This window comes from Colias eurytheme, chromosome 1, assembly GCF_061535395.1.
Source record: "Colias eurytheme isolate Ceu_HAF_F1 chromosome 1, ilColEury1 Martin Lab GWU primary, whole genome shotgun sequence".
In the NCBI taxonomy this organism is placed as follows: Eukaryota; Metazoa; Arthropoda; class Insecta; order Lepidoptera; family Pieridae; genus Colias; species Colias eurytheme.
Window position 1 is genome coordinate 6,249,846 of NC_142980.1, and position 52,895 is coordinate 6,302,740.

Below are 52,895 nucleotides of genomic sequence, written 5' to 3' on the forward strand. Positions count from 1 at the left end.
GTGTGTGTTTATGTGTGTGGTTGAGTTTATAGGTATAAGATTGTGCGTGAGTTTAAATGGATAAGACGTATGCGTGAAATGTGGGCTTTATATAGATTATCTTTTCAATACATTAGTCTCATTAAAAAACGTCAAGTTGTGGATGTTCAAAATTTTATTAACTTTGTTATAGAGAAAAGGACCCATATAGGCTTTACAACGTTTTGCTGCTACAGTATGAACTAAAGGTAAGTTGAAGATTTTATAGTAATTGCGTCTTTTTTCCGTTAGATTTGTATTTCGAGCTGATAGGTTATGGGTGTCTAGAATACAGTCTAATATAAAAAGTTTTCTGACAGAGAGAAGTTTACATTCATTGTATAGCGTTGAAGTTGAGTAGAAAATTGGCTTAGCCATCATCACTTTGAGAACGGCTCGTTGCGATCTTTCAATTTTGAGCATGTGAGTTTTTGCAGCTCCGCCCCACACCTGAATACAATAGCCCAATACTGATTGGCAAATGGCAAAATATACTTTTTTTAAGATCTCAATGTCAGCAATTTCTCGAAGCTTCCTAAATATTACCATAAGTTTCCGAGTGCGTGAAGCCAGAGTTTGAATATGATGCTTCCATGTTAATTGGTTATCCAAGTGCACACCTAGGTATTTTATGGCTGAAGCACTTTCTAATTTTCTACACTGGCACGAATGGTTTTTTTGGATATATAGTTAAATGTATCACACATATGTGCTGTTATTTCAAGTTCTCTCGGCTGTGAACACTTATACAGTGAGAAGGTTAAGTATTTGGTTTTTTTCTAGATTGATAGTCATTAGTCCAATATGTTTTCACTTAACCATGACATAACTTTTGCTAGTCCAGCCTCTGCAGATCTTTTTGTGCTATACCAGTCATTCCCGCTTAACACAATGGCCGTGTCATCAGCAAATGTTACAACATGACCATTAGATAGTTTCAGATTGCAAAGTTCATTTATGTATACAAGGAATAACGTCGGACCGAGCACACTTCCCTGCGGCACACCATAATGCATATATACAGGGTGTCCCACTGTTGGTATACTAAGCTCAAAGGAGGTTATAGTTTTACATACGCTGAGTACGTAAAAAATAATTAAAAAATTCCAGACGCATTTTTTTTCAAATAGATGAATTCTTAAAACTCTATGTGTACACCCATAACAAGCGAGCCGCCCAACTTTGCCACCAGCACGTGAGCTATCGTTTAAAATTATGTTTTCATAGATAAAATGCTCATATTAGAGAAGCGGTATATGCCGGCTGCGCGAAGCTAGAGAAGAAAACATGGATTTTCAGGAAAAATTTAGCAAAAAATTTTGGACGTAATTTTTTTTAAAAGTATTTTTTACGTGATCAGTGTATGCAAAACTACAAGTTCCTTCGCGCTTAGTATACCAAGAGCGGGACACCCTGTATACACATAATTATTAGCTTATAATAATATGGTCCCGAGGAGTTATTAATAAAAAAAAACCGCCAGTTTTTACGTTAAAGTTGAACATACAGCTAAAAATATTGTTTTTGTCTTGTATTAATTAATTTATTACTATGAAGTCGACTAAACAAATAGGTACCTACCTAATATTGTAATATTCTTCTCTTTATTTTTTACCCGACTACGGCGAAGCAAAAGGAAGAGGAGGCATACTACCTATCTATCACGTTTATCCTGTTTAACAAAATACCTATCTCTCAGCGGAAACTATTGTCTTGTTTCGTATTTTTATAGTGTGTTTTAGTAGGTACCTAGTCGGGTTTTAAAAGGTAAAACTTTATTTTTATTATAGAATTTACAGAAATGAACTCTGCTATAGGTTTTTAAAGTGAAACTTTTATTACATTTACATCGTCTCAAACTTTTTGGTCTGTGTAGCGCGTGTCGCGTGTACCTACTCGTACTCGGCAGCCGACCGTCACACGACATGCGCTACTCAAAGCAGTGTTCGGAACCGTTCGAACAGTTTCACTTTTACCGTGGTTTCATAAGACCACACAACATTTTTTTTTATATGTAAGGTACCTTACAAAATATGGAACCCTTGTATTTGTATACGTAGTATATTATTATTAGTCTGTGCTTGTATACTGTTTACCCGATGTGTCAAGTATTTTGCTTCACGACATCTGTTGGTATTTTGGAAAAATAATTTTTGGTCACTTGCATTGGCCTTAGTACTTGCAAGTATTCAGAGATGTCGCTCGTCTACAGTCCTTTTTTACTGTTCTGTGGTCCTATTCACATTGAAAAAGATTCTCGCCACGAAAGAAGTCTCTTAGAATATTTCCAGTATTACTTTATTCAAATACCCTAAGCAATAAAGTGTTTCTGTGGCAATAAATTTCAGGCACATGTATGAAAAAAGACCTACGGAAAAGACCATACCAAAAGAAAGCCAAAAGATTAAAAAATTACGTGTTTGCGTACCAACCAACAGAGAACAATAATATATATACGATATGTTGTCATGAAAAATAAATACATAGGCATGATTGACAAATTAGACATAACGTAAACTATAACTATTTATTTAGATTAAATTATATACATATATTGTTTTATACAATCAATAAATCATACAGTTGTAGAACGAACTTTATTTTTGTTTTTGAACGCAACGCTAGATCATTTGAGATTTGATAGATGTCATTTTACGTGCCACGAAAGTACTCACTTGCCAGTAGTATCTTATTCCCTCAAAGTAGGTAAATAACTACGAAAAGGGTTTAAATCTACTATTTTAAACCATAATCAGTGTTGTCAACTTTGTGCTTTCGGCAGTAAATCTAGTGCTTTTATTATGTATTAGTGCCTAAAATTCAATTTTAGTGCCTAGTGCTTTTTAAGAAAGTAAAACCAACGAAATCGAATGGGTCTGCCCATGCAAAATTCGTTGTTATAATATGAATGAATAAATCTTGCTTCAATTACGAAATTCCAAAGGAAGTTATACAAATCGTTTCAAGTTCAAGTCGTTACAAGTCGGTTTCAATGAAGAAAGTGAAAAAGATTATTTTTTTCTTAATAAAAAGGTTTTTATAGGTAAAGAATTTTTAACGTTTAGCGCCCTTTTTGACTGAAAATGCACAAACTAGTGCTTTTTTTGCTGTTGGCCTAGTGCCTTTTCGAAAATTGAGTTGGCAACACTGACTATAATAGCAATCTTGTTATAGCTCCACCACAGATAATAAAATACTTTATTAGGCTCCGCGATGCTATCCAGTGCTAAATATGTTATTTTTACATAATTAAAGAAAATATATCGTTTTTATATTGGTGTTTAACTTTACGCAAGGGTATGGAAGAGATAACAATATGTTTATGATTTTAACAAATTGCAATCAAGAGACCATATTTTTTTCTACGATTAAGTTATGTCACATTAGCAGATTGATAACTCAATACCTCTTTCACAATATCAGCACTGATATGCGTTGTTGTGAAGTAAAATGGCCTCAACAACGGGTAAAAATCTTCGTACACGTACGGCGTACCGTCCATTACAGTCCTGCCAAATTCATACATTCGCCGAGAAACCTCTTTCGTGGCACGAACTAAATGGATTGTAGTGTATATACATTTTAATTTATGTTTTAGACAAATAAATAAGTACTCTTGCTATAAACTTGCCTAATGAGGTAATTATTTTAAGTAAATTTGATAAAAATTAATAAACCGATCGTATTTAATAACTCTAAACTGTCTTCCAAAATAATACTATCGTGTTTTGATTAAACGTGTAGCAAGCTTAATAGCAAGTATAAGCAACGTTTAGCAACATGTATCAACGTTTTTGGGTAAAAAATAACTGGCAATCTAGCAACATTTTAAAAACTAGCAACTGTGTAAATCTAGCAGCTGGCAGCACTGAAATTTTATTTTTTCTGAGCCACTCGCTTTGGAGCACTTTATGGGGTGTGTTGGTCGGTGCACCGGTGCGTAATATTCATTTTCAAGTTTTATTAAATTGCGCATCAAAAAACATAATTAACATCTTTGTCTGGGTGAGTAAATATTTAAATAGGTATATAATATAATTTATTTTACTGAATGATGAGCTCGTTGCGGTCAGTTTAAATACGTTAAATTGGTGCATTAAAACTTTTTGAAAACTTTTTTTACCACCCGCATTTTTTTAATTATTTGCTGTGTTAAAATTTTACGAGATATTTAAATAACGGAACATTTTTAAGATTACATTATAAAAGAAAATGCATCTAAATCTATTTCTTTTTATTTTTAGAAAATCTGTGCAGCAAGATTTTAATAATACTTACTACCAAAATGTATACTAATTATTGTAAGGATGAGTTTATCGCAGACAGGTAAGTTTTATTAGTTTTTTTAGTTTTAAAAATAATAGAACATTTAAAAATTAATTTACAAAAACGAATTAAACGATTTGTCCGGAATAAATAGAACAAATTTATCAAAATATTGAAGGTAGATTCATATTTGCACGTGCGGACCGCGTGGGCATTGCAAGTTTCGGTTGCAATTCGATTTGTTTGTAATATTATATAATATATTGTATTAATTATAAATATATTTTTAATATTTCATATAATAAGTATTGATATATCGCAAGATCCGGAGCGTCATAAATCGGTAAATGTGATTGTAAAGTACTTAATATGCTTGACTTTACTCAATAAGATGACGTAGAGATAAACTACGATAACATGGCGCGCCCCTCCAAAATTCAAAACGTTTGAAAGTATTTGTGAAAGTATTTACAATGCACCACCAAGATTCACAACGCATGTGTCCGTAATGAGACGGCCGTCAAACAAAAACAAATCCACGGATTTGTTGCTCGACTAGTCACGCTCTAATCGCTCATTATTATTAGTAATGGCGCTGCACTGATAGACCGGGAGATACTGACACAAAATTTCGAGTCATTTGTAACAGGATGGCGGTTCTACAGGGTTCTTAGTACGCAATGACAAAAAGAAAAATGATGGTGTGAACGCTGGTACCGGCGGCTTAGTCGCGTGGGCGTTAGTCGAACTCGTCGGAAAATAGCGAAAGTCAAACGATTTGTAACAGTATGGCACTTATTTTTCCTGTAAGTTTGAGGATCAAAGAATATAAATACAAAAATTTCAAAGATCTAGGTGTTGGAAATCTTCACTTATATAAATTAATACTAAATTAAATTTTCAAGTATGACAGCACTTTTTCCCCCTACTAGAAGTATGGCAAATATAATAATGGTCACATTTTATCAAATACTCTCCAAAAATCCAAATGCAATACTGGTACAAAAAGTTTGGCGAAATAAATTTTTTTTGCAGATTTTCGGCGGTATGGCGACCATTTGGAATCGTCCGAAAAGTATGGCATGGCGATTTTCGTAAATGGCTGTACGACGATGGTTACCTGTGCAAAAGTTAGCCTGGTACAAATGGTTGAATAATTGTTTTATTTAAATCAACACATTCGTGTCGGTATGGCGGGCTGTAAGTCACACCGGAAAAGTATGGCATGACACTACCGCCTACTTCTTCTTTATGGGCTATCGGTAAATACTAAAATTTTTGTGTTACAAATCGTTTGACTTTCGCTATTTTTTCGACGAGTTCGGCTAACGCCCACGCGACTAAACCACCGGTACCAGCGATCACACCATCATTTTTCTTTTTATCATTGCGTACTAAGACCCCTGTAGAACCGCCATCCTGTTACAAATGACTCGAAATTTTGTGTCAGTATCTCCCGGTCTATGACGTATTCATATGAAAACGACACGTGCGTTGTCTTGGGCGCTCGGCAACTTATGATTAGTTGACCAACAAATCTGGTAATAAGTGTGATATTACGAGTACTGATTGCAAAAGAACTATGAATTAATTTTATTGTGTTCAAATACTGAAATGTAATTTTATTATTTACTCTATATCTTGCATGTTTAATGTTTTCAATAAAATGAAACCTTTATTATGTATTTACTATTTATAACACATTTATTTTAGTGACTAGTTAAGACATCAAAATCATTTACAAAAATACGTAATCATCATTTATTTTTTATTATAAGAAAGTTTATTATATTATGTTACGAGTCAAGTGATAACAAAGGCATTATTCATACTGCCTGGGCATTAATAATAATATCCTAATTAATCACTTGGCCCACAACATTTATAATGAACTAAATTGATATGTTTTTGTATTATTTCAATAGCTGTGTAACTCTTGTATTTTTTATTTTTGCCTAACGGATCTTAGTCGTCCACACGTCCATTAATCTACATAATAATTCAATAAAGGATATTTTATTTATTATTTATTTATTTATGTATTTAATAAAACATAAATCAAACAAACTTAAATCTTATTGATCTCTATAGGCACTGGAACTAAAATTTTCTTCATCACTGTCATAGAAGCTTGATGTGTCATTTTCAGAATCGGATTCTCCTACGTGAATAATAAATTCTTGCTCGTCGTCGTAGTTTTTCCAGTATTTGGATTCAGTCTCCTCCACATGTCTGCAAGTGCTGGTCCACATCGTGCAATCGATCATTTCTAGACGTAATCGTTAAGTGTGCACAGGCGATTATTCCGTAACTATTACAGATATCAAAAAACTTTAAACTGATATCGAAAGTAGGTACTTAACCTAATGAGTAAAATGGCCATAATAAATTTAAAAAAATAAAACGAGAAATATCTAAAATATTAACTTAAAACCCTCCCAGTCCCATACATTTAGTATGAGAAACGAATATCCCATGTACATTTAATATGAAAGATTTTAGCTTTTTCTTTCTTTCTTTGGTTTTCTGCTTTAATTACTTAGCAAATTTGAAGGGAAGTTCATATTTTAGAAACTGTAAATAGAGCTCCTCATTGTATTGCACAATGAGGACATCACTTCGAAAATCTGCTATGAATACAAAATGTATGGGAAATAAAATGTATGGGAGCGTTTAATGTAACATTTTTGGATATTTCTCGTTTTATTTTTAAAAAATTATTATGGCTTTTTTACTCATTATTTATACTTATACTTTCGATATCAGTTTAAAGTTTTTTGATATCTGTAATAGTTACGGAATAATCGCTTGTGCACACTTAACGATTACACCCTGTACCTATATCATGATATTAAGTAAAATAGTGTGCCGAGCACATGTGTCAGAAGTGAAACCTACTCCATGACGTGACGGTATTGCCATGACGGCTGACGCAACCTTGAAATCTTACTCTCAGCGTGCTTATAGAAGTTATACTCAAAAATAAACACTCAAGAAAACAATTACCTACTTTGAATTTACTGACACTTCAATTTACTATATACTTATGTAAGGTAAATCTTGACATTATGAATCTTGTACAAAATCTTCATTATTCAGTCGCCTATTGTGTGGCCAGAATGTCTCAGTACAATTTCCTACAGCTAATTATTATTGGTACTTAAAAAAGTTCTAGCTCTGAAGCAGTAAAACACATTATTTTGGAACGCTGGCCATAAATTAAGTATCTAGACGTATCCGTACTTCCAAAGTTATATTTCAAACTCAAACATTTATTAATTAACCGACTTCAAAAAAAAGGAGGAGGTTATCAATTCGGCCGGTATGTTTTTTTTTTATGTATGTACACCGATTACTCCGAGGTTTCTGAACCGATTTACGTGATTCTTTTTTTGTTCGATGCGGGATTTGAATTGGTCACATAAAAATTTTATTCGGATAGGCCCAGTAGTTTTTATTTTATGAGCATTTTTGTCTGTATTTGTAAATGTTGCAAGTGCAGGTTTGAATTCGGTTGTTTTTAACGCAGTTATCACTTGTTTTATTTATTCAAATATACTTCTTATAAAAGCACTTTTGTATCGTCATAACACGTTGTTTAACCACCGATATTATAGCGTCTTCATAACTTACTAGCTGCTCCGCGCGGTTTCACCCCCGTGGCTCCACTCCTGTAGGTCGTAGCGTGATGATATTATATAGCCTACATAGCTTCCTCGATAAATGAACTATCTAACACCGAAATAATTTTTGAAATCGGTACAGTAGTTCCCGAGATTAGCGCGTTCAAACAAACAAACAAACAATCTCTTCAGCTTTATAATATTATTTTTTATATTATTACATTATATTTAGTATAGATTATATCTCTGTATTAATATGTCTGTCTGTTTATTAATCAGGCTTGTTCCACAGAATGGTATGGATTTGGTATGGATGTATGTTGTGGCACTGAGAATATCTGATTCTTTATTATCAAATCATAATTTGTAACATTTTAATGAAATTATTTGTCAAACCCAACCCACGTTCTTCGATGAAATCTAAACTTTAATATTTTCCCTTCATAGTATTGGCATAATAATATGACATAAGTAGATACATGTACCGAGAAGTAGGTTTCCCTTGAATTTTTCCCAGAATATTAAATTTCATTTTCTTTTGTATATTATAAGAAGAATATTCCATTATAATAATGCATCTTGCATAAGAATGGTTTTGCATGGTAGATTAGATTAAAGAAACATATCTACATATACATAATATTTGAAATTAAGTGGTTTATAAATTGTAGCTAATTCATTTCTCTGGATTTTACAAAGGTGGCATAATATAGAAATTAAAGACTTTTTAGAAGGTGGCATAGTTGACATTTAAGGGTGCGATGGCATTGTTTTGAAATAGTTTGTGGGATGTTAGAACAATAAAGACAAGAATAAATATGGTAAATAAATAATTTTAGTATTAAAGATATCTCAGAACACATTGCCATTTGCCACATATCGAAAAAGTATTTAATTTTTTTTTTAACTGTACCTTCCTGAGATATCGTGTAAGGTTCATTCAAAGCTTTGAATGACTATAGGTTCAGACTAAACAGAATTGTTTGAGATACATTGTAGATTATTAGGGGTATTTAAAAGTGCATTATCGTGCGTGCCCTGCTCGCTTCAGCTCGCTCGTTCGCAAATTGGAGGTACTTCGCTTGCTCACGTCCTGGCCTGTTGCCAAGAAACCCGGTCGATGCGAACCGAACGTAAAGCGGGCCACCAGACTGACACTACTCTTTGCTACATCCCTCAATGTACTATATGTATACGCTTAGGTAGACGTCGACAATACAAAAATTAGGCCTCGATAAAAAAATCTTTAAACTTCTGTTTTTCGGTTCCGTACCGAAGTGGTAAACTGAAGCTTATAACTAAGACTCATTGTCCTTCTGTCAACAAAATGTATCCGATGAGACCGGGAGATATTGACACAAAATTTCGAGTCATTTGTAACAGGATGGCGGTTCTACAGGGGTCTTAGTACGCAATGACAAAAAGAAAAATGATGGTGTGAACGCTGGTACCGGCGGCTCAGTCGCGTGGGCGTTAGTGTGCTGTCCGTGTGTGAAAAAGTGCTGTCATACTTAAAAAATTAATTTATTATTAATTTATATAAGTGAAGATTTCCAACACCTAGTTCTTTGAAATTTTGTATTTATATTCGTTGATCCTCAAACTTACAGGAAAAATAAGTGCCATACTGTTACAAATCGTTTGACTTTCGCTATTTTCCGACGAGTTCGACTAACGCCCACGCGACTAAGCCGCCGGTACCTGCGTTCACACCATCATTTTTATTTTTGTCATTGCGTACTAAGAACCCTGTAGAACCGCCATCCTGTTACAAATGACTCGAAATTTTGTGTCAATATCTCCCGGTCTATAGTTAGACTTTGAAATTTTCTGAAATTATGTATCAAATACAATTTTTTTTTAATTAAATATGGTTGCTAATCAAAATAGCACATATATACAAATTACAATCTAGCCTACAAGACTAATAAGTAATTTTATGTTAACCTAAATTTCTAAATAACTTATTCCAAGAGAGTGTCCATTGTCACTTGCTTAGTGTCTGTTAAGGGGAAGTAAGTCACTTTGCTCGTGTGCTTTGGTATACAGATAATTGTCATTGTTCACTTTTCACTTATCACTACACTAACTCAAAAGGTTTAGTCCTTTTTAGTCTTCGCACTAGATCCGTGGTGTCTAGGAGCTTGATAGCCTCAACATTCACGTGATGATGATGTTGATGAGCTTCTGCATGTTTTTGAACAATTTTGTCCACGGTGTCCACTTTTAGGTCACGGTGGAGGTCACTATTACGGATGTACCAGGGAGCATTTACAATGTCTCTCAGTACCTTATTTTGGAAAAATACAAAAAATAAGAATAAAATTAATATACGATTTTAATATATTAAGATTTTCCACAATATACTGAAAACAAAATCACTAACATTTCGTTAATAATTCTATGTAGGTATTTAATTTAATGATCTTTCAAATATAGAAAATATATATGACCTAAATTCATCTCTAAATATAAAAAAATATAAACGGGTGAATAATGATTTGGTCAGTAGGTAAAGTTTAGTCCATAGACAACACACAATAGATAACATGGATACAAATGCCGGGATAATTCACCGATTTCTGACCACAGCTGCATGGACGTAGAATAGAATGTTCTATTTGGTCTGCCATTTAAATTTCAGTGGGGCATTATAATTTCCTATTTTATGCTACATTTACCTACTATTCCAGGAAATTCCCTGATTGTACTAAACGGAACTTTTGTTTTCATATTCATTTTTAACGTTATTAAATTGTTTGAAAAAAATTAAATATTTTTTCTATATTTTCATCGGTTAACAATTTTGTTTATTTTATTCTAACGGAAGCTTATTGTTATTTTAGGCAACGAATGATTAAGTAATTGAATTTTAAATAGAATTTAGGTATTTAAGGTAATTTTCAAAAGCATCTGCCCGGTCTCTAGTGAATCTAGTTTGCGCCAAGACCATTTACAGGCTACAGCCCTCTATCAATTGGATTGACGCATGCAAGACGGGTTTGCCTCCGGGCTTCCATTTGCTGAATTATTCTGCACTCAACAGCAGTGTTAGTGTTCCTTATAAGTACGCTCAAGTTAGTTGGGTATCATTTGTATCTATCTTTTGTTATTCCATAGGAAATAACATTACGTTTCTGTTAACAGGCGAGACATCCCTAAAATTCGGCGCTTCTGCAACCGTCCGTGTTTGGAGTTCCGGATCAACACGGATTTTGGGAGAATTCTTGTTGCTATCCAAGGCAACACACAAAAACCAGCAATCCTAACGTATCACGATGTAGGCTTTAACTGTAAGTAATATTTCAAGGTATCTTGTTAATATACGGAATAACAGTTTCAAAGGTGGAACTTTGATTTTCTTTCCAACTGAATTTGCCAACAGAGCTGTAGCTTTGAACAAGTTTGTTTTTAATATTGTAAGATTGCAGTAACAGTTTATTATTAGATCCAATATGAATCAAACGGCCAGTATCCAATAAAATGTACTGTACTTACTCGTATCGTTTATAGCATTTTTTAGTATGCTCGTTAATAAGTATTTAGTATTTACATCCTATCCTAATATAATATTATAAATGTGAAAGTTTGTATGGATGTATGGATGTTTGTTACTCTTCCACGTAAAAAGTACTGAACCGATTTCAATGAAATTTAGCACACATATAGAGGGTAACTTGGATTAACACATATTAGGTTAGGTTTTATCCCGGAAATCCCACGGGAACGGGAACTATGCGGGTTTTCCTTTGCAAACGCGGGCGAAGCCGCGGGCGAAAATCTAGTTATATTATAAATGTGAAAGTTTGTATGGATGTATGGATGTTTGTTACTCTTTCACGTAAAAAGTACTGAACCGATTTCAATGAAATTTAGCACACATATAGAGGGTAACTTGGATTAACACATAGGATAGGTTTTATCCCGGAAATCCCACGGGAACGGGAACTATGCGGGTTTTCCTTTGAAAACGCGGGCGAAGCCGCGGGCGGAAATCTAGTATTGTATAAATCTTTGGTATCGTGATAAACGCGCGTTATATCGCGTAGAACCCCATCTACATGATGCCATTTTCTTGTACGAGGCAATAATTGAATGAAATACTTTAAAACTCATCTTCTTCACGGCGCATTTTCTTGCTATATTTAAATTGATGAAATAAATGACTTGCGTAGTCTAACGTTACAATATAAATTTGTACAAGTTTTGATTTAAAACTTTTCTTAGTGCAACAAGCACATGCTATAATGGTACATGCACATACAAGCTGGTGTAGACAAGTCAAAAGTTCTACAAATTATATGTATTATTATTGCATTGGGGTAAAATCAAAGGCGCACTTGCAATTATTTTATGTCAAGACTTGTATACAGTAACTGTTTTTTTTTTCGCCTATTATGTGCAATTAAATTTCTCAAGCGGGATCACAAGTGGCCGAGAGGCTAGGCGTCACCTCGGAATGACAGAAAGACGCGGGTTCGAATCCCGATACCGTGTTCAATTTCTTTATATTCTTAAAAAAAATCGCAATAAAAATTAGGCCAAGAATCTGCATCGTGTGGTAACAACTAACATCGAAAGCTCTGTGAGTGACGCCCTAATTGCATTCAACGCTCGTAATGTTAGAATGCAGAGGCCGAGAAGCAATTCATCAATTTCTTTTAAAGTAAATTTCACCTCAATCCACAAGTTCATATGTTTGCTATAAACATTAATGATCCTTTACAGAAAAAATAGGTCACTTAGTTGCGAAATAAATTGCACTTATGTATACAGAGTGCACTTAGGTCAAGTGACATACAGTACAATTTGAAACGACGCAGACATATAAAAATAATGTAACAAGAAATACACATTCAAAGATGCTTCTATAAACTAGTTATTCTTTGAATATCGTGCGAGTAAATATTTGAGGTGCATGCAGCATGTTATGCTCATGGTTCATTTCTCTAACGAACGTCAGCTTTGACACCTAATTGCATATTAATAAATATACTAGCCTTATATTCTTTAAATTGCTTTTGAGTTTTAGTTCCAACTAATAAAATATTTATATGTGTAAAAGCTATTATATTTTAGTAAAAGTAATTTTATTATGCCGTAGGCGCACTACGTTTACTTTTGGACATATTTTGGCCTTTCCTAAAGATTTATTGTCGAGGCCTATGGTAACGGTTTTAAAATATTATTTTTTGATTATATCCTTTAGTCCGCATATACTTTAAATATTTATTTAACTATTTATTGTACCATACCATTTAACATTACAGTACATAGACTATAATATTGTTGTATAGATATGGGATATAGATATAGCTAATATCCTTTCATTCATTTTCTGATAATATCCTTTGGTCGCCTCTTACGATACCTATGGGAGGAGAGAAGGTACTATTATTTATCCGAAAGTCGGAACCATCTCCGTATTTAGTATAGTCGGTATTTAAATATTGTAGGTAGTTTATTTTTTAGAATTTTATTAGAAACTAGCGGTCCGCCCCGGCTTCTCCCGTGGTACATATTTACGTTTTCTCTACATAAAAACCATCCTCGTACTTCAAGGAATATAATAAAAAAAGAAATATCGAAATCGGTTCAGCCGTTCTCGAGTTATGCGCTTACCACATTTTGCTATTCATTTTTATGTATAAAGAAGATTAATTTAAATGTTCATCAAATACAGTAAAAATAAAGCATTTTAATATATTCATTTAATTAATGATATGCAATTTAATGACATTTTTAAGTATCTACACATTTTTATTTAATTACTTAAGGCGCTACATCAGCTTGTGTAGTAAGGGACTTTTGTCGCCTACGCAATTCAAGCAATGTGTTCTATTTCGGGATACATTTTCCAGTTGTGTAAAATTGTGACTTAACTTTTCATACGGTGTTATTTGTAAATGAAACGTTTTAGCATTTGCGTTTGTTTTGTGATAAATATGTAATAGTTAGTAGTATTAATCATGCAAATAGTGATAATAGTGTATAGTGTAATCACCTTAAGCATTTTAGCCTAATTTAGTAAATTTCATGGATAACAATGGAATTGTAATTAAAGGCATTGCAGCGTGCTCTATAACCAACCCTGCTTAAAATTCATAAATGCTCGCTTGGCATTCAATGAAATTTCAGCACAAACGCGATATTAAATCAATGCTAGGATTCCACACGAGCGCCTAAAATCTAGTCCAAATGGATCAGGCGGTACGCATTTATGCGTACCGCCACGCCGCGTAAAAAATTTACAAAGAAAAAAATATCTTATTACATACTTACTTGAGTAATAAGATGTATTTTTAATACTGGATATAACGATACCTAATTACCTATATAATAATATATCGTTTAAAGACACCTATACTAACTTATTGCTATAGGTACCTACTCTTTCTGTAATGCCGGCATGGAAATAAAATATAGTGCCTAAGTCTCATGAAATAATGTAATATTGAACTAGTAACATTTTCCTAAAATCGGATAATCATTTAAGTGCCACACACACACAAAACCACGCGACCAATTTAACAAACATGCAAACAGTCAAATCTTTCATCTTTATAATTCGAGTCGACGAGTACGTTCGAAAATGTAATTGGAGGTTAAAAATAAGTCCTAATTAGTATTCATTAACGTAACAGCGTCTGAATAAAACTCGAATGTTACGTAAATTCAGTTTTTCATTCAGTAATTTGCAGTTGTAGCCTGTAGGTACGTCGCTACGAATTTAGTACGCTGCCTCTTTCCCGTCGCGTTTCGTTTTCATGAAAACTCCAAGACGTAGATAGTTATGTAACATTCCAGTGACCTTTGTTGCCCATTAAAATTATTAACTTTATCTTTTTCTTTTCTTTTTTATATGATAGATACCTAGCATGGTAGCTTTAAATTCTTTCAAACTTAACTGCGTGAGTAGGTATTTGAAGCTTTTTTACACTCGACCACGCACTATTGGTTTAATTTGTCAGGAACAGCAAAAACTTTTATTTAGATTTAATTTGCAATTTGTATTGCACAAAAAATATTGAAGTCTTCAACGTTGTATATGAAACGGACAGTGTTGTTTTATTTACTTTTAATTTGGATGAAAAATGGGTTATACGTTATTATCTTTTTCCGTCTTCAATTGTGATGATTTTGTCATTACTTCAGGAAGGTTTCAGGTTGGAAGGCGTTCGTCAATATGTTTTAATTAGGTACTAGATAGTAGATACTGTACTTATTACGTTTTTTAATTTGATGTCAGTCATAATTGGCAATAGGCGGATAAACACAGACCGAGCTGCTTCGCGCTGCATTTGCTTCTGGAGGCTACTTGCTCTGTGGAATCGTCATATTTGATTTTTATAAATGAAGGTTTCTATTTCTTTATTTTTCCCAATCCGTTTCTCATGGTCAATTTGTAACTATCAAATCTTTTAAATTATTTCAAAGTTTAGAGCTTTACTTGGGAGGAGAGAAGGAAAGAACTTTAAGTAGTGATTTAAAAAAATGCAAGTTAACATAGGTTCAATTTTTGTGAATTCTATGATAAAAAAAGAATATACGTACGCGATGTTCCCATTCACAGCGGATCTACATGACAACATTGAACATGAAATTTCATACTACATTTCACGATGTTGTGGCGCGGAAAAGTAACAGGCTTCCTTATAAATATGAGATAGCAAGCTTGTTTAAAACAGTAAACAGACTGGGTCGATGATATATTATTAAGAATGCCTGTGTCCTCAGGGGCAGAAAATGATGTGCCTTTTGGTATGCTCTTCATTTTCTATAATAAAGAATCCGTGGTTCAAGATAATATGACAGAAATTCTGCAATAATATGATAATAAAATAATAAAATCGCAATAATAAAATCTGCAATATGAGTTCTCTAACATTGCAACCTGAACAAATTGGCAAATGTTTTTAATCCAAATAAACAGTTTTAAGTAATTGCTATTATGAATAAAGCTCTAACATGCTGTAATATTAATAGCATTTAATCCGTATGGAATACTTCGATTTTATTTATTTATGAAGAATGCAATTAATACCAATAATCTATAAGTATATAGCCACAAAGCGTAGTAGTGTTGGCGTCTGCCTTCTTCTCATTCAAACATTAATGGAACAGAAAGTATAGAATGCTTGCAAGTTGCAGCCGGCGCGTTCTTTTATTGTTCGTCGCAATGGACTTTAGCGATCCAAAGGGGTTTTAAGCTGTTTTTACAATCTAGATTTTACAACAATGCTGACCCATTTTCACATGTTTCATATGCATTCATTATGCAAAATTTATCGATTTTCAGCCTTCCGACGTTAACGTTAGCGTGCTTTATATCAATTATCTAATTCATTTTCATTTATTGACCTTGATTTAGGCAAGAAATTATTTTTTAGTTGTTAATATTTTTCTTTATTTATCTGATATTGACAAAAAATAATTATGGGTAATCTATCGACGGTTAAATAAATTATTACCTACTTTTTGATTAGTTTAGTATTTGTTTATCTGATTTTAAAAAGCGGTTTTGCCGTCATAATCATGCACACGACTATTTTAATATCATTTTCTTCGAGACACGGAACCGATACCCTTATACAAGCAAAATTTTGATTGAGTTTACCAGCTTGTTAGCATATTATCTTTGTTTATTAATTTCTGTGAATGTTGTGCTCATCTGTAATTGTCGTGCATAATAATTTATAATTCCTATTGTGGTTAGGGAGCCAGGTGCAAATTTGGTTAACTATTTCCTCTCAAGAGATAATTCGTCAGACGCATGAGAGTATAGTATTATAAAGCCTCGTGAACGTCAGCTGGCGCTCGGTTGGGGGGTGAGCCTCCCACGCACATAGGAAAAAAAATACATTCATTCATTCATTTCCTCTCAGCTAAAAATTTGTCAAATTGTAGCTAACCCAATATCTCAACGAAAAAAAATGGTCAGCTGGTTACAACATGGTGTATTATACGTCAGCTGGTGTCTCGAACATGAAAGTTAAATTTAAAGAAAAATTTATTTTCCGTTATTTCCTCTCAAACAAAAATTTACCTGATGATAGCTTATATGTAACTGTGGATAAATATATATGTCAGCTGGCTGTATCTTGGTGGAAAAACCGTCAGCTGATACGGGAGGCTACAACCGCTCTTCCCCCCAACCGAGCTCCAGCTGACGTTCACGAGGCTTCATAATACTATACTTTGATGCATTTTACTAATTACCGCTTGAGAGGAACTTGGTCATAAAATCTGCTGCTGGCTCCCGGACCATTGTAACTGTTTAACGCGAAAGATACGTATGTAACAACTGTTGATGAACCTTTTTAATAAATAAATAATTATTGTATTTTTCGAGAAGCTGTTTCGAGACACAGTTCACCAAAAATTGCATCTCATAATTTCTAACAACATTCAAATACGGAATTCTATTCGATATTTTCCTTTATCCTATAACTTTCCGATATTTTCCTACATACTTTTGATTATTAGTAAATCGCATTGAACTCAAACTGAAATATCAGAAATGTAATATTTAATTTAATTTATTCAAACAACCCATTGCAGAATGAATGCTCTTTTAAAAGATTTTGGGTCACACGGACAAGTTTTATTATCACGGTGAACGTTGAGATTTGTTTTAATTGGAATGGAAGACTCTTGTTCTAGAGGTAGAAGAGCGTCCTCTATATGAAAGTGAAGTTAGATAATTGCAGTGTCTACACATTTACGGTGAAGCAGTTTAAAAAGCATATTGAACTTATTTTGTAGACTGTCATTCATCATGAAACCGTGATGAAACCGAATCGTGCAATGGAAAAAGTGGTTTACGTTGTACATTGTTAATATATTATGTATCATTACTAAAAATAAAATAATAATAATAAATAAATAATATATAAGTAGGTAATTTGAATTCTCATAATTTTACGAATCCTATATTGAAATAAATGATCATTTTTCCAATGAAATCACGATCAATTTAAAGCCTTATTATGAACAAGCTGTTGGTTCCTGCTTTGTCCGCTTTCCGTTATTTCAAATGAGGGGAGGGTCCCTATTTACTTTCATCCCTTTGTATGTGTAACCTTTGATGGTGTCCTATTCGCTTTGTATCAAGTAATATTTTTCTTTTAAATGTCGTACTTTTTATGTGAATGAAACAAATAATGTTTAGATACATACATAAAATGTTTTGTCACATGCTTGGAATAATTTATTTTGAGTGCTTATAAACTTTTATTTATGTTCCGTGAAAATTGAATATTACAACGATACATGATTACTCACCAAATACTTAAATGTTCTATTTATTTGTAACTACTTCATAAATAAAGTCCTCGAAAATATTATTCCTTATAACTTTCTCGGCGGGTCACCCAATTATCATATGCTTCTATTATCATCGCATTTATAAGCAATTTCTTAAAAACCAGCGCCCCATAGGGAGCTTCGACCGAGAGTGTAATCGATATTGTTACGATTAAACGTATTAGCGTCAGACCCGCAGTCTCGTTTGAAAATACCTACACTTTTATTCAAAATACAAAAGATAAATTATAACAGCGGACATCATAGAAGTAGCTCGCGTTTTATACTGTTACACTGTTAGATATTTATAACTCTTTTTATAGTATTTTTGGTATTTTAGAGAACCTAATTATCGATATTGGAATTTTAGGGGAACTGAACATATTTTGTTGTCAAATGACTTTAAATTTTGTAAATGATAAAAAAAAAAACAGAACAAAAACCTTCCGTCGATTTTATGTCGATTTAGTTTTTATTTCTTGTTATATGTTTTTAAATATTTTTTGGAATCACATGATTATTTTAATTATTTAATATATAAATTGTGCGCCGTAAATAATGTTCTAATCTATACTAATATGTATTATAAAGCGAAGAGTTTGTTAGTTTGTTTGAACGCACTAATCTCAGGAACTACTGGTCCGTTTAAAAAAAAAATATTTCGGAGTTAGATAGCCCATTTATGCAAAAAAGGTTATAAGGCTATATGTATATCATCACGCTAAAACCAACAGGAATGGAGCACTACGGGAAAAAACCTCAGGGCACAGCTAGTTATAACAAACGCAAAGTTCGTCGTCTAGTCATAATAAAATAGAACTTTTCATTGGATGACTACACAATCCAAATGTATTACAAAAATTGCTTTCTGAACGTAATACCTAAAACGAGCTTCATCAATTCAATTACTTAATCCACTTTTCCACAAACAACATCTGTCTATATTTTTTAAACAAATTAAACATTTTATAAAGCGAACGAAGATATTAATACATGAGCATCATATAAAGGGTAAAAGTCAACGGAAAAGCGTTATAGTTATTTTTATTTTATATAAATAACACCTTAAAAATACTATCACGTATTATGGACATAAAATTAAATTAAATTACTTTGAAAACAAACATTTCTATAAATGTATTATGGTATTTGAAGGGAAATATGTCATTTTATGGTCATTTTTATAGCGAGATAGTTTAAATAACTAGGTAATTATTATTCTGTGTCTCAAACTAATCTGGGCTGTGAATGATAAAACGTTGACTAGGTATATTGTGAAGATTATACCTACGTATATGAGATTGGAAATAGAAAATACGAAAATGGTTATTATTATTATAGCTTACAACTATAACCTCATATTCATTTAACATGTTTTGCAATCCGAATTGAACAAAGTCACGTTGTAATACACAAACTAAAATCAAATTGTTATACATATTATACTGCGCGAATTGTTATATAAAATTGAGAAGTATTCTGCGAACTTGTATGTTTGCTTAGCAAATGCATCTTCAGATTGGAATCTGGTTTTCAAAAGAGACATGCTTTGCGAAATATGAAAATATTATTGTGATTTGCATTTACCATATTATGAGGTGTGCTTTGCGAAATTGTTCAGTGCATCGTGATAAATTAAATTTGTCATCGTTATTCAGTGAAATAACAATAGGATGCAACAGCGTATTATGAGAGTTGTTATTATGTTAACTAAGTCCGAGATATATACAATGGACTCATTTCGAAATGAAATAATTTTAATGTTTTATTACGCGACTATTTGTTAATTGAAAAATGTTTGAAGCATCTCAGTTAGTTTAAATAATCTATATATGTATATAAAACTCAAAGGTGACTGACATATCTATATGATCTATCAACGCACAGCCCAAACCACTGGACGTATCGGGCTGAAATTTGGCGGGAACGGGGAAAAACGGGGATGCACGTACAAAGTCGTGGGCGAAAGCTAATAGTATAGTAATGTATATTTCGGAGAGGAATCAAGCTTATTTTTGAATGTAACTTTTTTATCAGTCATTAGTAGGTTGATATAAATATGAATATTTGTTCACAGATTTGAGTTTCGAAAGTTTTTTCAACAATAGCCGCATGCAAGACGTTCTGGACAATTTCTGCGTGTACCACATGAACGCGCTCGGCCAGGAGGAAGGCGCCGCTGCTTTGCCGCAATTGTAAGTCAATTTCATTTTATTCCATTAGACAAACACAGTAGGTGTATACATACTTCGGTTCTTACATATTGTTATCTAGGATTGATTGAAGAAACTGATCACAATTATTATTGCTACATCAACATTATAATACCTAGGTGATGTTTACGGCCCAACAATTCATATATAATATAATATATAACATATGAGTAACGTATGTATGGAGGCAAACATCTACAGAAAGACCTAGAAAATTATATAATTCAAATAGACGTAGGTTCTTACTAAGTTTTCCTATACAACAATCCTTTACAAAGCACGTATAAAGTCAATAAGCTGTCAAAGCGTCGAGTTATATTGGTTACTAGCGGTCCGCCCCGGCTTCGCCCGTGGTACATGTCTACGTTTTCTCTACATAAGAACCATCCTCGTACTTCAAGGAATATAATAAAAAAAGAATTATCGAAATCGGTTCAGCCGTTCTCGAGTTATGCGCTTACCAACACATTTTGCGATTCATTTTTATATATAAGACTAGCGGTCCGCCCCGGCTTCGCCCGTGGTACATATTTACGTTTTCTCTACATAAGAACCATCCTCGTACTTCAAGGAATATAATAAAAAAAGAATTATCGAAATCGGTTCAGCCGTTCTCGAGTTATGCGCTTACCAACACATTTTGCGATTCATTTTTATATATAAGACTAGCGGTCCGCCCCGGCTTCGCCCGTGGTACATATTTACGTTTTCTCTACATAAAAACCATCCTCGTACTTCAAGGAATATAATAAAAAAAGAATTATCGAAATCGGTTCAGCCGTACTCGAGTTATGCGCTTACCAACACATTTTGCGATTCATTTTTATTGGTATTTCAATATTATGAAAGAGTGATATACATGGAGTGTAGATAGAATGTGCATTGATATTAAAAATGCGGAAGTAACATGTTCTGTCTGCGAACTTTGCGGGAAATTCGGTGAACCGCTTTAAATAGCATTCGATATGGAGATGGATTGGTCCCGGAGCCGAACGGGATCCTGCGTTCAAATGAACTAGGTATACGCGGGCGATTCGTTGTGACATTGGCAGCTTTTTCAATTTATGAATTTAAATGAAAATGGTGCATGTATGTTTTTTACGATGTTTATACGTACATATTATGTCGCGTCGGATTGCACAAAGCGCCGTATTACGTTACGGCTAGCCTTTTCCAAAAGTAAGTTTTTTGTTTTCCGTTGTGTACCTACCTATCATCGACTATTCCAAATCACAGTTTTTTGTTTGGCGACTTGGCGAGGTTAGGTTAGGTTCGTTTTATTTAAAATTTTCAACCTGCTAACTACTGACGGACGTTTGGGAAATGTCGATTCTCGACATAGGTAATACAAAACGGCGTTTGTAAACTGACGACGCCGTTGGAAGAGGGCAAAATCTTACAATTCAGCTGCGACTTAGAAAAGTATATAGATTTATACTTTTAGAAATTATAGATTGTGCATCTTTGCACAGTATAGTTATACTTTATAATAAAACAATTTAAAGCTACTTGAATTAAGTACTAAAGCTAGATATGTATCATATTTGTTCATTTTACAAGGCAGAAGTCCTTGTCTTTCAAAAATCCTTGTAGGTACGTCTTGGTAAAACTGGTATGTTGATCGTAACTAGATTTCATCGCATCATTCGCCATTTCGCTTATTATTGACGATAGCTACCTACATCGTCGTGCTTCTGTTGTCGTGCTGTTAACTCTGTATCAAAATATCTTTCATGTCCGAATTTGATGGCTATTATTATTTATTATTATTTATACTCATGACTTCCTTGTTACTATCACACTATTGTAATTTGTAGGTACTTATGTCTCGTACATATAAAAATATCATTTACAATGTTTGAGTGTCGAGCAAATTTATTCTTTGTCTTTGATCTTTCATCTTTCTACACAATTTGTGGCAGTTTACATTAAAATAAACCGAATATAAAATTGTGAAGAGTCGTTTTTTCTTAACAAATACTAACTTATCTTAAGAATAAGTATATGCCAGGGTCAATAATTACATTGTACATGCAGTTTAATTTATACTTATAACTAGCTGCGCTCCGCTCCTATTGATGTTAGTGTGATGATATAATTATAGCCTATAGCCTTCCTCAATAAATGGGCTATCTAACACCGAAAGAATTTTTCAAATCAGACCAGTAGTTCCTGAGATTAGCGCGTTCAAACAAACAAATAAACAAACTCTTCAGGTTTATAATATTAGTATAGATTACTTATCGCCAATAATGGATTTCTCTTAACAATAAAATTGAATTGAAATCATAATTCGCCTTTCGCTTCCAGTTCGATTAGTAATAAGTTCATTTTAAAGTCTGGGTTTCATTTCTTTATCTCAAATCTCATAGACATCGCAATAGATAATAATGCACAGCGCTGAAATAGATCATAAGATTAAGCTCCATATTGAATGTACCTTCAAGTTTAAAGCTACTTCTTTTTCCACTTTAATAACTTTCCAGATTAATATCAGCTACTTCTTACCATTTATCGAATATTAATACCGTCCGTACCGTAAGATTAGCGAGACTAAGAACACGCTCTTACTAATAAGGAATAAGTCCATCCCGCCCTTCTCTTTTGTTTGCTTTCAACGATAATAGCTTCTATAAGAATATTTCTTAATTAAATTGTATTGCCTTCCTTTTTACAATTTTGTTAAATATTCAGGTTGAAATTTTAAACGATTCTAGTGCAATATAAGGATTCTGTTTTATATCCATGGCCATATTGTGATGTCAAGAAAAGTTCGAGATGATATCTTTACCTAATACGAAACGTACTGTGAGAAACATCTGTGAATAATAAAGAAATTTTGATTGGAAAAAGAAATCTTAAAGGAAAATATTTGTGATCGCAGGAAATTGTTCGATAAAGGGTGCGGATATCAATACATACATGATATAATCGTCTACGGTATTACGATTGTGACGTAGGCACGACGCTACGCGTATGAATTTTTAATATTTTCACTCATATTGTTCACTGTGCCACTTTATAATTCTTTTGTTGATGTAGAACGTTTCAACGGCGATGCAATCTACATAGGCCAAAGGAAATGGGGCTTTTGTGCTTTATATTGTGCAACGAGGAATTATCACAATAGTTTCTATTTAATAATGCAAAGAGAAAAGTGTTTAGATAAAATTTTTCATAATAATTAACTATACATGTATGTATTTAAATATAAATACCTACAATCGTTATATTTAAAATGACGGTATTTCCATGACGCGACCTTGAAATTTTATTCTCAACGTCTCTCAACGTATCTACAGAAGTTTCATTTCAAAAATTATATGTTCTAATAATTGATATTAAAATGTGTTATGTAAGCAAACTCCGCTCGATGTAAAGTTATTACCTAATGCATGCTAAGATTTATGTTGTGGCTACATTAATCTTTGAAATAGCATCGCATCAATGAGATGCAATCGCCCGAGGGAAAAGCTCCATCGTCGGTAGCCGGCCTGTTTATCTGTATTGAAAGCTATATAATTAATCTAAGCAGTGAACCTACTATCCTCCGACGATATTTATTTTCAATGTTCTTATTGAGATGTTTTACTTTTTATTCCCTTTATCTAGGCTTCTTACATAAAAACGTATAATTCATATTGTTTGTATGGTCTTTGATTGTTTGAATTGCACTCAATCAATACATATAATAAATGTGTAGAAGGTTCAATTCTGTACATTGAAAATATTGAAAAAATAAATAGAAGGAGGTGTTACTTTGTCGATACCAAACCCAAATATGTGATTAAAAAAAAAGACGGGTTGCACTCCGGGAGTGCCGGCAGAAGTGAAAACTTGATTATTAACGTAGAATCCATCCGTCTTACGCTTTTTCGATCGTCACGTGTCCTGACGCGAGTTTAAGATTTTATACCCAACGCCGCTAAAGAAGTTTTCACTTCAAAAATTTTTGTCTGTCTGTCTGTCTAAAACTAACGGTTCGATTTCGATGAAACTCGGTATAATTATACCTTTTTATCCTGGAAAAGTACGTAGAAAAAAAATAAACCTTAATTTTTCTGCGCAGACGGAGTCGCGGGTGGAAGCTAGTAGACAAATATATCCAAATCAACAATTTAAATACCAATTAAACAATGAATGTTCAAAAGATTTGAACTTGTAATAGAATGCAAAGACTAACTATTTATGCTTGTTTTATAAACTTTTTTTAGTTATGTTCAATTATTCCTATATGTTAATCAATTAAATTTCATTCCCTCGCTTTAAAAATATAATAAGAAGTAAATCATTTTGACACAGATTTACTTCTATTGAACAACACATTGATAAACGTTTAATTTTTAGCAAATATGTTACATATGATTAAAGCGTATACTAGGTACGTAGCAGATGCAATAAAATCTCTGTCGTTTCATCGTTCTTTTTTATAATTATTATCCGTCGGACGACATGTTTGCACTCTGCACACAAATCGGCAATGTTGTTGTTGTTGTTGTTGTCGTGAAAAACTAACGAGAAAATTCGATTCCTATTACTATTATCACCTATAATATGGATTATTAGCCTCTCTTAGCGAGCCTCCGCTTGTCAGCTTAAATTCATATTTGTAAATACTAGATGCTCTGTGGCGCAACGTTCTATGGACTATCCTACTCTATCTCTTCTAAGATAATATATTATGTAACCTATACCATTATATAACCCAGACTTTTGCACGCCTCATAAGCGAAGCGTTGAGGTGGGTACTACTGTCACTTCGCGCAAAACATCTGATTTTTCAAACTTAAAATGTCTTTATGTATCATACATTGCACTTGTAAGATAATATATACACACACATATTAAGAAAAAACACTATTTTTAACATTCATGATATTTTTGATGTCATTTTTGTTATTTAAACTAGTTAAAAAACAGTTTAAAAAAGTTCTGTCTTGGACGTCCGTGTGTCTGTATGTGCGGAGGATTTTCTTGTTAACACGATAGCGACCGAAATACTTTACTAATCGAGTCGTTTTTTTAGGGTTCCGTAGCCAAAATGGCAAAAACGGAACCCTTATAGTTTCGTCATGTCCGTCTGTCCGTCTGTCACAGCCGATTTACTCGGAAACTATAAGTACTACAGTGATGAAATTTGATGGGAATATGTGTTGTATGAACCGCTACAAAAATATGACACTAAATAGTAAAAAAAAGAATTGGGGGTGGGGCCCCCCATACATGTAACTGAGGGATGAAAATTTTTTTTTCGATGTACATACCCGTGTGGGGTATCAATGGAAAGGTCTTTTAAAATGATATAAAGTTTTCTAAAAAACATTTTTCTTAAAGTGAACGGTTTTTGAGATATCAGCTCTCAAAGTCGTAAAAAGTATGTCCCCCCCCCTCTATTTTTATAACTACGGGGTATAAAATTCTAAAAAAAATAGAGGTGATGCATGCTAATTAACTCTTTCAACGATTTTTGGTTTGATCAAAGTATCTCTTATAGTTTTTGAGATAGGTTGATTTAACTGTAATTTATTATATTTGCTGCTACGGAACCCTTTGTGCGCGAGCCCGACTCGCACTTGGCCGGTTTTTATTTCTCTTACGCTTGAGTATGCTCAGGAATAGAACCCTTTCATTTTTCAGGGTCTGATTCGAGGTGGTTTAATTGTTATTAAATAAACAAAAATAATAATAAATAAATAATTATTTAAAAAAATATGAGGCGTGCACTTTTGGATTTTTCATATATTTAGTGCTAAAAATAAATAAATAAAAGAGCCTTTATTTCTGAATTCACAATGGTCTTACATGCAAAATTGTATGGATAAATTAACTATTACTAAACTTATAATGAGTTATACAGTAACAGTGATGACTTATAAGCTTAGGTATAAACTTTAGTGCACATAATTCTAATCCCTTTATTATTTATATAACAGCTCAAGAAATACTGGAAAATTTTATATTATTTTTGCCTTGTTCGATTGTCTTCATCTGGATTAGGATAATAACTGTTTAAATTTTGGAAATAGTCCTATGGGATCGGAGCTTGGGCGAGTAGTTTTCCGTTAGTTTTCGTTTATGAATTTTTGATGTCATGTCAAACTTGCGTACATATTTTATTTCACCGCGTAACTATTTTGAGAAAATCAATATTTAATGGCCGTTAAGTCAATTATTGAACCGCTAAAAGTTCGCGGTATGAGTTTCATAAATCATTTCCTGAAACTGCTTCGGTTCGTCGCTTCACTGAGCATTTTCGTATACAGTGCGCGTTAAACGTAAGCTCGTAGATGGTTCGTAGGCTGCCTACCGGACGGCGGACAGCACGTGTTGGAAATAAAAACTATTACCGTCGGAAGTTTCGGGTTAAAAAATGATATTACACGGTGCTCGGTACGGATTTTTTGTGGCAACGTAATACCTATCCGCTTATCGAGTGCAGAATGCTATCCCGGGTGTTGTGAGATGCTAATCCCGTCTATGGCTATTGATGACTGCTTATAGTGGCTCTAGTAGACTTGACTCTTTTACATCTAATTGTTATTAATTAATTTATTTGGTTATAGGCAACTGCTTCTAAAATAAGAACCGTTTATTGACGAATTTACTATTATCAATTTTCTTAATAATAATTATTATACTATTTTATATAATATGTGAACATATAAGCGTATTTCACGTAATAACTGAAAGGGAATTAATATCTATAAGTCCACTTTATATCTCTATCAATCTTAAATGTTAAACACACGAGAAGCACTCCTCTTAATTGTTTATTAAAGCAAAGCTCAGTCTTGGTTCAAGTGGGCGGTTGACTTGGATGAGATACTTGAATACACGAATACTTGCAAGATATTAATATGTAGTTTTCTCTTTTTCATTAAGTTATAGTCTAAGTTAAATGTGACTTGCAAAAGAGTATCTGTTTATTTATATTCAACTAGGTGTCCGCCCGCGGCTTCGCCCGCGCAAAGAAAAACCCGCATAGTTCCCGTTCCCGTGGGATTTCCGGCATTACATCATTTTCCCGGAATAAAAAGTAGCCTATGTCCTTTCTCGGGTATCAAAATTTCTCCATACCAAATTTCATGAAAATTGGTTCAGCAGTTTAAGCGTGATTGAGTAACAGACAGACAGACAGAGTTACTTTCGCATATAGGATAGGTTTTATCCCGGAAATCCCACGGGAACGGGACTATGCAGGTTTTTTTGACTGCGCGGGCGAAGCCGCGGTCGGAAAGCTAGTGTCTTATAGGTATGTCCCAAAACAATGATAAGAACATTTTTACTTTTTCTATTGATCGGTTTGTCTTTTAACTTTTTCTATGTGCTTCAATCCTGTAAAAACCACTTGCCCAAATTTTATATGAGGTTCAATTTAAATGATACAATTTATTTGAAAACAAAATACTTTAAATCTATTCTTGAAATTGAGGGCTAAAAAAGCGTGAGTATTTAAATAAAATTGAAATATTTATTTTATTTCTTGCATCTCATAAAAAATGGATACATTATAACTCAAAGGTCTTACAAAGACGCAAAAGCACAGGCAAAAGGCTGCGTCTGCTATTCCTGTCTAAAACAGCGCTGTTTTCAGACGCCCTTTATAATAAGGTACAACTTAATAATATTATATTTATTAAATGAGGATAAACCTTTTGAAAATGAAATAGAGATGTAATATGTATTAATCATGTTTTACTATAAATAAAGATTTGACGAGGTGTACTCGTCTTAATTTGTAAAAAATGTTCTTCTTCTTCTTCAAATCAAAGTTTTGTAATCCACGCAAATGAATCGCGGGCCGAAAACTAGTTCATTTGTCATTATTATTATGTTGGCCTTCGGGTTCTTAACAATCTAAAATATGTTATCATAAATAAAGAGAATATCAATCTCTCTACAAAATAATGTATCTTCTTTTTGAGCGCTTACTTGAAAACCGACAAATGAATTCCTAGTTCAGTCGTTCATTTACACGACAAAGTTATTATGCAAAAGCCTTTTGCATTATTTCTCAGGACATTTCTCTCTAATACATTTTAAATTCAAATCTTTGTTTACGTCACTATACTAGACTATTTACGATACTATTTGAATGTTATATGTAGGTGTATATGTAAAAATATGTACTACTCATACTTTTGCTTATAATAATATTTCAGGCATTTTACCTTCAGACAACGTTCGTTCTATCTACAGCGTACGAATATGTACAGAAAATTCATTCTGAATCTCTTGAATTATGCAGGGACTTTCCTCATGTTTTGTAAAATTTCAAGAACGCTAGCAAAATGAACGCCACCGATGCAACTTGCAGAATTCCTAAAATTTGTGTAATATATGAAAGTTTAATACGTGAACCCTTGAAAATTGTGAGGATTTTTAAATCGAATTGCGATAATATGCTTACCTACTGAAAAAAACATTTGATTGTTTGCGTCGTCGGTCTCTCATGCCTACTAAAAGAGGTCGTCGCTGTTGATGTCCAAACCCTTCAGGCGGACGTTTGCGGAGAGCAAACACTCCACGGCTAGTGTCTTCGGCTTTGCAGGGACCATTTTGGTATAATCTCCCTGCGTCCGATTGGATCGCGTTATACCGTTACATTTTCCAATAATCGCTTTAATGAAACAGTTACCTAGGATTTCGGAATGAAAATCTGCAACTGTGGGAAATAGTTAATGAATTGGTACGGTTCTTGAAATGGCTTATTTTATTTGTAAAACGAGGTTTATTAAATTACAAAAAATTCATAAAATTTAAGTGCAATCTCGGTAAAGCCGACATTATGCAACAGCACTACTGAATATTATACGAAAAGGTATATTTATTAGTACTTTGTAATGCACTTTCGGAAATATTTGAGCGACAAATTGTCATCTGTCAGATGAAAATGTTAATAAACGAAACTGTTTTTGAAACGACAATTTGCGATGGGATTGTCAAGTGAAATATTAATCTTCTTATATATAAAAATGAATCGCAAAATGTGTTGGTAAGCGCATAACTCGAGAACGGCTGAACCGATTTCGATAATTCTTTTTTTATTATATTCCTTGAAGTACGAGGATGGTTTTTATGTAGAGAAAACGTAAATATGTACCACGGGCGAAGCCGGGGCGGACCGCTAGTTTATCATATAAACACTTTCTTATGTGTGATGTGTCAGATTCGTCGTATATTGTGACTAACGATACGTGCCAAGGCTCAGATATCAGCACATTTCAATATTTTCGAATATTCTCGTATAGCATGGGGGCACATATTATTATCTTAGATCTTAAAATACTTTTCTTCTTAGTAATTTCAAGATTGCGAACGAATGATAAAATTGAATAATTGAGTGAATATTACAACGAGTAATCATTTGTGTTGTTTGTATGTAATGTCTTCTCCCAAAAACTACAGGACCGATCTGACTTATTCTTTCACCAGCAGGCAGACTACATTTTCCTGAGTCACATAAGCGTAGGTATCAACAAAAAATATGCATTATGTACTTTATTGAACCGGTATTTGCTAGCTTAAAATATATGAGATATTTCCTCCATTTTGCGAGGGTTTGATTCCTTTAATCTGTGCTTTATGAGACAGTATTCAAGAGATTCAAGGGGTATTAATATAGAGCTAAATTTCCGATGAAGCGGATAAAATAGCCAATATCAGAAGTAAAGACATAACTGACATGCTTTTCTTAGATTTGAAAATTAATATACAATTATTGATCTAGTGGAAGAACTTTAATTTTATTGTCGTTAATCGGGTTTTATCGACAACGAACTATCTCAATAAATAAATATAAATATTATTATAGGACATTATTACACAAATCGACCTAGTCCCACAGTAAGCTCAATTAAGGTAGTTAGGGAGCCAGCAGCAGATTTTATGACCAAGTTCCTCTCAAGCGGTAATTTGTAAAATGCATCAAAGTATAGTATTATGAAGCCTCGTGAACGTCAGCTGGAGCTCGGTTGGGGGGATGAGCGGCTGTAGCCTCCCACGCACGTAGGAAAAAAAAATATATTCAGTCATTTCCTCTCAGCTAAAAATTTGTCAAATTGTAGCTAACCCAATATCTCAACGAAAAAAAATAATCAGCTGGTTACAACGTGGTGTATTGTACGTCAGCTGGTGTCTCGAACATGAAAAAAGAACAATTATTTTCCGTGATTTCCTCTCAAACAAAAATTTACCTGATGATAGCTTATATGTAACTGTGGATAAATATATAAGTCAGCTGGCTGTATCTTGGTGGAAAAACCGTCAGCTGATACTTTGAAAGTTATTACATAGGAGTTAGACAGAAGCATCTATTGCCAATTTCTATGCATCAGCTGACTAGGTTTTCCTCAACTTATTGCTAGCTGATTTTTTTTATTTATCGCATCAGTATATTAACAATCAGCTCACAAATTTTCATCTGAGAGGAAATGACGTATCTTTAATTATTCGACATTGCGCTTCAATATAAGAGTTAAGTTGAAATAAACATTCAGTATCAATATTTTTGAAACGAATAAGTATGAAATCAAATAATTTTATATATTTAAATAATTAAATAATCAATTAGCAATAAATGAACTAGTTACTCGATAAATAATATTTATTATATAAACTTGATAAAACATGATAATGAGAACAATATGATTTATTCGTTTTCGCTCTGGCTTGAGTCACTTTCCTCTCTTTCCGATTCATTATCAGAGTCGTTATATACCAACGATGTAAGTTTTGCAGGACGTCAACATAAAGTCAGATTGAAATAATTTCTCGTAAATGTTAATAAATGTTAAATGAAGAGTTTGTTTGCCATATGTACGGATTTAATCGTCTAAAAAAGATCAATGATTAACGTAGTTATTTTTATTTAATACTTTTTAGTGTATTTTTCAACACGAATCCAACGAGCCCAAACTCGATACCTAAAGTTGAGTCAATATATTACCGAGTTCCTATGGCCACCTTCCGATTCCATCATCAAATCAGCTCTATATCATGATAATGTTTCATCGCTATCCAATTTACATACGTATACAAAATTTCAGCTCAATCGGTTACCAGGAAGTGAATCAACTTTACTTGCTTCATTTCAATTAAGTCATCGAGATTAGACAAAAATGTTCATAAAATAAAAACTACTGGGCCTATCCGAATAAATCCGAATCCGAATTTTTATGGGACCAATTCGACACCATTCCGCATCAAACAAAAAAAAAAAGAATCACGTCAATCGTTTCAGAAACCTCGGAGTAATCGGTGAACGGTTTGGACGAGAAACTACAGTGGGGAGCCCATGTCAACACCGCTGCAGGTAAGCTCAGTTCTGCTGCATATGCAGTCCGAAAAATAAGGCATCTCACCGATGAAGATACGGCTAGATTGGTTTATTTCAGCTACTTTCATAGCATTATGTCCTATGGAATTCTACTGTGGGGCAGGGCTGCAGATATAGAAACTATTTTTATCTTACAGAAAAGAGCCATTCGCTCTATATATAATTTACGTGCTCGGGACTCACTAAGAGATCATTTTAAGAATACTGGTATCCTTACTGTACCATCACAGTATATATTTAATAATATCTTGCATGTACACAAAAGCTCTGACTTAGACACGATTATGGCACAAGGAACAAGAATAGAATTGAAATGCCATTTTTCCGATTAGCTAAAGTTAAAAATTCATTTATGGGTCAAGGTATACGCTTATACAATAGAATTCCTCACAATATTAAAGTTCTAAATTTAAAACTTACATAAAAAATGTACTAGTTCAGAGAGCGTACTACAGTATTCAGGAATATATGGACGATAAAGACCCATGGAGGGTTGTCGCGTAAAAACCACAGGACAGTTCTTTGGCATATTATGTAGTTAGGTAGATATAAGTTACATATTATGTAAATTTATTGACATTATTTAAAAGAGCAACCAACTATGGAGTTTCTTGCCGATTCTTCTCCATAGATACTGCTTTCCGAATCGGTGGTAAATGTTAAAAATACTATGTAATGACGATTCGAAAGTGCTACTAAATAGTAGTCTAATTGAATAAATGAATGTTTGAGTTTGAGTTTGTTTGTTTGAACATACATAAAAAAAACATACCGGCCGAATTGATAACCTCCTCCTTTTTTTTGAAGTCGGTTAAAAAATCAGCTAGCAATAAGTTGAGGAAAACCTAGTCAGCTGATGCATATAAATTGGCAATAGATGCTTCTGTCTAACTCCTATGTAATAACTTTCAAAGTATCAGCTGACGGTTTTTCCACCAAGATACAGCCAGCTGACTTATATATTTATCCACAGTTACATATAAGCTATCATCAGGTAAATTTTTGTTTGAGAGGAAATCACGGAAAATAATTGTTCTTTTTTCATGTTCGAGACACCAGCTGACGTACAATACACCACGTTGTATCCAGCTGATTATTTTTTTTCGTTGAGATATTGGGTTAGCTACAATTTGACAAATTTTTAGCTGAGAGGAAATGAATGAATGTATTTTTTTTTCCTACGTGCGTGGGAGGCTACAACCGCTCACCCCCCCAACCGAGCGCCAGCTGACGTTCACGAGGCTTTATAATACTATACTCTGATGCTTCTGACGAATTATCTCTTGAGAGGAAATAATGAACCCAATTTGCACCTGGCTCCCTAACCAAGGCTTGTGTTGTGGGTACTAGGCGACGATAAATATAATATTTAATATATACATATATAGATAATAACACCCAGACCCAAGAACAAATAATTGAGCTCATCACACAAATATTTGCCCTGACCGGGGATCGAACCCGGGACCGTCGGCTCAGTAGGCAGTTACATTACCACTGCGCCAACCGCGTCGTCAAATATTGTTCATCAATAAATTCTTTATTATTTAATCCAATTTTGATTTTGAAAAGCATAGATGGGAAAATTATTAAATAATTTTTATGTTAGTTTCTCTCGATTTAATTAGATGGGATATTTTCATTTAACACACAGCAGTACAGTAGCAGTAGCCAAAGTCTATAGTCTATACATGTAATACAATAATTATTATACATATTACCTAACGCTTGAATTAATAAAGAGTTTCTGGGTCACCTGGTCACCAAATAAAAATTATGCCTGTCATAGAATTTCCTGGGCCAAAGCATAGGGTGGAACGTAAAAAAGCATGGTCATTCCTTTTCAATTAATTGCATTGATTATATTTTTACACTGCCGAAAATGCGTTTTTCAATGATTCATTCTGCAATCAATCAAATGAATATCAATTAAATAGAACCAATTTGTTATTTATCGAACATTTAAAATTGGAACTCTTTTTTGGCGACTTTTTTTCTGTAACAACCGAAACAACAGACAAACAAATGATGTTTTAAATATGGAATATTACCTAGTTGTTTGTGTTGTCGCTTGGAATGTTAGTAATTGGAATGCTATGAAATGTATGAAAGAGACCAGTGAACAGAATTTGTTCATCGCTATAACGTCAACAAAACTGAATACGAATGTGGTAGAAATTTCTATAGTATTTATAGTGGTTTATTTTGTATTGAACCTTCCATTCGTGAAAGGATTATCTATATTCATTAAATAGTTCGATGACGAATATAGCGCAGCTCGTCGAGAGGGATGGAACATGGATTTCGTTGAAAACTTTGTTATTCTTGCAGTACATTAAGTAATTAATAAATAACTGTATCTGATATTCATTAAATAAACTTTACTTCGGGCGTAAAATGTTATTTATAAAAGGTTATAATTACTTTGCTGACACGCAACCAAAGGGAAGAGCACGGGCGAGTTCATTTTGCTAGGAAATTAAAATAGACACTCAAATATAGTCAATTTGTAGCTTTACTTGTGTATTGGTAAAATTTTATTCTATAATGTTATTGTTTAGATATCAATAAAATAATTTAATTATTATAATTTTATGTATCGTGTGTGTTACCATTACCTTTCTCGTGGTCCACATAGTACAAGACGACAAATCTCCGTCGAATGTAGTTTTTTCTTAATTTTGGTCATCATTGTAAAAGTTTTTCACGAAAATGAATAATGAAAGTGAATGTCTCCGGATACTTACATCACAGGTATACCATTACCATACCATTTGAATTCCTTAATTGATGTTAGTTGTTTACACAAGATATGTTGTATCTCCTTGGGTCAAATGGGAGTAGTTATGATGAGGTCAGGTAAAACTAATTAATGTTGCTTAGTTTCGTAACGGTTCGATATAACAATGTTTACATGTGACCATGTGTTTGCATTGTGTCATGCTTCCAATTTGCTTTTTAAGCAAAGTTGCAAATTTTTTCGTTGTAAGCAAATTTGCTTTGTAAGATTTTTTATTAGGTATATTTTAATACGATAGTTAGGTACTACACCTATTTTAGTACCATTAATCTAAATAGAATTATTTATGATTTATCGAGTGGAACGATGTCATGACTGTCTTTACCAGTACAAGAAATGAAATACCTAAATTGTATATAAATACCGTGTAATAAGCTCAAAGTTCACTATAATTCGGCCAGTGTCCTTGTAAGCGCGAGTGAATCGGGGCGTGCGAGTTGTATTGATTTTTTTGAAAGGTACGCGGCACCGACACCGACTAAAGTACCATTTGAATTAGTTGTACTTTAATAACAAGGGCTCAAGGTCTTTTTTATATTTATTTTTGTGCCGAATTGTTTCAATTTAATAAAAAATATTGCGAAGAAATTTCACTCGAACTCCAAATAAATGTAAGATTGCTTCAACACATCCTATTACATTTTTGAAAGGCTAGTAAAACGAAACAGATGAAACCTTTACCTCGTTGTTTGAAATAATGTAACATGATCTTCAAAAGTTGTGAAGTTCAAAGGCAAATTCTTTTATATTTTTTATCCTTATACTATATCGGTTATACTGAAAGTTGATAACAATGTTTGAATCCTTTTAAAACAATGTGTTTTTAAAGAATTGCGAAATGTTGAAGGTTTTACGAAAAACATACCTAATCAAAAATGGCCGTAGTAATAAACAATAATATGTAATAATACAATGTGCGACCATGGTGCGACCTTGTACTTCGCGACTATGTATAATGTACAATGTACATATATGTAGGGTCCATTATAAATTATACGTACGTATGAAGAAAGCCTAGAGTATGTATATACATTGTACATATTAACCCATTGAGGCCCGAACGGCCCGATCGGTCCACGACACAATAAATTTTCTATTGTGTCTGTGATTCCGGGGCCTGAGTTATTAATAAGCAAGAAAAAGGGGAAAAAAATTCTTAATTATTTTAAATATACTTCGTTAAATAGACACTCAAATTATTTAAATATCTGCCATTTATTTTTTAGGTCGAGAACAAAATAATTAGAACATTCTAAATTATAACTTTTTACCGTATTGTCACGTTCTTCCTTGACTCGACCGACAGTAATTAGGCAATGGAAGCAATCATTATGTATGTCGTCATCATCAGGTTGAATCTGCTATTTGTCGTCATTCAATGAACGCGCCAGTCATTCTATCAAATAGCAGATTCAATCAGATGAAGGCGACAAATATATCGGTTGAGTCTTTGATTGATGTGTAAGTTTCAGAATAATATTGTAAGTATCCAATTGAATAATAATAAAAATATGTATGAAGCGTGTTTAATAATCTCAATTTGTCAAACTGAACACTCCACAACAATTCAAATAGATTGTATTGCGATATTTGTAAGGAGGTGTGGTCACTCCTACCTGTGCTAATAGTGTTGATGGCTATTCCATTTGCTTGGCTCAAAGACTAACATCGCCAATACATATTTTCGTATTTCATTACTTTACTTTATGTCAGTACACTACTGTGTGGTGGCCTTGCGTTTGAATTCGTTAAGAGATAATAAATTAATAATGAAATAGGAATTATTATAATATTATTATGTACAAAATAGGATGGAGATTTTTCATTTGAAACATTGTTATCATACTTTGTAAAAATAAAGTTTTAATTTAATTTTTATCTTATTTGCATTAATTATGTTACGTTTGTTTAGAATTTGTCACTGCGCTCATTTATTAATATAATAATAATAGATCCAGAACTCTTAAATATTTTAAAAGTAATACAAAATATGGTTATACTAAGTAGGTACCTCATCAATAAATGTCATTTAATTCTCTTAAAAAATGGAGCTTTACTGTCTTAATATTAGTTATCACTTTGTATTGATCTCATAAATTCATGTTACGCTTGTGTAATAAGCTGTGGTCACATAATATAACAACTTATATTTATAAAACTGTATTTAGCCTTAGTACACATAGAACGACATTTGTGATCCTTAAATAAAGAAAATAGAAAATACTGTTCCACCGCCAACAATGGTAGTATTTCAAAGAACGTCTCTCGAAGATTAGAGTGCAACAAAAGAATGTTACATGGCAGGTACATAAAAGTATCCATTAGCGTTCGATAGTTAGCCGCAACATGCAATGAATACATTTAGAGTTTAGACACAAAACCCTACAGGGAGACTAGATAATGCGGGGGGATGGGGCAAGACCTTGGCAAGACCGTGGCTAATGAAATTGGATTTAAAGTTCAAACATCACTCGAGTCATTCACGTTTTTAAATGTCAACTATAATTGAAATTTATTTCAGGCAAAGTGTAGTTGGTACAGTTAAAAGATCTTAAATAACTTAAAATGAAGGCCCGTGTAAACTAAAATTGCAAGGAAAGTAGCGTGTATGGTCGGGCAAAATGGCGGTAGACTGAAATATGGTAATGACAAATATTCTGCCATATTGTCCGTGGGAATTAATGTGAATATAGGTGAAGTTTATTTAGTGGCACAATGAGCTCCGTCGGGTCAGCTTCAGCATAGATCTCACAAATTAGTGCTCGGTAACGCCGTTCGTTATCCAAGACATAGCCCCGGTTTATTGTCCACCCCCGCTATTGTTACTACAAAATAACTCTACTTAAATTTCATTGCAGAGGCGGTGGATAATAGAAAAGCGTTTAATTTGTTCCACCGCGTTATTTATCGTAGAAATGCTATACCGACATTAGCCTATATTTTCAAACTATGAATGTGACCTGAATGACTAGGATACCTACCTCTAATGCGACTGCTCCTTACTTTGGAATTTGGACTAGTAATTAAAATGTATGTACGTGTATGATACAACTATTTTTGTTGCTATGTTTAAAATATTTTTTTTTATGTACATATGTGTAAATGCAATCTGTTCATAGAACATTCAGCACTTAGTTATGAATGTATTGAGATTTGAGACTAGTAGGGCGGGCGATCCAGAGATGCCAGCCGTTCAATGTTTAAAACATAAATGCTATTATTTATCACCAATATTTCCTCTGCATATTATAATGAAGTAAACCGTAGTCACAGAATGCCTACCTAGCACTAGTAAGTAGTAGTTTTATCATGATTGATCGCGGAATAAAGTAGTATTCATGACTTTAGCTCTGTAGACTCATAACTATCTCCGGATACAAACATAAATTCATCATAACATAAATTCGCTCCGTAGCGCCGTGCTAGAAAAACAAACAAACCAACATACTCGCATTTTTAATATATTACTTAAAAAGAAAAGATGTTATAAAAATACGTTACGTATGTGAGTATTAGATCGATATACTACTAACGAGCTATAAATAATAAATCGTTATTTATTTGTTACTAGGTTTCCGCCCGCGGCTTCGCCCGCGGGATTTCCGGGATAAAACCTATCCTATTTCCCGGGGTAAAAAGTAGCCTATATCCTTTCTCGGGTATCAAAATATCTCTATATCAAATTTCATGCAAATTGGTTCAGTAGTTAAGGCGTGATTGAGTAACAGACAGACAGACAGAGTTACTTTCGCATTTATAATATTAGTAGGTATGGATTGATTAAAAAATGTAGGTATATTGTGTAGGTACTCGTATAAACTCTTAAATGGTTCGCTAAATTTCCCCCAGGAGAAACCGCATTTACTTAAAGACTACCATTCAGTACCAATCAATTATGATTTTGTAGTAAGTAATGCTAAAGTGGTTTGGTTAATAATAAAAAGAAATACACTTCAGTCTTACTTCAGTAAATATAGTTTAGATATTATGTATCCATACTAATATTATAAAATGCGAAAGTAACTGTCTGTCTGTCTGTTACTCAATCACGCCTTAACTACTGAACCAATTTGCATGAAATTTGGTATATACTTAGATATTTTCATACCCGAGAAAGGACATAGGATAGGTTTTATCCTGGAAATCCTACGGGAACGGGTTTTTCCTTGTAAACGCGGGTGAAGCCGCGGGCAGAAAGCTAGTTTTCTATAATTTATTTCCTAAGTATATTGAAATCCCAATAAAAATAAAATAGTTGAATATTCGTTTATTGTGTAAAAAAATAAATGGGCTTTGTTGACAGTGTTGGTTGCTAAGCGACTGAAGTTAAATGTTTCATAAGAACACCTGCAGTATTTGTATGATGATACGTGAATTCTAAGCGTGAATTATGTATTTTGAAAAAATTATGTATTCTAAATGTAGTCTAGTAGGAGAAATATATTATGAGGACAACGAATCCATACTAATATGTATTATAAATGCGAAAGTAACTCTGTCTGTCTGTCTGTTACACAATCACACCTAAACTACTGAACCAAATTTCATGAAATTTGATATGAAGATATTTTGATACTCGAGAAAGGACATAGGCTACTTTTTATCCCGAGAAAATGACGCAATCCCGGAAATCCCACGGGAGCGGGAACTATGCGGGTTTTTCATTCAAAACGCGGGCGAAGCCGCGGGCGGAAAGCTAGTAAAATATAATCCAATGCAAGAATGTATGTTCATATCCCGTTCATATCCGTAATTGCATCAGATTTCTGAAACAGATTTAAGAGTTTTAAGAAAATAAACATTAGTTGATAAGTGTATGATGCAGTCAGTGATTTTGAATATGTTATTTATAAAATAATCGTATAAAAAAATTTGTTGGTGTTTCTTTTCAAATTAAATGTTTAGCGCTTCAGCTTTCTCATAAAAAAAGTCATTCGGGTTCGAAAAGTTACCTATAATGTTATAGTGTAACTAATACCTATGTTCTTGTAAATTGTAATGGCACGTTAAGCGCAAAGCGTATTTCGATTAACAAAGAGCTGAAGATTTTCAAGATTGTGGGTGGCAGCTTTCCTTTCCCGAGGTCTTAGCGCTACTCTCGAGAGGATCAGATCACAAAAACAGGGAGAATTCAATTTGTGCTTATAGACTATAGTGTTTTATAAATATAAACGCTTAATGCTTTAATTTTTTTTTATCGAGATTACAACCGAAACACAAGTTCGATAAAAAATCTGCGGTTACGGACAAGCGGGAAAATCATACCATCTACTTAATTGTTTAAAAGTAATTTAAATTGATGAAATGGAGATACATATTTATCAAAATCAAAATTATGCTATTGATACCATTCTTTCAATTTACAGGTAACATATATATAATTATTTTATAAATTTTTGCTACTTATAAAAACTTCCTTACAAAGATTGTTTTGTAGAACAACACCACATTTTTTTTTTCATTTAAGTAAAAATACTTTTTAGTTTTTATTATTCTTTGAAAACAAATGAAATAGTAGTAAAACTACTTAATTAGTTTTAACGTTTACACATCAAAGATGTGTTAGGTACCATTTTTAAAATAACATAAAAGGAAAAAGACGTATAGCCAATTTTGTAAAAGATAATAAAATTTAATAATTAGAAAGTTCACACTACTTGATAGAACTAGGTGGATTTTCAGTAGTAACGATTCGGAACTGTGTATTTTTAAATTCTTTATTGTTATAAAAACTAATTAGTTAGTATTATATCCCCTTTGAAACTGAATGTACACTCGCATGTTAGGTATATTGTTTACGTAAATACGTCAGTTGCCTGGTTTCCATAGAAGCTTTAGTTAATTATATGCCGTTGTGTTAATTTGATGTAATCCGTATTTACAATCCCGCCTAATTTTCCTGGGGATGAATAACGAACTTTCGTAGACGCTCAATATCCGATACTCCCATTTTTTTGTGAATTTGTTCAACTGATTTTGATCAACTCAAACAATGGAATACATAATTTGCTCGAATTTTATCAGAGGGCCATTTATTTTCTAATTTTACCCGCATTGAATTAGTATTATTTATTTATTTATTTAAACATAGTTGTCATAAATTATTATTTATGCATTTGTTGATTACCAATGCTGAAGCTCTTCACGAATACCTTACTCGAATGCCCTACAATACTTCATTTTCGTCTGTGAATCGATAATGATATTAAATTCTTAATGAAGCCTAGCTGGAGTGATTGACGCGTCAGGTCTTTCATTTGTCCCATTCTCGTTTAACATCGGTGGCTTCAATACAAATTTATTTAAGTAATGAAATGATTTAGTATCATATATTTTGTGTCTCGAATACTTGTGGCTCGATCGACGTATTTTAGATATTTTATCCATATCATATATACGTCATCCAATATAACAAAATCCATTGATGAGCTTATATAATCATATATTAAATAGCTAATGTTAGATCCTTGCTTCTTATTTTTGAGAGGAGTGGTAACACTCAATCCCATATTTGTCATAGGGGATAGGTGAATAAACTGCATTAATAGGCCGACGCGGACGTCGCGACTGCCTGGCGCCTCTTGGGTTGAACGGAGGACGTTTGACTAGGGCTTAAATTGAATGATATTTGCTAGCCTAAATAAGTATACTTGTCAACCTATATAAAAGCAAATACAATGTTACCTAACTTCCAATTTTGTTGGTCTTGATATATCTACTCCACTCTGATGACAAGATACTTTATTACAACTTCCCGTTTGACAACCTTACTAGTTGTAGACATGCGGTCTGTAGTGCCACATGAGTATTGTACACAGTTGGAATTTTATGTGAGAAATTTACGTCTATTACTATAGGGTTGACACCTGTAAGGCTCGAAAATTTAAGGAAAATATTGTTGTGATTATGGTTACATTTTTCCTTTATACAATGACACACACTGTTTTATTATAAAGTAGCGGTCCGCCACGGCTTACGTTTTCTTTCCATCACCATCTTAGTATTATGAAAAAAATAATTTTAAAATCGGTTCAGCCGTTCTCGAGTTTTGCGCGTATCGACACCAAACTCTTAATAATTCATTGTTAATTTCTCTTTTTTAAAGCTGAAGAGTTTGTTTATTGGAAAGCGTATTTCAGCCTTTCAGGATCTACTGAATCGGATGGTATGTTTTAATTAATTATTAATTTTAATTTATTGTCTATGTATAGATTGGAAAATAGGTTAACTGCAATGTACAAATATCTTAACAAAGAGTAGATACGTTGTTTGTCCATTGGCTCTTCATTGAAGAACTATTTAAAGTCCCGACCTCCGCGCTGTGCGTGGGTCTCGCTTATCATTCAACAACTGTACCTTTTTCATTTATGTATGGTTGAAGGGTTTTGAGGGATGTTTCACATAATTACACATTACCTATATTGTATCAATTAAAATAAAAATGTGATTATCTAATTAACTTCTGTTGAAACTACAGAAAATAATATTTTGTCACCAAGGAGAGGAGTACATATTTATTTAATTGATCTTATATTGTTCTAATATATAGGACAATAGGAGATTGTATATATTTAAGTAAATCCTAAAATTAGGGTAAAGATAAAGAAAATTTGTGATACACTGCCGAATAATACCACAATAAAGCGCCATCCTGTTACAAATGACCCGAGGGGTCTTAGTACGCAATGACAAAAAGAAAAAACCGGCCAAGTGCGAGTCGGGCTCGCGCACAAAGGGTTCCGTAGCAGCAAATATAATAAATTACAGTTAAATCAACCTATCTCAAAAACTATAAGAGATACTTTGATCAAACCAAAAATCGTTGAAAGAGTTAATTAGCATGCATCACCTCTATTTTTTTTAGAATTTTATACCCCGTAGTTATAAAAATAGAGGGGGGGGACATACTTTTTACGACTTTGAGAGCTGATATCTCAAAAACCGTTCACTTTAAGAAAAATGTTTTTTAGAAAACTTTATATCATTTTAAAAGACCTTTCCATTGATACCCCACACGGGTATGTACATCGAAAAAAAAAATTTCATCCCTCAGTTACATGTATGGGGGGCCCCACCCCCAATTCTTTTTTTTACTATTTAGTGTCATATTTTTGTAGCGGTTCATACAACACATATTCCCATCAAATTTCATCACTGTAGTACTTATAGTTTCCGAGTAAATCGGCTGTGACAGACGGACAGACGGACAGACGGACAGACGGACATGACGAAACTATAAGGGTTCCGTTTTTGCCATTTTGGCTACGGAACCCTAAAAATGATGATCAGAACGCTGATACCGGATACCTTAAGATACTGTAATATAAAATATAACAGTATCTTAAGATAAAATATTATAGTATCTTCTTCTTTTACTGCTAGTTTCACAGTCCAATAAATTCGGATGTATTCAATAAACGCTGCAAGAGACTAAACTGCTCCATTCATAATTTCACAAAGTTAAGCTAAGTTAGACTGCATTTAGACTGGCTTCGATTAGACTGATCGCGCTATTTAATTAAATCCTCGGAACTGTTGTGCAGTTATAGCATTTTTATTGCCCTTATTAACGTGATTAGCCTGACAACGTCACTTTGTGTTGTTTGTATAAAGTCGACTCGTAGCAATTATAGCAATCGAATTTTGTTTGAAATAAAATTAATACCCAATTTTGTTCCGTTCGATGGGAAAACGAGAACCTTTTCGAAATCATTTAAAAAACTGACCTAAATACATATGAATGGAACTATGAAAGCTTTGAAAAATGAACAAACAGAACATTCATATCCTAAATCAATAAACGTTCCGTATAGCCTTTGTGCCCTTGGCATTGATAAGCAATTGGTATGCGTTTTAATGAAGTTCTATTATTGGAAGTTGGTAATAGGGTCGTTCGTGTTTGGTACCGCAGTGTTATGTAACGCTCGATATAGCTGGTGGTGCTTCACTGAGTTACGAACTACGTGCAGACTTCCGACATGCTGTGCGCCCTGCGCGCTAAACTTTGCACGATTCTTTTCATCAACTGCTGTAGTTGTTGCGCGTCTTGTCCATTATATATACCTTACTTTCCATCGATTTTGATATCCATCATTGATAGTTGATGCTAATATAATTACTAAATGACGGTGGGTTTATTAAACATAGTTCGTTCTATTGAGAAGTAGACTGCCTACTCCATGTCATATCGTGGTAATATTGAGGGAAAATGAAATAGTTTCAGAGACAGAGAATTTCGAATATGTATGGAACATTCTAGTGCTTTTAAACTTCTCGAGTATTGAACCTGCCAGTAATTAACGTCCATTACATGGAGCTCATTGCTGTAAGATATCAGTGCGACATCTTTGTGAGTGAAACGAATTGGGTTATCGTGAGAGCTATGTACAGTACGTAGGTAAGCTTCGTTTGCTGCCGCAGTCTTACGTAACACTTGTCGTTCAAATAGTACAATCAAATCGGGATTCGTTAAATTTATTAATAAAATCTTCCCTTATTTTAATACTTACTAAAAAAATGCGGTAATATAGTATAAATTGACTGCGTAATCATAAACGCTATTAAATTTTAGTATAGGTAGGTAGTACCTAACGTACCTACTAGGTACGTTACGGGGAATCTCTGACTGATATTTATTTTTGTTTCGGGATTTTATTTGTTTATACTTATATCAATGTTAACTAAGGATGCAGTGCTATTGGAATATAACAAGGAAAGAACACATGTATATGTGTTCACATAAAATAAATACTTAATTAAAGGATTCTTAACGTTCGGCTAAAGATCTATATTTAATAATTAATATCTATTGAAGGGGGATAACGTTTTGTGCCTACGCTGGCTGCATGTGCTCCCGAATTAACGCGTAAACATTACGCTAGGTACCTACTTCATGTGCCTCTCGACAATTATGTTGATGGCATGTGCCAACTGCCGTTGCAGTCTCTCTGCTTTCATTATTTCAATGAACCGCTGGAATTTAACTAAACATTTTTTAATTATATTACTAACTACATTTATTTAGAACTTTTAAAAATCTGTTCGGTTTTTATTAAAGTGTATAAACATCTGATTTTATCGATATTAATTTGTATATTCATCCCATATCCATAGCCTTGATAGCATATCATCAGATGCTATTTATTTGCGGCATCGATAATTAAAATACATAGAGAACGTCCAGGTGTCAGAGCACTAATTACGGGTGGTATTTTCTATTACCTAAGCCTACATAATAATATTATGGTTTGGCGTATGCCGTAAATAAATAAATAAATATTAGTCGTATAATATATTAATTTCAGATTTTCTCAAGCTGTTTTTAGGGAGACGATGAAAGTCATTAAGTGATCTATAAATCATTTCATATTTTTAAGCGATTGCTTACGAGTCCCACTCCAACTACACGGTAAATGCGAACCTATATTTTCCACATAATATGATATTTTGATTTCATAGTCCAGTCATCTCGTAGGATTTCTGGATTTCTTCCCTAGAGTTTAAAAAATGTGTGCTTTATTGTAAGGTATCTTTTCGAATTTATACTGCATATAAAACTTTTATTCCCTAAAAATGCATTTATCATATACTGGCATTTGCATGAGAGAGATCCCGCCAGAACTTTCTTATTTTATAACGGATTTGTCCTTTGGGACATCAAGTACCTACTGTTTATACTTATAGGTATTCATGCCTGCATACATGCTAGGTTGATTGAAATCTTGGTTGAAATGCATCATTACTTTTAATTAGACGGCCAGTTTAAATGCGATGGTAAATTGAATATACAAATATATAAATACTTTGTTGTCTGTCTGTCTGTCTGTCAACACCCTTTTTCTCAGAAACGCGTGGAGTTATCAAGCTGAATATAAAATTCTCAAATCTACATTCTCTTTAAGCTGTGAAAAAATCAAACTTATAAGCCAATGCAATCAAAAGATGCAGCCGTTTATGCTGCAAATTATTTCAAATTTTGACATTCGCAAGGGAATCAAAACCTACATTGTATTTCCCGTGAACGGAGTCATGAAATTTGGTTCAAAGCAATATATTATAGCACAGATAAAGGCAAAATTGCTAAAACATACATTTTAGAGTTACAACATAATAAAAAGTAGGTTTGCTCGGAGCCCTCAGTGCGCGAGTACAACTCGCACTTGGCCGGATTTATTTTTTTCTAAACTCTGTGCCTGTGTCTGGCAAATGCTACGATTGGTCTGACACTGTGCTTTTGGATTACACTTTTGTTTGAAATGTTGAAGACAAACCATTTACCTTGACAATTAGTTTACGAAACAAGAGATTGAGCATTTTCAAAAATACCTTATTCCTTCTCCATTTTGAATGACATCCTGTATTAAATTATCCGTGGTTGTACTATACCTTGCAATTTTACATTATATACATGAAAGCATAAAAGTAATGATGCATTTTAACATCAGCGATGCTAAATAAACCTTAAAATTTAAAATTATCCGTAATGATAGGTCTATTCAGTTGAGTGGTCTTTAATCGCCTATCAGCCCACACTCAATTTACGTTCTACGTGCAGAGTTCCGTTTCAATTAATTAATGTTTTTTTCAATCGATTGATATACTACAATTAACTAACAACTAACTTTAACTTGTTTCAGTTTTACCTACCCAACTCTCGATGAATTGGCCAGCCAAATCAAGATTGTCCAGGACAAATTCGGATTTAGAACTTTCATCGGCCTGGGAGTCGGTGCTGGCGCAAATATCCTTGCCAGATTCGCTATTAAAGAACCATCAAAGGTGTCTATGTCATAGTATGCTTTAAAGGCTTGTAAGGCGAAAGTTTGTAAGGATGTATGGATGTATGGATGTATGGATGAATGGATGTATGGATGTTTGTTACTCTTTCACGTTAAAACTACTGAACCAATTACAATGAAATTTAGCACACATATAGAGGGTAACTTGGATTAACACATAGGACAGGTTTTATCCCGGAAATCCCACGGGAACGGGAACTATTTGGGTTTTCCTTTGAAAACGCGGGCGAAGCCGCGGGCGGAAATCTAGTATTCTATATGTTTGGTGTTTTTTTTTTCTTGCATTTTGTAACAGAACCCGTAGGTACATACGGTACGATGTTTTATTGAATCTTAAAGATTTTATTTTGGCACCACACAGGCGATTAATTTTAAAATATCACTATTAAATTAATTAACCCAGTATGTATATACATATATGTATTATTTATAAAAAGACTTCGTATAGTATACAGGGTGTCCCACTGTTGGTATACTAAGCTCAAAGGAGGTTATAGTTTTGCATACGCTGAGTATGTAAAAAATAATTAAAAAAATCCAGACGCATTTTTTTTTCAAATAGATGAATTCTTAAAACTCTATGTGTACACCCAAAACAAGCAACCTGCCCAACTTTGCCACCAGCACGTGAGCTATCGTGTTTTCATAGACAAAATGCTCATATTAGAGAAGCAGTATATGCCGGCTGTGCGAAGCTAGAGAAGAAAACATGGATTTTCAGGAAAAATTTAGCAAACAATTTTGGACCCAATTTTTTTTTAAGTATTTTTTACGTGATCAGTGTATGAAAAACTACAAGTTCCTTCGCGCTTAGTATACCAATAGTGGGACACCCTGTATATAGAGATGTATGAATGTTAAAACACAATTTATTCAGTGCTCATACGTGTTACGAAGATTGGGGTCAAATTGTAGTAGTCGGCTCTAGTTGTCACGTACAGGCTCGATTTACAAAAGGTACAAGAGATCGATTTTGTACATGAAGTATCTATAGCACTTGAACGTTGTGTGCTTGCGAAATTAAAAACATGAACGTTAAGAAAATGTTTTCCTAAAAATATTGTAAAGCTCGTATGAGAGTATTAAGCTCAGCTTAAATTGTTATTATCAAACCTATACTTGCATGAAAATTGCATCACAGATTTATGTTGATAATTGATGTATGTATTTTTATAAATGCTCAATCTATATATAATTTTTACGAAAGATTACCTAACACTTGTCCATTCCTGGTTTTATAATTTTTTTTCGACTTTACTTATACTAGTCCATGCTTATACTATACCTTCTCTACCCCATAACTAAACGATAGGTTACCCCTACTAAAATCAATTATTTTCATGCACGGACGGGGCACGGCCGTCGCTGTCCGGTGTAGCGTAAATCAACAATATGTATTTCAATTCTTATTCGTAGGTAGAGGCATTGATGCTAATTAACTGCACGGCGACGGCTCCGGGCTGGTGTGACTTTGGATGGTACAAGATAGCGAGCATCAGAATGCGCCACCGCAACATATGCGAGCCCGGCTTGGATCTGTTAATGTGGCATCACTTCAACCGCGTAAGTGTCCTTACATTGTGAGATATTTAGAGTGATTTTATAAATTAGCTGCCCCGCTCTATTGCGCCTTTTACATTTCTTCTCTCTCTAAGAACAGATATTCTTGTGCATTAATAAAAAAAATCTCCGTGAGAAATGTTTTCCGAATCGGTGGTCAATGTAAAAACTATGTTACGACGATTCAAAAGTGCTTCTAGAAGTCTCATTGAACAAAAAAGTGTTTGCGTTACAGCTCAAAGATGACCTCCCAAAATTTGACCCGCTGGACAGAGAGATGTACAGGGAGGTGCTCGCTAAGTACCGACACCTGATCGCGACCCTGAACCACCCTGTGAACCTCGCGTTGTTCATGGAAGCGTTCGGCAAGCGGCAGACCCTGCCCTTGTCGCGCGAGGGCCGACCGCCGCGAACGCTGCAGATGCCCGTGCTCAACATCGTGGGCTCTGGGTCGCCGTACGTGCAAGATTCGATTAGATTCAACACTATGCTCGACCCTGCCAAGTCGGCTTGGATGAAGGTATGGTTTAATGCCTTCGTTGCTATTTGGAATCTAGAACTTTCATAATATACCTCTTTACACAATATGTCAGTTTTTTGTAAAGTCCCGTGTCCCTTGTGGGTTATGGAGCTGATGTATTATGCGTAATGTATGACCGATCGATTTTATTTAGGGACAAGCAGGTGATCAACCTCATGTCATCATGTGTTCTGCCAGACCAAACCATTTTCTTTCTTCGTCCGGTAATCGAACCCTCGGTTTTATAACCACAAGTTAATGACAGTACCAAGAAGGCAATAACACGTGTCACTTACGATTTCGAAAATTCCATTGTTGGTTGAGTTCTGCGGGGCTAAAATGGTCAAAAGTGGATTTGACCGACGATGAGTTTTGACTGTAACATAATAATTGTTTTCAGATATCTTGCTGTTCTCTAGTTTTGGAGGAAGAGCCCGGCAAGGTGGCCCAAGCATTCCGCCTCTTTTTACAAGGCCAGGGCTACGGTAGGTTACCTAATTTACTTGCACACACGCTTCTTTTATTTTCAATTATACCACTTAAACCATATATTTTAAAACTTCACATGGTTATATTTCTTAAAATTGTAGATATTTAATTTTTCAACTTAGTAGCTAGTTTGCCAAGTTATTCTTGTAATATGCACGCACACAAAAATTCTTTTTATACGATTTTCTATTTTTATTAGAAAATATTATTATTTTTTCAATTAAAGCAGACATACATTTGCACGGTAGTGCTGTTTTTATTTGTAAGCTTCTTGCATGTTGTAATTGTTTTTTTTTTGTTCTGAGCAGTTAATAAGCTTCGCAAAGCAAAAGCTAGTGCAGCTAGCAAAAAATCTATTGTTGAATCCGCGGAGTTATGAAAATTAGGTAAGTAAGTGAGCTTGTATAGTGCTGTAAAGGGCATTTTCTGTTTTCTTTTTTATCACTATATTACCTACCTATTTGTAATTTTGTAGGTTATTTTCTTATAAAAAAAAACTTTCTGTAAATTAAACTTAAAACCTACAACATTTTCAAATAATTAATGTAAGTACTGCTTTATAAATAATAGTGAACTGCAAGTTTCCTTTCTAGATTATGCAATAGTGTAACATGAAACCAATTAAGCATGATCGTTAGCTTGAAAATATTATACAGGTTTTCTATGAAACGTTTTTATTCCTTCACAAGTCACTTTCCAGCCTATTTCACTAACTTGTGATAACGTTGACAAGTTATGAGAATTTTTTAGTGAATATAAAATTTCATGAGGCGGAATTACAACCCACGTCTTTCAGCTAAACCAATGCAATAGAACTAAAATATTAAATTTAACAATTATCCTAGCCAAATAATCCGCTTTAAAATGAGAGGGAAACAGTTTTAAGATGTATTGAGATTTGATTTACGCTACACCATGTTGTGTCCAGGCCGTGCCCCGGCCGGGGCTCGATCAAAATTCAAACATTATAGTATACTTGTGGTATAAACTGATTCACGCCTGAACGTGGCACGGTCGGGGCACGGCGTTGAAATTTCTATGGATATTGTTTCATTTGTTTCTCGGCTCCGGCATGGCCCCCGTCCCCGGCACGGTATATCGTGAATTATGCATTAGATATTTGTTTATTCCAGTGTCACCAATTGCTAAGAAGAAGTTGATATCGGGAAGCGAGAGCCTCCGGTCAGGCGAGCGCTCGTGCCGTCAGTCGCCCGTCATCCGTATCACTGAGAATCCCATCTCAGAAGCGGTCGCGTGCTAAACGCAAACCCACCAACTATGTATCGATTATTTATGGCCGGTGGAGAGATGTTAGAAATATCAGAAAAACGATTTTTGGATGTTTGTTCTATATATTTAGTGTGAAGCACTTTTTTACACATATACACTCACTCACTAATTATCACGCTTTTTGATTGTTTTGAAATTGTACAGTCAAATGACTGGATTACAATCCACCTGATCGATCAATGATATACTTTGTTAAATGATTCCATGACATTGAGGTATCATCTCAATGTGTTTGGATTATATAATATTCTGATAAACATATTTCTTTCTACACATCTCTTCTCCGATCTCTTGGGAACTTAGTGGGAATTATTTCAATGGACATATGTATTTTTTATTTATCTTTATTATTGTTTTTTTTTTTTATTATTAATGATGATTTATTTTATGTTTAGTTAAGTTTTTAATTAAACTGATAATTGTAAGGTAGTTAGTATGTTATACGGGTAGGTTGGATTAAACACATAATATTAGTTGAGGATCCGATATAACATCGACCTTCACCGATCTGTTTAATGGATAAAAATTATTTGATCCATTAAACAGATCGGTAATTTATTATATTTAAAATGATAAAAATAGGGGTAGCCTTATAAAATCTTGGCCAGGCTATAATTAATAAAAAATTAAAAAATGATTTCTTTTTAAATTTCACCAATGAGTTTAACGAAAATATTTAACACTAACGGTAATTACACAGCCTATAGAAAATGCAAACCGAGGGTTGACTATTCTTTTCCTGGCATATCGTTCGGGTTGCCAGGTGTAAATAGGTATTTTGATCGTAGTTATTTTCACCTATTTGTTTATTGTATTAACCAAATATAAAAATAAGCGCTGTTTTATTGTGAATACGATAATATAGGGTTGCCCGTAAAAAGTCTGTCCTGAATTACGGTTGCCGAATTACAAAAAGAACTTTTAATGCGACTGCAGGGGACGTGCAAAGAGGTCCAGACTCTAGTATTCCGTGCGACAAGGACACAGGGTTATATAGCTGCGCGCGGCGTGGCTGTAGAAAGTGGCAAAGCGCGCATGTTACTAGTTCGTCCAATTATAGAAAAGAATAGCGATAGACTTGTTATATTTAATTTATCAAATTTACGTATTACTACATTATGTGTAGTATTTGAATTATAATGACAATACATTATTATCCTCAAAATTACTAAATTGTAACGTTGATCAAATTTATTATATTTCTTCTTTCTTTCTTCTTTTCTTATATTTCTATCTTTCTCTTCTTTCTATATATTAGTTGATGCAAAATATTACTGTGTACAAGTCTGTCTGTCTGTGTCATTAGTGTTAAATTTTTTCGTTTAACTCAATGGTGAAATTAAAAAAAAACTTTTTTCAATTTTTTATTAATTATAGCCTGGCCAAGATTTTATCAGGCAACCCCTATGTTTTATCATTTTTAATAAACTAAATTACCTAAATTACCTATCAAATAATTTTTATCCATTAAACAGATCGGTGAAGGTCGATGTTATATGGGATCTTGACTATATTACGTTATTGTAGACAAGTTGTAAGTATTTGTTTTCAGTTTACACTGAACTGTTAAATATTCGAAGATTCTATTTTTCTTGTTTTTATCAATTTATTAAAACAAAGAATCAATTGTAACTTAAACGACTTCTCGTTATAATATTATGTGTTTAATTCAATTTAAAATGAAATTTTATTATAATTACCCGTCTAGTTACCAAAGAAAGGAGGGTACATATCGGATGAACATCTTAGATAGAATATTGCAAAGGAGTGTTTGGATTATCTAGCACTGTTCAGAAATTGGTAATCGAATGTTTTATATTGTTAAAATTGCAGTTTTATATTATTGCTGTTATGGTGTTTATCACGGTAAATAATCGTTACAGCTAAGTAATATTAAGTAGGAATGTTGCAATGAAAAGTAGAATAATTAAAATGTAGAATTTTTATTTATTATGACTGGATTAGGCACAGGCATTTGTACTTTTAACGTCCCTAATAATGCGTTAGAATTTTCCAAACTTAAGAGGTTTATATAGAAAACATTTTTGTGAATGACAACAATAAAGTAAATGTCCCTGCTGCTAATTTACTCTTAATTTACTCATAGTGTTAAATACAATATCGATTGCTATAATCAGTGTTGGTAATGAAGTATGGAGTACAACGTCGGGCAATATATTAGTAGCTGATAGTAGATCTGAGTAGAACTGTTTGTTTAGCCTAATGTTTTCTGTCCGACACAAAGGTAATGCACATTTCAAGTTCCATAATCATATTAAACGGTTTTTTAATTAATTCGTGTTTTATTTTAAACTCTTCTCTACATTTCTGGATATTATACCTACTTCCTTATTCCTATACGTATAATAATGTGGTCGACATTGTAAATAACAGTTTTCAATAGTAAAATCATAATGTATTTTTTATACATGGATATTAAACCCTCGTGGGTCGGAACACAGATCTGTGCAAAATCATCATCGCCGGCTGGATATGAGCTCATTGTAATTCAGATATAGTTTAAATCTGCCTAAACGACTATTGAGTTGTTAGCTTATGAATGACTGAATCTTAAATTATTTCGCAAATTTTAATAAAAAATCATTTAGAAACTGTAAACAGAGCTCGATGTGGAATACAAGGGTATTCCAAAACGAGGACGTCACTTCGAACAT

The 52,895-nt window shown here is 33.5% G+C and overlaps 1 protein-coding gene across 2 annotated transcripts; it reads left to right on the plus strand.

The window, feature by feature from the left end:
- The first annotated feature begins 3,928 nt into the window (after window positions 1–3,928).
- Window positions 3,929–50,749, plus strand: LOC149911026 (protein NDRG4-like). 2 transcript variants are annotated; one of them, XM_090102163.1, is made up of 10 exons: window positions 3,929–4,023; window positions 4,263–4,344; window positions 11,055–11,200; window positions 20,290–20,407; window positions 46,200–46,341; window positions 47,778–47,924; window positions 48,157–48,441; window positions 48,842–48,926; window positions 49,239–49,316; window positions 50,064–50,193. In XM_090102163.1, the coding sequence occupies exons 2-9, from the start codon at window positions 4,304–4,306 to the stop codon at window positions 49,307–49,309; spliced, it is 1,035 nt and encodes a 344-aa protein (XP_089958289.1). In that variant the 5' UTR covers window positions 3,929–4,023; window positions 4,263–4,303; the 3' UTR covers window positions 49,310–49,316; window positions 50,064–50,193. The 2 variants fall into 2 exon arrangements, with proteins under 2 accessions (XP_089958289.1, XP_089958283.1); XM_090102157.1 differs by lacking the exon at window positions 49,239–49,316 and having other exon boundaries at window positions 50,064–50,749.
- The last annotated feature ends 2,146 nt before the right edge of the window (window positions 50,750–52,895 follow it).

Bases quoted from the DNA above. Each gene is read 5' to 3' on its own strand.
- LOC149911026 (XM_090102157.1), top strand. From the start codon at position 4,304: ATGTATACTAATTATTGTAAGGATGAGTTTATCGCAGACAG. The intron at 4,345-11,054 runs GTAAGTTTTATT...TTCTGTTAACAG, and splicing joins GATGAGTTTATCGCAGACAG to GCGAGACATCCCTAAAATTC. The intron at 11,201-20,289 runs GTAAGTAATATT...ATTTGTTCACAG, and splicing joins TCACGATGTAGGCTTTAACT to ATTTGAGTTTCGAAAGTTTT.